This window comes from Benincasa hispida, chromosome 11 (genome assembly GCF_027475165.1).
Source record: "Benincasa hispida cultivar pf3 chromosome 11, pf3_genome.v1.1, whole genome shotgun sequence".
Taxonomy (NCBI): domain Eukaryota; kingdom Viridiplantae; phylum Streptophyta; class Magnoliopsida; order Cucurbitales; family Cucurbitaceae; genus Benincasa; species Benincasa hispida.
In genome coordinates, this window is record NC_143488.1 from 13,504,619 (window position 1) to 13,576,707 (window position 72,089).

Consider the following 72,089-nt stretch of genomic DNA (forward strand, 5'->3'; position numbering starts at 1 on the left):
TCTCAAATATAGGGTAAGAATTCCCTCTTAATAAAATCAAGTCATAATTTCAACATTAAATCACAACATTATTTAAAAATTTTAAAATAATTCATAAACTCAAAAGACAGTAGATGCATGACCTTGGTTTCTTTTCAGATCTTGACTACAACGTACACAACATTCTAATAAGTGCTTCCAAAACAAAGAACCCAACAATTGACTTTCTAATCACCCCTTCATTTAGAATCACAAATACATTGAATATAATGAAAGAGATAGCATAACTTAATCCAATACACTTTGAAGGAACTCAATAACCAGAGCCAAGAAAGCCTTGAAAACAAGCAATAGAGAGTTTTCCTATGCTCCTCGATCAGGCTATCTATTCATACAGACAACTCAAATTTGGACACCAAAATGCCATCACTATCAGCATACAGCCACTCTCCTTCATGAATCAAAGTGCCACCAATTTCAAGAACCACATGCTTTTCTCCCATCCCTTTCTTGTTTGACTTCAATGGATTGGTCCCTAATGCTCTCACACCAATATCACAATTATTGATCTCATCGACATCTCTTATACAACCATTTACGACAATCCCAGCCCACCCATTGTTATGAGATAACTGCCCAAGATTACCTCCCAACAATGCACATCTCCTACTTCCATTCCCATCTATCACAAGAACCCTCCCCTCACCTTTGGTTTCAAGAAGCTGTCTTACCAAAACATTGTCTTCAAATACCTTGACTGTCACTATCTGTCCCGAAAATGCTCGCCGTTGCCCGTAAATATCAAATTTCGGTTGCAGTACTCGGAGATCGCCATTTGTGACATGTGCTGCATTTGCATCACAAACATCTGCTGTTGCTGGAGCTGCCATGCCTTCCACTGCTGGCAAGGATATGTCAACAGGTAAGATATAGTTTTGAAGTAACTTTTACAGAAATATCAGAAAAGTGTAAATATTACATTTCCTTCTTTCAAGGAGAGATGAAAGTTTTAGAAGCAAAGCAAGAGAAGATTGGGGATGAAAATAATCATTATTGTTGTTAAAAGAATGAATTTCCAAATGTTTTAATAGAGTTTATTATACTAAATGTAATTACTTAGTTAGTTAGTTAGTCTTTTACATTGTTACTTCCCCTGTATTTGGATGTACTATTTAACAACTTGCTTCCACTTTAATGAGATTATGCAAGTTCTATTTACTTTCTCAAGTTATGTTAAAATCCTAATAGTCTTAAATCTAATTTGGTTTTGGACATTCAAATATGCTGTTTTATTTTTATCTTCTACGGTTAATATTAAAAAAAAAATAGTTAATAGAAACTTATTGGAAGCACATTATCAATTGATGTTCATAAAGGCAAATGTTTGAAGCTACATATATTCGGTTAGATGTTTGCTGTTCAGGTTCCAAATAAATATGAGTTTTGATAAGTAATTAATAGAAATTTAATGATATGGACTAAAATAGTTTCCAATGCATAGTTTAGAGACTACAACAAAGCAATTGAAAGTTGAGGGACTAAGATATATGATATCTGAAAATTCATTGGCCAACACAAAATAACTGTGGAAGTTTATGACTCAAACTAGGATTTAATCTATCTAATAAACTGAAGTTAGTCTTGTTTAATAGTGCTGTGATATGGTACCAAAACAAAAAGATAAATGGAATTCAGTTTGTTCCATAAATCATATCTAAAGTCCATACAGTTTATTAAAGTTAGGTGTGATTGAACACTTGATTGACAGACAAGAAAAAGCTTCAGCATCAATGTATATGGATGGTACAAGTGAAACCATGGGTTAAACTAAAATTTTCAAAGCCCAATCAGGGTCATCTTCCCTATGTTCACAGTGGCAAAATTTTCTCAAATTCGATGGAAGATGGTTTAAATACTCCTCCCATGAAAAACAACTTTGCATAAAGGCATAAAAAAACAGCATCCAACAGCCAATTGAGGAAGAAATAAGACCCCATTTTCAAACACTCACACAGCTAAATTCTCACTGTACAAATGAAACAAAATTCCAAGGATGATTTTCCAGAGGAAGACAAACTAAACTGGATTTTCAAGTCCTCAACACATCTTAGAACTATTTGAAACTCATGTAAACAGTATTAGAAGAAAGAAGTGAAGACAAAATGATGGAGAAAACTCACCCAATTGAAAGCTGAAGCCCTCGTCTTCTGTGGAAAGCTCTAAGGCCCGAAACCATCCAATTGAACAATCAAACAGGCGGCTGAGTCAATTTAAGCCACCCCCATGGCGTAGAATTTTCAGAAATGGCGAAAAGCTTATCAAGATGATGAAATAGACCAGGGCGTTTTTGGTTGTTGTGCCCCGACAGCGATGATCATCGCTGGTGCCTTTGGGCTTCAAAAACCAATGGATTTGTGAGCTTCAATGCTGGGTCTATGGTTTGAGATTTCAAAGATTAAACAGCCCATTGGCAAGGGCCGGATTTAGTATCAGCTCTGACAATGAAAGGGATAATAAATAAATACTTACAAAATTCTCTCTACACGTCCTAAAAATTTGAATTATTTTAATGAGAAATTTTTGGCTTTCTTATTCTTATCAGTCTATTTTTGTCTTTTTAAAATGACATTTATTAAATTCAATTTCTATTGATTAATGAAAGATTTGTCACAATATCATTCCCTTAGTTTTATGAATTTTTTTTATGAAGGATATTTTTCCTTGAATTGCAAATTTTCCTTTTTATAGATTCCGTATTTTGACTTAAAATTCAAAATCTTCGATAAATCAATCCGTTCATGGACGTCTGTTCGTGGAGCTCTGCAACTTCATACCCCACATTAAATAGTTCTGATTCACAAGCCTCGCATTGTTTCATCTTAGATCCGACATCTGAAATGTGTTCACCACCCACATATGTTCACCCAGATCCGCACTACTAGATCTGGCAAAGGTCAGGGGTTGACAAGAAAATTATTTGAGGAAGCCATGAATGAAGGAAGATGAATATGAGAGTGAGAGGAAGAAAGAATTGGTGGAGGCCGTGTTAGTGGCATATGGAGAATACCTTTGTAGGGTTAACTAATAGTTAGTTAGTTAAATAATTAGTTGTTGAATCGTTTGTTATTTTTTGATTTGTTAGCATTCTTTAACAAACTTATACTTAAATTTCTCCTATAAATAAAGGTCATTTTCCCTCATTTAGAGGTAAAGGTTCGTTTGATTCATTTCTAAAAATTGGTATCAAAGCTACAAGTTTCATTGGACCGATGGCCGACCAAGAGGTGGAAGAAACCCCTACCCTCTCTCCAACATTATCAACGGTATGTTTATTGTCTGTTGAAAATTCTTTGGGAGATCTTCATAATAAGATGAATATGATGCAAGAAGCTACGAAAACCCTCACAAGAAGGATTGAAAATATGACAGTGCCTTCTCAAAATTTGCAAACATTCTCGTTTTGTTCAATAATGGGGAAAGAGAGGAAATAGCGGCATGGCGCAGCCAAAATATGCTTGAAATCATCAAGAACCTATGCAAGAAAGAGGACAAAGGCAAACATTTTCATCGAAGACAACTCCAAGAACACCAAGAACCTTGACTCAATTTCCAAGAACGATGGTAATATTTCCAAGAATGGGATTCTTCAAGTGTGGAAGACCAAGAAAATGACTTTGTTGACTATAGAATGAGACGAGACAATCGATATGGAGTAAGAGGAGATCCACATGACTATAACATGAAGAATAGATATATTGGAAGATGTCCTTTTGAAGTAGTGTACATTGCTAATCTACCTTCCTTTGTGGATGTTGAAAATATGGCTGAAAGAATTAAAGAGCTTCATCGAGAAGTCCTTGATCATCTGAAGAAGACTACTTTGTCTGGTAAAGAAGCTAAAGACAAGTCTCGCTGGTCAGTGGATTTTGAAGAAGGAGATCTAATTATGATTCATCTGTGAAAAGCTAGATTCCCTGTGGCTACTTAGATGTTGGAAAAGTATAGTTTCAATAACGTATTGAATTACCAATATGGTATTCAACTTTGCTGACTTAAAGTCTTATTTTGCCCCTAACAATTTCCATTTGGCTTCATGATTTCCTCGATGACGGATCATGGTGAACCAAGAAGGCAACATTTGTAAGGTTAATTAATAGTTAGTTAATTATGAATTAGTAGTCAAATAGTTTGTTTGTTATCTTTTGATTTGTTAGCTTTCTTTAGCAAACTTGTACTCACATTTCTCCTATAAATAAAGGTAATTTTTTCATATTTGGAAAGAGATTCATTTGATTCATTTCTAGAAATTGGTAGCCAATTATAGATTAGGACGAAGATGATTTTTTTTTTTTTGTAAGGTGCTCTTAAAAAGCTAACAGAGTTGTGAATTACATTTATTAGAAGATGATTAGACGCCACATGGACATTTTAAATTTGAGATAAATTAGGTCGGACTGGATAGGCTAGGTCGAGTCGAGTCTAATTAGATCTCAATGTTCCCTAGTTTGAAAAACAACTAATTAAAGAAAGTAAGATTTATTGAACAAATTCAAGAGTTGAGAGATTACAAAGATAAGTCCTCACCACACTCTTTAATTTCTTGTAAATTTCTAACTCTCAACATATATCAACTAAGCTATTTATAACAATTTTGTAGTTGAGAGTAATGTTAACTTCAACTATTAATGGTAAGTGACTTTTACGTTCTCCACCTTTGAATTTTTTTAAGGGATTTTTTTAGCAGAGATGTCTATCCTTTACATTTAATAACAATATTTCATATGATATTTGGGGTCCATTTAAGCTGCCTACGTAGGCTAGATATAGATTTTTTTCCCCTTAACCTTGGTTGATAAGTTCATGGTTCACTTGTGCTTATCTCATGCAAGATAAATTAGATGCACTTTTCATTATTTCTTAATTTTTTTAGTTGCGATTTTCCAAGATTACTAAAGTATTTAGATCAAATAATGCTCATGAGCTTAGATTTTCTTTTCTTTTTTTTTTTTTTTGGCTAAAAAGGAAGAAGCATTGACACCTTCTTAATGTTGCTAGAGCCATGTCTTTTTAAATAACGAGTTTCTTTACAATTGGGGTGATTGTATTCTTACTACCACTTTTCTTATTAATCGGACTCCTATGAAGTTGCTTCCTAATCGAGCTCTCTTTTCTGTATTGTGAAGTGAATTATGGTTCTCTCCGTATTTTTGGTTGTTTATGCTATGCATCTACTCTTTCTACAAACAGATCTAACTTTGATCCTCGAGCATTGTCATGTATTTTCCTTGATATCCTCATAGAGTTGAAGGATAGCTTTTATGACATTACCAATAGAAAGAATGTGGTTTTAGGGGATGTAGATTTTTATGAATAATGTTTTCCATCTCACTTATGTGATTCTAATAATGGTCTTACTCTAGATGATATTTTTGCAGAATTTGTGTTGCCCTGTTGTTTGCCAGATATTTCTACTACAGATGCTTCAAGTTTGCTTTCTTGCTCACAACTTGGTAATACTCTAGTGACATTTTTATAAGCTTCTTCGATTGAGTTGCTTCCTCAATCATCATAATATACTCGATTCATCGGTTGATATTTCTGATCATGTGCTACCTATAGATCAACCCATTCAATATTCTACTTGGTCATGTAATCCTTTAGGATTTCTGCAAGATAATCATTGTACTTTGTTGCTCAATTATCCACAAGATCTATCCATGGTTGTCAAAGATACCAATGTTCCTTATTTTATTGAGAATTATTTATCTTATAACAAGTTTGTTGGTTCTCATGAAAAGTTCATTTTGAATGTCACTACTATTGGGGTTGATGTCCTAAAACCCGTGGTCTTGTAGTTTGTAATTGTATTTATACAAACTTATTATTCATTTAATAAAATAATTTATATTTTATTTGATATTTAGTTGCATTAACCCGAAACCAATAAACTAAGATTCAAGGTTATCTAATGTAACTTAAACGTGTATGTGGAGACATATAGGTGAATTATATTTAAGTGATAACCTAAATGGTCTGTAGTAGATGGATAAGGCTGGGTACCTTTGTTGGGGTTGATGCCCTAAATCTTGTAGGGTTCTGTAGTTTGTAAACATCTGTATGAACAAACACTTGTGATGTAATAATATGAGATATTTTCTTTACTGTTGTTTATGAAATATGAGATATTTTAATTGCATTAACCACAAACCAATAAACTAAGATCCCTGGTTATCATTGTAACTTAAGCATGTATGTAGAGACACACAAGTGGATCATGCCTTAAGTAATAACCTAAATGGTCTGTAGTATATGGATAAGGTTTCACCCGCTTTGTAGATGTTACAAGTGTTGTAAAGTGCTATAGATGGTCTGATCCTGATCATGCATGTGGAGACATGCGAGTGGGGGTATCCTATACAAAGGGGTTTGTATAAGACTAGACCACGAAATGTTTAATCTCGTTATATAACACCGTTCATGACAGAGACTTTCATTTCACTAGGATGACCATAGGTAACATGACCTAAATCCTGAGTGAGTTGGGAGCTCCTGCTTATGAGGGCGGTCCTTTGATTTGTATGGGTGTGAGTGGCCAAATTGCTGACTCAAACCTACCACTTTGGGGATTCATTTGATTGGGAGATGGGAACTCAGCTACACGAGATGGAATTCACTCCTTTCTCGAAGCAGGGGTAAATAGATAGATTGCTCCCTTAAGGATTGATTCCGGAGCTTGAACGATGTGACACCACACACTTTCTCATGGCCCGAGAGGTGTTACTCATAGTAGGACTATGATGTATAGTTCATTAGAGGAATCAGTGGTACTTAAGGATTTAGATGTAACTACAGGGGCAAAACGGTAAATTGGTCCAGCTATACTTCCGAGTGATCTGTGAAGAATTATCGTACTGTTGATAGGTTATATCCAATGGACACAGAAATATATCTATAGTAAGAAGAGTGCAGCTGTCGGTCTTTAGTGGGTGTCCGACAGTTAACGGATGGTGGATTTCATGATTAAAGATTTAGTCAGTTATTCACGTACTATTGAAGCTTCAAGCTACAGGTTCGTAAGGTCCCCTTGGTAGCTCAATGGATTCAAGTTGAGAATAAGTTTTTGGATTAGTTTGAATTGTTCAAATTAACAAAAGGGAATTTGATTATATATGATATAATTAAATTGGTTCAATTATATGTGATATAATTAGTTTGATGTATTAGATACATTGATTGGAGGAACTAATATAAATATGATTTATATTAAATAAAGGAGAAAATAACTATGGTTTAAATATTACATATGATATGATATTAATACTATAGGTTATAAATATAATATGATAAGTTAGATATTATATTTATTTATAATAAAAACAATTATGAGATAATTGTTTGTTGGTTATTATTTTCTCCATTAACCATACAAGTGGGAGGTTAATTTCAGTTTTTTTAATAACTGAAGGTTAAAATGAAAATATTTTTCATTTTATTGAACGATTGCTTCATTATTGAATTACTAATCGATCGCTCATGATAGAGACTATATTATAGCCCTCACGAGAGACTAAACGATCGAGCGAGATACTAAACGATCGAGCGAGAGATTACTAGACGATTGCTCACGAAAGCGAGAGATTACTAGACGATCTACTAGATGATTGACTAGACGATTGCTCACGAGAGCGAGAGATTTCTAAACGATTGCTCATGAGAGCGAGATATACTAAACGATCAAGTACCCGCTGTCTATACGATAGATAAAACCTTTCTCCCACTTACTTGATCGTGTAGTTCGATCGTATACTTCCTTCTTCCCTTTACCAAATTCACATAGAGCCCACACCTCCTGGATTCTCACTCAGAGAATACCAAGGTTGCCAAGTGGTAGTATCATGGGTTACTATTCGAGGATCAGATTGTTCTATTTTTTTACGACATCAAGAGATTGCTAGACGATTTCTCACGAGAGTGAGATATTACTAGACGATTGCTCACGAGAGAGAGAGATTTCTAGAATAAGAGTTCTTCAAAGGTATGTCTCTCAATTCTTTTCTTTTTTTAGTAAGAAAGCATGTTGTAATTTTCTCTATAATGCATAACTATTCTTGTATATTTGTGAATGAATTTATTCTTTCACAATGGGCTTGGAAAGATCTTGCTTTTACTCACTGGTTCTCTTGAATATGAGATCCTTCAATTGGTTTCAGAGCTAGGTTGTTCTGATATTCCAAATCTATTGCTGTATTGAATTGCATTTACATTCTTCGTACGTTTTAAGCTTGTCTACATTATGTTTAAGTATTAAATGTATTTGTGGATGTGGATTAATGGAGTTTCTGGGATGATTGCCTCTGGTTATTGCTTTCTTTTACATTTCAAATTTAATTATAAGGGACCCTGTATTTTGGGGCATATTAACTTGTTATCAAATCTGTAATTCAAAGAGTTTGATTCTGTTCGAGTCACTCGTGATGAAGCTTCAAGGCATGGAGATGCAAATTACTTTGAGAACGAAGAACACCAAGAATTGGTCAGATCGTGTAAACGATGGGGTAAACAATCGTTTGAGTATGGGATATTGTTGCATGGTAGGCACACACACTAAACGATCGTGTGGTTAAAGGAGTCTATCCATCGCATATAAGCTTTAAGGACATCGTGGCATAACCGTCGAGGTATTTGACTCGGAAACCGCTAGTCAACTCTTAAGCATAGCCAAGGGAGTCTCTTGGAGGCCAGCATGCTTCATGGCATAGTCACTGGCGACACGATCACTCGGTAAATATTACACGGCGTTTGCTCCTCGATCGTCTAGATGATCATGCTTCATCGCATAGTAGTCGTCTACATGATCATTTAGGCTTGCATTTAAACTTAGTGCGTTGCACGATCGAGTGGCCTTCATGCTTCTTCGCATAGTTAAAGGTACTCGATTGTTGCTACACTATTGTGGTTACTCGACCAACTTTACTAGACGATCAGGAAGCGATGCTTCGACCGGGTGGTTTAAGACCTGATTTGCCTGTTAGAACTGGTTTACTCGATGGTTCCTGTTAGACTGGTTTACTCAATGGTTTATGTAATAGATAGTTTTTATTTCCTATTTTTTAGGCTAATCATCTCGGTCCATTAATTTTGGTGAATGTACATGAGATGTATGTTTAATTATATGTCATATAGTATGTCATATAGTTTTAAATCCCACCATAGGTTATGCATTTGTCATGCATCATCTCTATATTGTAAGAGTTATGATATAGTAGCTTGCATGATTAAATTACTTTAAGAGCATGCTCATGCATCATATAATATAAGAGTTATATTTATGCATACATTAAGCATATTCATGCATCATCTTTATATTATAAATGTTATAGTATAAGGGTGTACGGAAGCATGTATGCTTAGTTCATTACTTTTTATATAAGAGTTATATATAGTAATGAATGGACATTGCATGAAGCATGACACATAGGTTAAATTTATAAGAGTTATAAATACCCAGTCTAGCTTAGCAATGTGGATGATTTTGGTTGTTTCCTTTTATAAGTGTTATAATAAAAATTAGAATTAAAATCAATAAGGAAGACATGCATGCAAACTTAGATTATGTTTTAAAAGAGTTTTAAAATTTGATGGAGATAGACCTAAGATCACGTTTCTAATGAGATTAGAAACCTAAGTTAATCTTTTAATCAATTTAATAGGATTAAATTGACTAATAAAAGATTAAATATGTACTAAATTTATCTATAAGGGACCTTTTATCTAAGGCGGGTTCTGTCTAGACTGGGGTACTTAAGTTGACGGAAACAGAACACCCCTACCTAGGAACCTACCTGGAAAGGTGAATTAGATAGATTTGTTGCATGCATACAAATTTGATGATAGTCCGTTAAAGTGTTTAATGGGACTTGATTCAAACTTGTTTAATTATCAAAGGAAAGAGTTATTTTTTAGAAAATTAAACTTACACTTAGATAAACTCAGTAGACAGATTGTCTAAGTTAATGAATCCTTAGGTAAAACATTTAGTGGGAGGTACTTGGGGTATATGATACTTTACTTAAACCTCTTCACGTTTCTCCCTAATGTTCATACTGTGAGATCTATCCTTGGCCTCGAGGCACCTTGGGAGTGTCCCCCTAAAGCATGGTGTTTGGGTAGGTCAATACCAAGGTGAATGGAGAGAATGTTCATAGTAAGTTGGAGCAGAACGTGTGATAACATATCTCACGGTCTCTCTCATTAGGTTGGATAACGTTTTGTGCATTGCCTCGAGGCACTCTGGGAGTGTCCCTCTAAAGGATGGCAATTTTGCACGACTCTTTATCTGATCTCTTGTATAGGATAAAGTCGCTTTAGTATCTTGTCCTAATATGCTTTTTTCCTATGGTGGGTACATTAAGGCGGGACTTTAGGGCCTAAAATGAGGGGTTACACTTACGAAAAATTGTTAAAGGTTAACAATTTTGGACCGAAAAATGGTGACTATTAGAGTCAGTTACAAGAGTTGTTTCTGTCTAATGGTTGAGAATGTCTCATTCCAGTGAAGGGACACTTGATCACCCCACCAGTGACTTTTGTCTTGCTTCGTTGGGGCATCATTGCAAAATAGATGTCATTTCATTTAGGGTACATTAGAACTATTTTGCTAAAACTAAAATTGGTGTTAAAAGTGATAATGCATAGACTTATTAAGTTTGTTCATGTTTTTCAGCAACTTTAAAATGGCAACAGCCACATTAGCTCTATTAAGTGCCGATAAATTGACTGGCGAAAACTATACTAGTTGGAAAAGCATGATTAATACTATTCTAATCATTGATGACCTGAGGTTCGTCCTTACGGAGGAGTGTCCTCCTATTCCAACTCAGATTACCGCTCAAAATGTTCAGGAGGCTTATGAGAAATGGACATGGGCAAACGAGAAGGCCCAAACATATATCTTGGCCAGTCTGAACGACGTATTTTCCAAGAAGCATGAGCCTATAGTCTCTGCACGTGAGATCATGGAGTCCCTACGGGGAATGTTCAGACAACCATTTGGACAGCTCAAGCTTGAAGCTCTGAAATGCATATTCAACTCGAAATGGAGGAGGGTACATCTGTTCGAGAACACGTTCTGAACATGATGGTCCACTTCAATGTGACAGAGATGAATGGGATCTGCATCAATGAGGGCAGCCAGGTTAGCATAATTTTGCATACGTTGCCAGAAATCTTCCTGCACTTTGTCAGCAATGTTGTGCTGTACTTTGTCAGCAATTCTTCCATTCATCTCTTTATTTTATTTCTCATGTTTGTATTTCTATTTCCACATATCCTTTTCTTTATATTACAACGAACTCCTTTTATTTATTTATTTATTTTTATATACATCATGATTTCCATGATTTCATCTTTTCCTTCTTCTATTTTTTAAAATCTATTTCTCCATGATTAACTAAATCATTAGTGAATTGGGATGAGTTACTTCTCACTTCGGCGAGCATCATGATAAGTGAATGTTCATTTGGTTTAGTGTTTGCTTAAATTCGACTATTGGTTCCATTTAGCTAATCGAATCAAGTGGTGATAATTAACTACTTGAGAGAGCAAGTGATTGTGGATCTCACTAAACCAAGTAAGAGGCGCGTTTAGAGATAAACACTACCTTACGTTTCAAGTAACCTAAACATGCATCATAGAAATATGATTTATGTGGCTAACTCACCAAGAGGTGGAATCCTTAAAGATTATGGACATTAACAGAAGTTTATCATTGAAGTTCAAAGGATTAAGGATTGCTTATCTCAACTCCATCTTATCATCTGTTTTCTTCATACCTCCCTATTGTGCCATGCGTTTACCATATACTATCACCATCGAATCCATAATACTTCTATTAATTGCTTTTTAGTTTATGTTTTACACAACAATCATTATATTTTCTTGATGACCATCTACAAGTTTTAATTAAAGAACTATTTTCAAAGTTTTATTTTATTTGATCAGATCCCCATGTTCGACCTCGATCCCCGTCGAGACTACTTCTCATTAGGTAGCTTGTTTTGAGTTCCATAACTCAATCTGAGGCTCCAAGAGAATAGTAGGGAAGACTTTGTGGTGGTTCACAACCAAAGAAAAATAAGATTGCAGCTGGAGATCAAGATTCAAGAGGTTTTTCAAAAGTTAGTATGAAACCCTCTTATTAGTTCATGAACATGTTGAATTTAAAGCCAAAATTAATGAATTAGAATGTTTATGATCCTATTTTTCTTTCATTGCATGCTTTTTAAACCTAACAATTGGTATCAGTGCATCATTTAAGTATTCAATTCGGTTTAATTTTGGCTTGGTGGGTGTTTTTTCATAAGTTGTATAAAAATGGTGAACTGATATGGTTTTTCTGAGTTTTAGCATTAAATTCTCTTAATTGTGTTGTAATTCTTGCAATTGGCTCTTGATTGATGAGCCTTAATGTGTGATTAAGTGTCTGAAATTTGATTGGAGTCATTAGAGTTGAAATTAGGTTGTAATCGAAGAAAGAAGCGATGAAGGTCGAGCTGCAGAAACCTGGAGTTGAGCTACTACCTAGCAGCATTGCAACACTGTTCATCAAGCGTTGCAACACTATTTTTCAGTGTAGCCCAGAATCGAGGAGATACCCTGCAGTGTCGCAACACTAGGGTGAGAGCATTGCAACACTGCTTACCCCAGCCAAGCATGCATGTGTTAGCCCAAACTGGTGGTCCAATTGAACTAGTCCATTCGGTTCGAGTCTATAAGGTCCGGTTTAACCACTTTTGAAGCTTTTGAGGTCAGATTCGAGCGATTCGGGTCTGGTTCGGGATGATTCGAGCGATCCAGAAGTATTTTGGAGCCGGTGTTTGCTGAATTTTGTAATAATAGGCCTTTGTTTGCTTGAAAATGTCAAAACTAAAACCATATCTTTATATGTTTAATTATTTATGCATGTGATGTATGTTATAATTAAATAAATTTTGTATGTGCATAAAGTATGCCATATATATTTAAAATCCCACCATAGGAAGCATGTTACATGCATTGAAAGTATGTTATAAAGTGCTATAATATATAGTATGCATGTTTAGGGTTTCAAATGTTTTAATATAAGTATTATATTAAATGTTGAATGCCTTTGATGTATGTTATGGATGTCAAGCATGTCTAAGGTTTTATAAGTTGTTATAAAATTGGGTTAGACATTTAAAATTCATAACAAAGATAAGTTGCATGCTCACGTAGGTTAACCACTTATTTTAATTGTTAAAATAGGTTGTTATCTTGTAAAACTAGGATTACAAACTCAACCGGTATATAATCCTATCTAAGGCTGGGGGTACTTAAGTTGACAGTTTACGTAACATCTTCTACCTGGGGATTATGGTTGAATAATTTAGCGTTGTTAACTGGTTTTATGAGTAATACGTGAGCAGTGTGAGGTTATAAAACTGGTTTGTCACCTAGATATCGTAGGTTAAATCCAAATATAATTGTTATACTTGGATAAACACCTAGACTTAGGTTGTTTAATTAGCCGGAACAAGCCTGAGTAAAAGAATACCCAAATAATCGTTAGAACACTTCATTGGGAGTTTAAGAGCATATATGATATGTTATTAGAACACTTTAGTGGAAATTTAATAACGTATATGATATGTTAGAACGCTTCAATGAGAGATTAATAACATATACGGTATGTTCTTTTTAGCTCTCGTGTCCCTAAGAGTTCACAATCGAGATTCATGTTTCACTTCGTTTCACCTTGAGATTGACCTTCATTCGGAAAGTGTTTACATGAATTGAGATCATGGTGAATAGGGGAAGTTATTCACAGTAAAATCAAAAGTGATGTTTTGATTTTCATTCTCACGTCCTAAGAGGTTCACACCATAAGGTTCATGCGACACATCGTGTCACCATGGGAGTGACCTCCATCCGCAAAGTGTTTGCGTGAATTAATATCAAGGTGAATGATAGGAAGTTGTTCAATGTAAATTCAAGTATACAATATATTGATTTCAACTCTCACGTCCCTGGAAAGTTCACACCGTGAGATTCATATGATGCTTTGTGTCACCCTGGGAGTGACCTCCATTCAGAAAGTGTTTGTCTAGGTCAAGATTAAGGTGAATGGGGGAAGTCGTTCATAGTAAATGGGTAAAGGATATGTGTCAACGTGTCCTATGGTCTCCTCCGTTGGTTTAGACCATGAGATTCCTATGGTGCGTCTGCTGGTTAGCTTTATGCAGCCCTTGCTAGTAGTTTAACGATAGCTATCCCCTGAGAAGGTTGTAACATGGGATTCAGAACAACTCATTTTCTAGAAATGAATAGGATTTCTTAGGTCATTTTCCAACTTAACTTTCTAATTCGGTTGTATCGCTGAGGCCAACCTTTGAGGTCTGAAAATGGAGGGTTACACTTATGGAATTACTAAATTGTTAGTAAGTTTTGACCAAAAACGGTAGCTAAATGACTATAGAAATAAGAGTTATTATGGAGATAGTATTTAGTCGAGAATGTCTTGCTTTAGTGAAGGAGTATTTGGCTGCCCCTTGGTAGCATTTATTCTGACTCACTATAGTATCGTTGCAAAAATAATGAATTTTGGGTACATTATTACTTTGCTAAAACATATTTGGGTTTAAAAGCAATTCACTAATAAAGATATTTGTTTATATTTTCAGAATGACGAGTTCATTAGTTCAACTTTTGGCTTCTGATAAATTAACTAGGGATAATTATGCTACTTGGAAATCAAACTTGAATAAAATATTAGTGATAGATGATCTGAGGTTCGTTTTGATAGAGGAGTGTCCTCCCATTCCTAACTCAAATGCAAACCGAACTGTTCGGGATGTATAATACAGATGGACAAAGGAAAATGAGAAAGCTCGTGCCTATATTCTTGCCAACATATTTGATGTCTTGGCTAAGAAACATGAAATCATGAATACTGCCAAGGAGATTATGGAATCTTTGCATGGGATGTTTGGACAACCGTCTTTCTCCCTAAGGCATGATGCTATCAAATACGTTTATAACTGCTGTATGAAAGCAGTGACTATTAGAGAACACGTCCTGGACATGATGGTATATTTCAACGTGGGGCAAAGGTAAATGGAGCTATTGTGGATGAGAAAAGCCAAGTCGTTTTATTCTTGAGTCTCTTCCGAAGAGTTTCTTGCAGTTTTGTATGAATGCATTAATGAACAAGATAGAATATAACCTGACCACACTTCTGAATGAGCTACAAGCTTATCAGTCCATGATGAAAGCTAAAGGACTAGAACCAGAGGTAAAGGTTACTACCGTAGAGAAAAGAGGATCGTCCTCTAAAAAGCCTGATATTGCTTCTTCTTCAAAGAATAAGAGTATTCTGGTGAAGAAAAACAAGGGGAAAGGGAAAAAGAAACCTACTAGCTACAAAGGCAAGACAAAAGCTGCAGATAAAGGAAAGTGTTTCCACTGTAGTGAAGAAGGGTACTAGAAAAGGAATTGGCTACAATATCTTGTGGAGAAAAGAGCGGAGAAAGGAAAATAAGGAAACTAGTTCCTGAAGGTTGCTTGCAATGAGATAGTACTCCAGATTATGAATATGGGAAAATATCTCAAAATGACCAGCGGGAGATATTAGAGTTGTTGACAGAAGATGAACCTTTTACTTTTGCTATTGTAATAAAAGTCTTTTTTATCTTTTTTAAAGAACATATTGTATAAATTTTTTGTTATGAAAGAAATGTTCATTAGCAAAAGTTATATTTGTTCTACTGTAAAGCAACTTCTGTTAAAACCAACCAAGTTAAAGGTCATTTTCAAATATTTAGATATTTAAAACAACTAGAAATCAATAAAGAAAATAGTTATGTTTACCTAAGAGATAAGTTTAGAACACTTAAAAGGTTCAAGGTGTATAAAACTTGTTAGGTAAAATATCGAAAACACTTCGGTTAGATTGAGGTACAAAGTATAGAGGACTTGAGATTTCTAGGGCTATAATGATAAAATATGTACACTTAGTTACCTTAATTTTTTTTAACATCATTCCAATTTTAAGGTGTTTCTGAAAGCTCCAAATGAGATGTGGAGAACTCATAAAAGCTCTTTATGATGTTTACATAATTTTGAAATCTGGAAAAGATCGGCACATATGTTAGTGTCGAACCCTTAAATATTAGAATATTGTTCGAAAGGTATGCCTATTTGTAGGCAACCCAAAAGTAGTATATTTTTCAAGTAAAAGAGAATCATGTGTTCGTTAGAAAATGTTGAAATTTTTAGAAAAAATAGACAAGATCACCATGTGTTATTCAATTTCCATCAAAAGCAATGTGAATATCAATAAGAGTTATTGATTTAAAGCTGACACTGTTATAAAAGTTGTTTAGACAGGTCAGATGCATCTTACTCAAGGAGTTGAGGGTACCTCGATGTAGTGGTAGAAATGTATGACAGCCTAGCCATAGTTTGGGTTTAGTGGAAACTTAATCATCAAGTCTTGATGACGGCGTCGAGAAACAAAGAATCGTGCTAATAAGATGCATTCTCTATGTTTTGAATAGAAGGCCATTGTGTACTAATGTGTTTACAGCGATCCCCTCGGCTAAAGTGTTTGGAGATCACCTAGTGAGATTAGGATTATGAGTTATATAACCTAGGGCAAGTAGGAGAAAAACGCATGAGTATGTGATACCTAAAGGTAAACCATGGCTACGTGATGCTCTAGTTTATTGTATTTCTCTGTAAAACTAAAAAACTTAACATTATATATTCATGTATATGTTACCACTGGAGTTTTAGTCCAAGTGGGAGTTTGTTGGATTTTATGTCCTAAAACTCGTGGTTTGTAAACAATAAACTTATTATAATAAATTCAATAAAATTGTTATTGAAGTTTGATTCAATAAAGTTGTATTGAATATATGAATTGCTTATTTCGTTTTAGAAATAAATCCAATAAACTAAAAGATCCATGACTATTACATGAGTACTTGAACTTTATGTGGAGACATAATAATGGATAAGGTTTGAGTAAATAGTCTAAATGATCTATAGTATATGAATAAGGTTGGGTGTCTTATTTTGGTAACACTATCGGATGTGGCCCACTCTGTAGTTGTTACAAGGAATTGTAAATTGTTATAGACGAAGTGATCCTGATTTGTACCTGTAGTGACATGAGGAGTAGGGGTGTCCTGTGTAATGAGTTTCCGCAAGATCAAACCAATTTTATAGCATGATTAATTAGGTCTCCCTACTAGTAATTTATAACATGGGCTTCAACGATCCAATGGACCTACTAGTAGGGGGACCTAATGGACCTACAGATCATGGACTCCAACGATCCAAGATTAATTGGTTAAACTCTTTACACTGAATTAACCCTAATTCGATAACTATCGGGTCACTCCACTAAAGCCCAGAGTTGCACTCCTCTCACTGTAGATATATTGTGTCCACTCAATATAACTATGATTAGTAAGTTAACCCTTCACATGTTGTTCGTAATAACGGCTGGGTCAAATGGCTATTTTACCCCCAAGATTACCTCTTGTTCCTTAAGTCTCATTGATCCTCTAATGAACAATTGGTTTGTGATCTGATCATCAAACCGATTCCCTTTCGGGCCAATGAGCTTAATAATTGGATAAATGTTACCGACCTCATTGAGCTTAATAATTTCCTTGAGAACAACGTCTTTCATCGTGGGGTTAAGCCTCCTGAGGGGTTGAACTGTGGGTTTGGCTCCTTCCTCAAGATTTATTCTATGCATGCAAAGAGAAGGACTCACTCCCTTGAGATCATCAAGAGTCCACCCAATGGCCATCTTATAGGTTCTCAGAGTCTCAACTAAGGATTCCTCTTGGGTAGGTGTCAACTCCCTGGAGATTATAATTGGAAGGGTTTCGCTAAAGTACACATATTTCAAATGACTAGGGAGGGCCTTTAGCTCAATCCCTTATAGCTACAAATCAATAGTATCAAAATCAGAAGAAGGTTCCTCGAAGTTGTTAACATTAACAACATAGAGAGATACATCATGCAAGTCATGTAAATCCAAATCAATATAAGGAGTAATCAATTTGTCAGAGTCATCATCACATAAATTATGTGCCTCAATCATACACAGGGACAAATATTCCTTGAAAACTTTTTTGGCATTATATATAATAAATGCAACTACCTTTCCATCAAATCTATAGAAATACAACCCTTATCAACATCGATTTTTGTCGTTGCAGTTTTCATAAAGGGCCTTCCTAACAGAACTGTAGAAGAGGAGGGAGAAGTGACTTCATCCATTTTCAAAATGTAGAAATCAACTGATAAAATCAAATCTTTAACTTGTAATAACACATCCTCAACTATCCCTAAAGGTTGGATGTAAGATCTATCAGCTAATTGGATGCACACAAAAGTTTTTAGCAAATCATTCAAATTGAGATCTTTATACACATGATAAGGCATGACATTGATGGATGCTCCTAGATCAAGGATGGCATGCCGAATGACACTATTACCAATAATACAGGGTAAAGTAAACATACTTGGGTTTCAACATTTTTCAGGCATATTATGTTTAAGCAGAGCTAATACATTCTTACTTACCACAACCCTTCTTTATCCTTACCTATCCTCTTCTTAGTGCAAAGTTCCTTGAGGAACTTAGCATACCTTGGAATTTGCTGGATCGCGTTTAAGAGAGGAATGTTTATCTGAACCTTTTTAAACATTTCGATTAACTCTTCATCCCTATGTTCCTATTTTGGTCTTGCCAATCTACTGGGAAAAAGGGCTTTAGGGATACAAGGTTCAACAGAAGGTGGGGAAGAAGTACTTATCTTAAACGGGCATCCTTGGATTAAGTCTCATTTTTCTCATATTCTCATTGGACTTACCAGGTAGAGGTGAGGTGTTTGAAGAGATCGCAAGCACTCACATTGGAATGGTCTGGCTGGGCAGGTAGCTTCCCTAGACCCCTGCTCTCTATCTGAATTACCACAATAGCTAATTGTATGACTTGAGTGCCCAAATTTTCCATACTTATCTTGGTTTCTTGTGATAATTGGAGAGAGTCCTTTTGCAGTTGCTGGATTTCCTATTGAAATTTTACGGAGTTTTCAACCAAAGATTTGACGATATCCTCTAAAGACATACTTGAGGAAGACGATGATGGCTGATTGGAATGATTGAAACTGTCATGTCTGTAAGATTGTATCAACAACAGTAGAAGCACAAGAATCATCTAAGCATTCAAATTCACTAATTTTGGCAAAATATAAAGCATGCTTTTGTAGAAAAATATGAGTTTCAAAACATACCTCTTGTAGAACTTCTTCAAAGCTCCTTCACCAGATGCTATCTTCTCTAAATCTTGTTGTAGACCACCTCAAGATTTTTCCCACTATTCTCTTGGTGCTCTAGATTGAGTTGTGGGACTCAAAACAAACTTGAATCAAGGGTAGAAGGAGAAATGCTTACTACAGCAACCATGTTGAAGAACCTTTCTTCAAACCAAATTTTCTCTAAAATTCTCTATGGATTGCATGCCCGATTTTCACTCCAATCTCTTCATTATATTGTAGATCAAAATGCAAAGAGAATAGTTGCATGAGTTGCAGCTCATGCTTGGAGAAGACAAGGCCAAGATATTGCTTCATGTGTGAGCTACTTAGGTGATGGATAATGGAAAAACTCTTTTTTCCATTTTGTGTGTTTTTGGTTTTCCAATTTTCCAATTTTATCTAAAAATCAAAATTTGATTTTATAAAATCTATTTTGATTTTAAAAAATGAAAATTTAATTAATTTCACAAATTAATCATTAAATAAAACTTAATTAATTTAATATCAAATATTAAATTAATTTTAACACATATCTATCTATATATATTTAAATCATATTTAAATATATAAATTCTCCTAATCCGTTTAATTCAAAAATTAAACATATAATTATATCTCTTATAATTACTAAATCTCTTAATTCTAATTTGAACGTTTCAAATTAACTTATCACGCTATTCTAGAGCTAGTCCGTTACGAGCTAGTAGGGGGGCCTCGCAGACCTACATATCATGGGCTCCAACGATCCGAGATTAATTGGCTAAACTCATTAGACCAAATTAATCTCCATTCGTTAACTAATGCGTCACTCACTAAAGCCCATAGATGCACTCCCCTCACTGTAGATATATTATGTCCACATGATTTAACCATAACCAGCAAGTCGACCCTTCACAAGTTGTTCATAATAATGGATAGGTCAAATATCTGTTTTTACCCCCGAGATTACATCTTATTCCTCAAGTCCCTACTGATCCTCTAATGAACAACTGATTTGTGATCCAATCACTAAACCAAACTCTTTCAGCCTAGTGAGAGGATGGGGCCCCCTGTTCATGACCTGGATTCAGTACTTGAGAGAACAATCTTTCCCCTATCCATAAAGCATGTAGGCGTGAACTCCATCTTGCAAGGCTAGGTCCCCATCTATTCATCTAGTCTTATCCCCAAAATGGTAAGTTTATTGAGCAGTGCTATTGGACTACTCTCACCGTTTGCAAATCAAAGGATAATCCCAAACAAACAGGAGTTCATAGCTAGCTCAGGATTAAGATTGAGTTAACATAGGTCATCTAGGTGAAATAGTCAGTCTTAAACAGTAAACAGCGTTATAAAATAAGAGTGACTTATTTCTTGGTTCTGCTCTTATGCAAACTCATTGCATAGGACATCCACACTCCTCATGCCATAACATATATGAATTAGGATCACAACGTGTATAGCACTTGACAACTCTTTGTAACAACATCAGATTCAAAAGCCCTGGTTCCAAAATTTTGGTTATTTTTAACAATGCATTAAATTAATTCCTGGGCCTCCCTGAGCATTTTATCAGCAAGAGCGCCTTCACAATCCAGTCAATGGAGCTTTTGTCACTGGCAAGCAAACCACTATAGAAATATTGAATCAATAATGGGCCAGAAATATGGCGGCGGGGAAAACTAGTACATAAACGTTTGTATCGTTCCCAATATTCAGATAAGGATTCACCAACGAATTCTTTAATTCCATAAATATCTTCTCTTATTGAATGGGCTTTAGAAGCCAGAATTTCTTTTTTCAAGAAATTTCTTTTTAAGTTCATTCCAAGTAGTTATCGACCCTAGAGCCAAGTAGTACAACCAATCCTTAGTGTCATCCTATAATGAAAACGGAAAAGCACAAAGGTTTAATTGTTCTTTTGTAACTTCATGAGGTCGCATACTTACACAGATTATATGGAAATCCTTGATGTGTTTATAGGGGTTATCCCCTGCATTTCCTCTGAAGGTAAGCAATAGATTGATCAACCTTGGCTTGAGTTCGAACTGTATGATGGTAGGTGGAAAGATGATGCATAGGGGCTGCTGGTTCATGTCTGGCTCTGCCAATTCCCTCAAAGTGCTTATTCTCCCATTACTCTTATCGTATCGTCAGCAAATTTTTAGTTTCCTTCTTCTGGTATCTATCCTCTGCGCCTCCTTTGGATTCTCCTCTCCTCTTGATCATTATCTGTAACAAAAAAAAAAATCTGCAATTCTAGAGGAGCGGATCATAAACCAAAGGCAAGCAGTAACTCACACTTTTTTTTTTAATTGTATTGGAATCCAAAAATTTTCCTAGGCTAATTGCCAAGTCTCCCCAACAACAACACTAATTTTTTTTTAGACATGGGAAGGCGTCATCGCGCATGCTCGTCAGCCTGAACAAGAAAAATAGAGAGAAAATCATCGATCCAAGTCTTAGACACATGTGGGGGTAAGCCAAAACGAAGAGCGTAACCAGGGTCAACGCCGTATTCGAATAAGTAAATGCATAATCTTGAATTGTTTTAAACGAACGCATTCTCATGAGCTGAACGAAAAGTTACGAAGAATGAATAAAAGGTTTTTGAGCAAGGGCTTGCCAAATTTCAACTTAGAAAAGATCTCTTTGAAGAAGCAACTAAAGTAGAGGAGAGCATTGCAGCCATGGTTAGAGGTACGAGTTAATTATATTCTGAAAAGCTGGTCATCACAAAGGAACGCCGAAAGGTGAGTTAAGAATTTCTTGAGTGTAACGCATGCTTGAGGACAAGTATGATTCTAAGTTTGGGAGGGTGATAATTGGTAGAAATGCCAGTTATTATAAGCCTTTTATTTAGAATTATGAGGGCTAACAGGTAGAAAACGTAGTGATAATACTTAGAATTTGTGAAAAATTGAGTTTTGTGTCGATAAGCACCTAAAACCTCACTGACCCAATATTATGCGTTATTTCGTACCAAAGTGTCTATTGTTGTAGCTATCACAGGAATCAAACACATGTGTTTGTAATAAGTAGTCACAAACAAACGCATGCGCTGAAGCCAGGCGACCGCAAAAGAAGCACGCAGACAGCAACCTCATACGTCCAACGCACGAAAGTTGCAGTAATCGCATGCGTCCAACGCATGGAGAATGTGGTGAACAAATAGAGATTGCGGCCACAGATTGATAGCCATAATAGAAGCTCGCAAGATGGGTAGAACGCGTTGATAATTTCAGCCAGCTCAAATGCATACCTTGGGAGTATTAACAAGATAAGGCGATGTGACAACGCCCATACCGCGACAAAAGCAGCAGTGAGCCATACCTTCATCATTATAGCTGTCGGCGTCCAAATTCTATAAATAGCCCTTGAGACCTTCATTTTAAGACATTCGAGCTTCTGCCTCAAGGCAGAAGTTTGTTAACACAGATGAGAGCTTGAAAGAGATTTCCAATGAGAATTCTTCATCTCCACAACCCAGACCGAGTGACGATCGGAGCATTCTCCGGAGATAGAGCTCGAGAGAGACATCTCCACCATTCAACCATGGCACCACTGGTAGTCTTGATGCAGAGTCCTTCATCTCCCTTCTAATCTCTGTATTGTATTACATTTTAGCTTGAGATATTAAGATATTTTGTGATCAATGCAAATCTTAATTCCTTCATTACCGTCTTCTTCATCATTTTCATCTCTATCATAGTTTTTCTTCAGCATTTATTTATCAAAGTCAATCGCATGCTTAATCGTGTAGCCTAGAGATAGGACGCATGTAGCAACCCACCGAGAGGTGTGCATTGTGCAAGTATAAGTGAGTTAATCCTCTTTGCTTGGTGAAAGGTTGTGGCAACGTCTATCTATGGGATGTTGCATTATTTGTCTATAAGTTAAATAGCCGCATCTAACTGCCTGAGAAGGTAAGGGATGGAATGCACTAAGCAAAGTTCTTATTGTTCCTAGAGATAGGCACAATCTTATGCTCGACGCAACCATGCACTATAGAGATATAGTCATGCGGCTGACCACCTAGAGGTGTGATGTGTTAGTGCAACGAGGTGGGATTACTAGGGCGATTTAAGATAGTAAACATTACTATGCGTTACTAGTTGTTGTGTCTCTAATTATTCTCATTGCAAGTTTTCTATTGCTCAATCTGTTTAGTTAGGAGTAGGAGTAGTGTGTAAAACATTTAAACCTTCTTCGCTTTATTTTTATTCTTATTCATCGCCTTAAATGCATCACCTCACAAATATTATTGAGTGACAAGTCCCCGTGTTCGACCTTGGATTACCCTAGAAACTTGCATTTGTGTTATATTTGGCGCAAGCGTAAGAAAACTTGTGATAGGAACGCATGATCATTGCATGCTAAGATTAACGCATCACCATTCCAACGCATGACCTTAGACGCATGGGAGCAAATGCATCAATTATGTCTTCCGCATGATTTCATGTTTAAACTTATCCGTCCTTAAATGATAAAAACAAAACAAAACAAAACACGTCCATAAATTATCCCAACATCTGCCTTACTCACCATGCCACATACAGAGGCCGACACTTCTGGGATTGTTATGACCACAGAAGAAGTTCCACTAGTGAGTAATTTATTGATCAGTAATCTTTGTTTATATTTTCATATTTATTGATGAGTAATATTTTGTTATCTGTTTATGTAGGAATCTCAAAGAATTAGTCGTAAGAGAAAACCTGTTGATAAATATACACCCCGAACCCAAGTAAAGAAGAAAAGTGTGGTTAAGCATCCTCTCTCAGGTGTAGCTACATCACTATCTAGAGCGATCGTCACATATAACGTAGCACACGATGTTCCACACAATATCCTTACAGAAATGATGGACTGGATCTCGGACGACAACACAAACAACGTGGTTCGAGAGAACTCCTCTAAACCACTTGCCAAGCAATTCTTCAAGTTGATTACCCTGAATTCGTTGGTCGTGCGATGTAAGTTTCCTAGTCTTTACTTCTTTACATGTTGGTTATCTTATACTTTTACTGACATATTAATTTTTTTGTGCAGACCATAAATACTTTATTTTATTTTATGAAAAATAAATTTTATACCCGGTCCGACATGTGCATGTGCAAGTTCACCATCTTGCCAATTGGTGTATTTCGTTTCTTAACTTCTCATTATACTTTGTTAAGTTTCCTAGTCTTTACTTCTTTACTTAACTTCTCATTTTATTTGATAGAGTCACCTTAATGCTTGTGGCGGGGTATTTAAATGAATAAAGAATAAGTCACTTCTGAAGGCTGCCCTAGCATGGGAAGATGAAGACACGTATAAAGACTACGTCACCGGTAAATTCGATGTCAAATGGGCAGATATGGATTTTGTTTATACAGTGATGAATATCAGTGACCACTGGATGGTCCTCGCAATGGACATTAACAGAGGCCACATATTCGTGTTTGATTCACTTCCGTCATACACACCAATGACAAAGTTGGTGAATTGGCTAGAGCCATTGACGGTCACAGTACCATTCTATTTCACTACTGTGATGTGGATCGTTCAAAGCCGGACCTATCCACAGCCCGTTGGAAAATCTCGCGACCTATGAACGTCGACATACAACATGGGTCGCTTGATTGTGGCATCTTCGCAATCAAATTATTAGAACACCTGGTGACTGGTGTTGATCCATCCATAATCACTCAGGAGAAGATGAATGAATATAGGATGTAGTTAGCATGTCAACTATGGGCAAACACTTCATATTTTTGAAATGTATACATGTATTTTTTTATGTATGTACAAACATTTATTTTTTTTATGAATAATGGAGCTACTACTCTTTTTATTGTATAATTGAACATATATTTTTTTTATGTAAGTTCAAAGTTTAATAAAAGAATTTTATCAGAACATGCATTTTTTTTTTATGTATAATGGAGCTATTGCTCTTTTCATTGTATAATTGAACATGTATTTTTTATGTAAGTTCAAAGTTCAATATCAGAATTTTATCAGAACATGCATAATTGAGCTACTGCTCTTTTCATTGTATCAATGGTATGTAGAATATCATATGGTTTAAGGTTCAAAGTTCAAAGATTGAGAGAGTGAGACGTTGAGAGAGAGCGAGATTATGAGAGAGAGCGAGACTGTGAGAGAGAGCAAGATTGTGAGAGCGAGATTTTGAGAGAGAGGGAGATTGAGAGAGCGAGATGTTGAGAGAGAGAGAGAGATTGAGAGAGCAAGATGTTGAGAGAGAGCGAGATTTAGAGAGTGAAATATTGAGAGAGAGCGAGATTGAGAGAGAGCGAGATTGAGAGAGTATGAAGTTATTGTTTTTTGTTACAAGTATGAAGATTGAGAGAGTATGAAGTTATCCATTTTTGTTACAAGTATGAAGATTGGGAGAGTATGAAGTTATTGTTTTTTGTTACAAGTATGAAGATTGAGAGAGTATGAAGTTATTGCTTTTTGTAACAAGTATGAAGACTGAGAGAGTATGAAGATGGAGAGAGTATGAAGATTAGGAGAGTATGAAGATTGAGAGAGTATGAAGATTGCTATTATATAAATACTCCAGCTTGTTATTGTTTTTTGTTTACAAAATAAAAGTATGAAGTATAAAGTGTTACAAGTATGAAGTATGAAAAAGTATGAAGTATGTTACAAGTATGACGTATGAAAAAAATGATCAATGATATTTATAACAAATGATAATGAAATGTTACAAGTTAGTTACAAACTAAATTGGATGAGGGGTGTTTGTGTCTCGGTCTCTAGCATTTTCAGCAAGTCGCATGGTTGTATGTGGTTTAGTACAATTTTGGCGGTTATGCCCATAATTCTCACACCGACCACATTTCACTTGTCTACGAAATTCTCCTCTGGATGGTATTCTTTTCACTTTCCGTCGCCCAGTTTGTGACACAAACTTCGGAGGAAGGATAATCTTTTCTCCGTATCCAGAAGGTCTTTTCCATTCAGATACACAGTCATTAGAGAGTCCACTGTATAAAATCAATTGTAAAGACTGTGGATGGGTATATTTCTTTCCTTGGCAACAACAATTGCATGTGAACACGGGATACCAAGTGAGTCGAATTCCTTACACGTGTAGTCCTTCGTGTGAAGATTGACAATACTGTCCAATCGATTATCTCGCACGTGTACCCGATAACAATCAATAGGCTCCATTTTGAATTTAGAAGAATATGGACCAAATATTCTTTCTGACTGTCTACTTTCATCTAGTATTTTTTATCCTGCTGATTTTTGTAATTAGTGGATGAGTTCCTCGTTCTCACTTGACAAGACACCTCAAAACTGAAGAATGGAAAAAGTGTTATGGTTGAACCAAACTGAACTAGTTTGTTTCATTCCATTCAACGGATTCAGTTTGGTCTCAGAATTTAAGGGCACAAGAAACTAAACTGAATCAAGTTGGGTTCAATTAAGTTAGTTAATCCCATTGTATGGTTCTAATCGAATTGAATTGATCAATGGTTGTTTAGTTAGTGGTTCAAAATAAGTTATATTGACCAAAGAAAAACTAAACCAAACAATTTATAATATAATTAATATAAATTATAAGTTAAATTCCAAGTCATGTCCTTCAACTTTCTCGTTTGTGTTATGTTGTCCATAAACTTTAGAAAGTGTCTAATAGGTTCTAAAATTGAAAATTCAAAGACCTATTAGACACTTTTTAAAGTTTAGGCCAAATGTATATAAAAATTAAAAGTTTAGGGATAAACATGTAATTTAACTTAAATTATATAAATATATAAAGATTTTTTTCTTTTTTGAAAGGTAAAATTCTTCCCAAATCACTCTTAAGTCTCAATTGCATATTTGGAAATATTAAAAAATAAAAATAAAAAATCTCTATCTTAACCTTTTATGAATGAAAAGAATCCCAAGAACCCTGATGTTTTCTTTTCTCACCCTCTCGGCCACTTCTAATGACAAACCCTCCTTGCCCTAATCTTCTTTGAAAGGTATTTTGAATTAGGTCTTCCGCCGGCTCTCCTTCGCCTCTCTCCCTCGCCAGTAGCCTCTCGTCTGGTCTGAGTGAGTCTCCGTCTCCGTCTCTCTCCGCCGGCTCTCCCTCGCCTCAGTCACTCGACTCGCCCACCGATCTGCTCAGTCGACACTCCACCGCCGGCTCAGTCACTCCCTCACAGTCTCTCGTCTGAGTCGACTACTCTCTCCGCCACCGACACCCCACTGCTGACTCTCCCTCAAGGTATGTCCGAGACTCCGAAATCTGAATATTCTGATTTGTTAGAAGATAAAATGAGTTATAGTAATTTTATTTGTTTGATTTTTGGTATTTCTGAATGGTTATAAATCTGAATTTATATATGATTTTGGTATGTTTGATTTGGTATTTTTGAATGGTTAGAAATCTGATCTGTTAGAAATTCAAATTTGATTTTTTTGTATGTCTGAAATTTTGGTATGTTTGATCTTTGAATGTTGGTATGTTTGATCTTTGAATGTTACTATTTGACTATTTGTAGGTGAAATTTGAATATGACTCTATCGAATAATAATGAGTTAAAACAAGGTGGTTCAAACTCCAACATCTATGAACATGAGCGAATCAACCCCAATAAACAATGTTTCTAGTGGTAATGATCAATCTACGCATATTACATTAGATACCAATGATAATGAGGATATACTAAAAAGTAGTATGGAATCATTATAAAAGACAAAAAATTAAAGACACCATGAAAGCAATATGTAATTATTGTGGAAAAAAAGTTAGGAGGAGAATCTAAAAACGGGACAAAGCATTTACATGACCATTTTAAAATTTGTCCCTTACGGAGACAAAGAAACATTAGACAATCATGTTTGAGACCCACTAAAACCATTGAAGGAAAAGTAGTCCTAAATCCAATCATTTTTTATTATGAAGCTTCTAGAAGAGATCTTGCTTGTGCTATGATTTTACATGAATATCCAAAAAAAAAATTGATAGATCATTGATTAATTAGTTTCAATCTGGTTTAGGCAGAATCATGGTTCTTATATGGACATATTTAATGGAGCTTGTCCGCTATAGAATGTGGGTTTAGGAGGCTTGTTGTCCTATGAGATTGGTCGGTGTCTAATACAAAGAGCTAAAAGCCATAAGGAGAGCGTTGTTTCTACAGTGTCTAATAATCAATAAACTGCTAGGTTACGAGGGGGCAAGGAGTCCTAATTCCTTGGATGGGCTACTCTTTTAGGTGTGGGAGAAGGGATTTAAGGGTCTGCAGTCCTAATCCCTTGGAGGGATTTTCGTGCAAGTCTTTTTTTTGTTATTTGTTTGCTCTATCTCCCCTTAGTAAGTCGGTCTTTTTGGTGCCTTGGAGGATTAAGATTTCAAGGAAAGTGAGGTTCCTATGGAAATCCGAAAGCCCCAAAAGAATCAACATTTTGGTATGGATTATGATTTCTGGCTCTCCGAATTGCTCGGTGACTCTCCAACATAAGTTTCAAAGTCATTTTTTATCTCCATTCATTTGCCCCTTTGTTTAGCTTATGGAGAAGATTTACGACACCTATTTTTTGTATGCCCTTTCTTAAGTAAATGTTGGTGGAAGCTATTCTCATATTTTAACTCATCTTGGGTTTTTGGGCATTCTTTCTAGGAGAATGTTTACCTAGTGTTGTGCAGCCCTCCTTTATCACCTAAATCCCAAGTCTTATGGTTGAATGCCGTTAAAGCCATTCTTTCAAAAATATGGTTTGAGAGGAATCAGAGAGGTTTCCACGACAAACCTATGGATTGGTCAGATCGATTTGCTTCATCTCGGCTTCTTGACTCGTCATGGAGTTCGCTTTCCAGGTTCTTTCCGGATTATTCCATCCATGACATAAGTCTGAATTGGAAAGCTTTTATTTCTTCAGTTTGAGTTTAGCATTTTTGCTTGTATGTCTTAAGTCCATGTGCTGTTTTTTGTTATGAACTATAAGTTCCAACTTTAGGCTCCATTTTGTAATGGGATATGATGGGGATGCTAAGGTTGTGTCAACCTAGTTGAGATGGCCCGGTGCATCTACTGACCCATAGCTTTGTTTGAAGTTGTAATCTCTTTCTGTTTCATTATATTCAGAGCACTAGTCTCTTTTCATTATATCAATAAAAAGATTGTTTCCGTTCCATTAAAAAAAAAAGGAAAGTGAGGTTCTTTCCTTGGCAAGTTTTACATGGTCATGCTAACACAATGGATTGTCTTACGAGGAAGTTGCTCTAGCTTGTTGGTCTGCTTCATTATATTCTTTATTGAAAAGTGGAGGAAGACTTGGATCATTCTTTGATGTTGTGAGTTTGTGAGAGTTGTGTGGGTTTTTTCTTTCTAACCTTTGGGGTTTTGCATGCTCGTCATATACTAGTGATATGATTGTGGAATTCCTCCCACCTTTTCGGGAGAAGGGGCACTTTTTATGGATGGTTGGGGTGTGTGCTGTTCTGTGGGTCTTGTGGGGGGAACAAAATAACCGGATGTTTCAGGGGTTAGAGAGACTCTTTTGATGTTTGGTCCCTTGTTTGATATCATGTTTCTCTTTGGACCTTGTTTTCATATATCTTTTATAACTATTCTATAAGTTCTATTTTGTATAGTTGAAGTCGCTCTTTAGGGGGATTTCTCTCTCCTTTGTGGGCTTGGTTTTTTTGTAGGCCCTTGTATTCTTTCGGTTTTATTTCAATGATAAGTTGTTGTTTCTATAAAAGAAAATACTTGTCAAAGCCACCCTATAAGATTTCTAACTTCCTAGGTGGCTTTTGGAAAGAATTCCTGTTTTGAATAAGCATCCTGAACATCTTCCATCTTGACTTCAACAATTTCTGGTTTCCAATTTGTTAGGTATCCAAATCTTCAAACAGTAAAATACCCATCAAGACAATTCCCAAGAAATAGAGCAAGGCTCTAGAACGATTTATTTATATATTTCTAGGGAAAATTGCAATGGAAAATTAACAATAACATAAGAAAGATAGCCAATAGAACAGTGACAAACCAGCACTTACAAGAGGGCTGGAAATCCTCTTCCAAATTCCCAAACTAGGGAATCCCACTAAATTCTTCCCACCTTTCTCCAACCCTTCTCCCTCTATTTATAGTAAAAAAATCCAACCAACTTACTGATGATTTAATATTATGCCCTAACTAATGACCATCCTAATATTCTACTAATTATCCCAACAAATTCCATTATCCCAATAAATTCCTAACTAGGGGTCTTACATTGTCTGCTTTGTATTCTTATTGACCTTTCCCATATAGCTGCCCCCCCTCACCCTGTCATTATAGAACTTCCTCAAATGTTCAACGCATAGGGTTCAGATAAACACCTTTCTTTAATTCTTATTTTCACATCCATAATTACATAACACGCAGTCTTTTAGGCTGCAACATTTTAACTAGGAAATTTGATATATTCTCATTTTATTGGTGCTTTCATCTCAAAAATTCTTGTTTGCAGTGGCAGGTTATCATCCACCCTCGTAGATGGAGATGCTTACTACAAGTTCTGGTGCCATGCTACCTCTTCTACTCCCTGGTACAAGCAACTAATTTCCATATTGTTTTATTGATTTGATGTAAGCGTAAATGAATGGGTTTAATTTTTTTTTTTTTAAAAAATGATGAGGGCACGAAAGGAAAGCAGGAAAATGCAGTTTCCCTACCCAGAAAGGAACATGTAAGAAGCAACCCATATCTAATTTGATTGGAGAAGTAAGTTAATGTCAGAATTCCTACTGTCATTGGACTCATTCCAGCATGAGGTGCTGTACTGTATACAATCCAAGAGTCAAAAGTTTTAAAGATATCATGCAGGATTATTAACTGTTCTTTTTCATCTAAAATTAGCAATAAAATAGCTTTGGAAGGAATTCCATGTAGATCTCTACCTTTCTTTTCAGCCATCAACCTACAAGAACTTCTGAAAATCAGGGATCTCACAACATTCAGGAAGCTCTAAGAATCCCAAATTTGACATGATAAAAATTCCAGCTTTTAGTGGCAACTCAGTAGAGGAATAGATGGCCTTTCTGGGGAAAGGTTGACTTTGGGTGGAGGACCCCTTTCTAATTAGGTTAGGTATGTTGGTAACTGAGCTTGGGGTTTTTGTTTAGTTAGGTAGACTAGAGCAGGCTTGCAAGAATAAGCCCCCAAATTATCAAAATTCTTCAAAAGAGACATATGCTCTCCTATAAATAATATCTGTAATGGTTTATTAAGTTTGGGAACTAACAATTTAGTTGGTATCTCATCTCCCCCTCTCTTGTATCTTCCTTTTGATGATGAAAGTTGTTTTTTATGTTAAAAAAACTTGGTATAGATCCACCCAAGCAATCTGATTATGGAGATAACATTTCTGTGCACTGTGCTCAGCGTGTCTCTATGAAAGAAAGATACTTATATGTGTGTGTGAATAAATAAATTATATTGACAGTAATAGATAACTGTTCTAGAAATAATTGTTTCTGGTGCTTGATGGCTCTTGGTCTCACATGGATACATGTCTGTGGTACAGCCAACTTAGCTAAGTCACAGTTTTTCATGGTTTTGAGATTCCAATATTTAGTCAGCTGATGCAAGTTGGAATATATATTTATTTACACTCGGTTGATTGGAGCAGTCCATTTCCACTAATGGTTGCTAATTGTGATAAATTAAGATTTGTTAGATGCATCAATCTTCGTAACATAATAAATGCACTTTTCATGTTGCACTATGTTGTCCTCCGTGCTTTGAGGTTCAATATATTTCTGCGCAGACTAAAAAATGGAATTAATTAGCTTATGTTATCTTTTAAATGTGAAGATCATTTTTGTTTCATTGGTTTCTCATTCAGTTAAAAATTTTTGGTTTTTTTTCTTTAAAAAAAAACAATCTTCTATTACCATAAATTCGAGAAATTTTTTGATCTTTAGCTGTAATATTGTCTTTGTAAAATAGTGGGTCAGCATCGGGGTAGAATGAAGGCCAAAGACTTCTCTCTTAGACGGTATAGTTCCCAACTTCAAACTCTTAATGGGAGGAGACAATCAGTGTTTGCTAAAGCAGGACCAGTATTTCTTAAACCAATTCCATCTACTGGGATGAAGGGAGGCGATTTATGTTCTAGTAGAAGGAACAATGCTTTCATGTGTTTTGCTGCTTTGGTAAGTTGGTTCTTATTAATTGGTTTCTCTTCTAGAGCATGCTTATTTTCAGTGAGTTCATCTGTTCTCTTTTTACTTGAAGCCTCTGCTGGTAATAATCAGTAGTGAAGAACTAAATAGGTTTTTCGACATAGTTAAAGACTTAAAAGAGAATATTTGAAAGAGGGACTAAAAAACAAAATTATATCTAATGGCACTGTCTCTCTGCAGAATGCTAGATGTGCAGCGGAGCAGACACAGACTGTTACAAGAGAGGCTCCCACAATCACTGTTCTTCCTGGTAACAATCACTTGCAGATTTTATGAATAATAGTAACATTTAGCATCAACCTTCCTAGCAGTAAGTTACATTTGTACATGTTATCACCATGTAACCAGAACACCATTATCTGTTACTCGCAAATAGCATACCTCGCCACGTTCTTACCTAATTGTCTCTCTCCCTAACACACACGCAGCATTGTCCCAGGCTATCATAATGTTCGCTGTTGCTAAACCTTATTTTAAACCATACATCGTGTTACCTAAAACTAAAATTGCAGGCAAGGAGAAGTCACCGCAACTGGATGATGGTGATTCTGGATTTCCACCTCGCGATGATGGTGATGGTGGTGGGGGAGGTGGCGGCGGCGGAGGCAACTGGTCTGGTGGATTCTTCTTCTTTGGCTTTCTTGCTTTCCTAGGCTTTCTAAAAGATAAAGAAAGTGAAGGGCCATATCAGAATGATCGGAGAAGATAAATATACTTTGATCAAATATATAATGTAGATTCTAGGTTTATACTTCCATACAATCTCAAAATAAACGTTTGTTTCTAGTCATGTTAAATCTCCATTGAATTCCTTTCCAGTTACTTTCCTTTAATTCAATATTCTCTATGGGTTCTCAAAGATCTCATTTGGAATTTCAGTTAATCAAAAGATAGCTGGTGAAGGTAAAAAAGCTCATGAGTTCATCAATAAAAATGGTTGCTGGTTTGAGGGTATTTAGAGTCCTTGGGTGATCATAGAAGGCTTTTTAGGGTTAAACAAATCATTTTTATCCTTATAAGACTAAAATACAAAATGAAGAAATGGTGGTAGACGAAGCTTAGTTGTAACTTTGTAGAGTTCTTTAAGCAGCACTGAGGGGTTCAGTTTAAATTTTAGTTATTTTATTTGGTTTACATTTACTTGTTCTTTTGAGGTAAATTGGGTTTCTATCACTGTCGGTTAATTTTTTGTTTTAACTATTTTAAATATTTTTCAGAAGTCCCTTTTTCATGAGAGTTGTGTTAATCAGTTGAATGATAATAGATTAGGGGTGATCATTTGGTTTGTTTTGGGCTCAACTTTGCAACCACTTGCGTTTCAATCTCTGTCGATTGATTTTGTGGACAGTTTTGTTATTTCGACGGGTTGGACGAGAAAAAAAAAAGAAAAAATTATAAAGGGAGAAGAAAAGAGGAGAAGCAAAAAGAAATTTAGAAAGAAGAAAGAAGAAAAGCAGATGGTGAAATGGGGAGGGAAAATGTGATGGGGATAGTGGTATCAATTAAAACTTTAAGCTAACGTTTATTAGTGACTTTGTAACCATTTTCATTTGATTTTATTTCGAAACCGTTCAAAATTAGCAAAAAATTCGTTTAAGATTTCACCAAAGCAGTAAGAAAAGCTATCATGTAATTCCTTTTGAAAATAAAAGGCACAATCCTTTAGAAAGAGTCGTTGCAACAACATTTACATATTTTTAACTCAATTAGACTCATATTTGGTATCTGTGTGGACCATATGCAGACATAACTTCTCTTTTTCAAGGGTTTAACCCGTATACGATCTAGTTGCGCTTGTGATCTACTCCGATTAATACTTGCCAATATAAATCGAGTTCACCTATTTAGCTCTTTTTGGGATACTTTTAGGAGCACAAACAATTAAACATATATTTCTACGACTAATTTAGACTAAGATAAGTGAGCATACAATTATGAAGGTCCATTTTGTCCTATGTCTAGGGTAAAAAATGAAATATCATGTTTAGACTTTTGTTCTATATTGCTTTTATGGAAGCCATGTATTATCCAACTTTTTTCGACTATTAAGATTCAATATAGTATGTTAATCTAAGTTGTCAATTTAGATTAACAATAAACATTAAATCAATAAAAACAAATGAAACTAAGTTTGAGAAAGTAGCTTGAATGCAAGTGGGACTTTTATTTATTTCATAGGAATCCACATATTTGAATCACAAAGAAAATATTAGCTCATAGTTAGAAAGAAAGAACATGATAAAAATAAACTTGACTCAAAGTAATACAAAAAATGTCCAAAAGAAAGTAAAACTTAAAACCGAACGTAAAGAACATGAAAGGTATAAACTAAGAGAACAAATAATAACAAACTAGGAAACTAAAAGAATGGGACAATACCTCATTGACCAAAAGTACTGTTAAATCCACTTCTCATGTAATCGACTTCAGAATCATTATCACTGACAGGATGAAGCCATGAGAAAGCCTCTTGATTGTTATACTAACAAATCTTATTTACCGTAAAAATGATTAACAATATTCTGATAATAAAAATGAACTTAATCTTTGTTGTTTTAAAATAAATCACAACTGTTGCTAGTTAGTTGTCGTCATTGCTAGTTAGCCATCACTATACTATTGCTCTTAGTCGTCTTCGTCGTACTTGTCGCAGGAGTGGAAGACAAGTACACCAAAATATGAACATTTCATATGCCCAATTGTCCTATTATTTTTTAAATTGAAAATCCATCTCAAATCTCGCTATTTTTGACGATTCCAAATTGTCTAAATCTTGAAATCAATATTAAGCGAGTTGGTTGTTAACTGAGAACCACTCAGTTAAATGTATGATCTATTATCAATTGAAAATTTTGGAAGTGACAAGTATCACATCACATCAATATCACAATTTAATATTGAAATTGAAATGAAAAGAAAAAAAAAATTGATTGCTGATGAAACATCGAATACTTTCCAGAGAAGAGATTAACTTCTTCGTCGTATGTTCTCATAATCCAACCCTTTGCTATATATTTCAACATTCTGATAACATCAACGACCACTTTTCTTTCTCAAGAGATGCTTAATTGATAAACACTTCCATACTAAAGAAAAACTCAGCCAAGAATGCAAACAAAAGCAACCAGAGTTCTGCCTGTCTCGTGCTTAAAATACAATAATTCAGTCACTGAATAAACAAGACCCAAAATGACCCAAAGAACAACCCATGTGGAGTGAAAATTCAATGTTTGCCCCTCTAAGAAGTGGCCTATAACGTTTACAGTAGGGCAAACCATGATCTAAATGCAATTGATATACTTTATCAGCAGATCACGATCACGAACACAATCACAATCACAACTTCAGGTATCGTCAACTTGTGAATGGAAGACAAAGCTTGGGAAAGTTGTGGTGATGTCCCTGCGCAGCAAAGAAACCCCCAGATCATAACAAAACACAACAAGAGCCATGAAAATTTTCAAGGCATTGGACTATGAAAATATTGCTCATAAATCATCATCAGTCATTCGTAATAGTAGACTAAGAACAGCAGACTTGGATGTGATACGTCCAGCTATAGTTCACTTTTCGCGGCTGGCATTTATATCTTTTTACGACGTTACACAAAAACAAACAAGGAACTGACTTCAGGTATATGATTATGATTATCATCATCAGTCATTTGTAATAGTAGACTAAGAACAGCAGACTTGGATATGATAAGTCCAGCTATAGTTCACTTTTCGCGGTTGGCATTTATATCTTTTTACGACGTTACACAAAAACAAACAAGGAACTGACTTGAGGTATATGATTATGATTATCCGATGTTTTGCTTAAACAAAAATGGTGGACTTACTTGAGATATTGAAGGGTCATGTTCTTTAAGAGAGATGGATGTCGCATAACAAGGTTTCTCCACTCTTCTTTGTCGATCTTTCCATCATGTTTTGTATCAGCTTCTTCAAAAGTCTGAAACATACTCCAAAATTTTGAACTATTAATAAAATTTATAACTTCTATGCGTACAATACACAAATTTATAAATAATCTCGAATAAAACCGATATGTAAATTCATCAAACTTTGAAGAAATAAACAGAAATATTAAATAATGATAACAGGTAGAGAAGTACCTTATCAATTATACTCTCAATAACATCATCCGAAAGATTCATACCAGATTCCGCAAGGGTAGCCACTACCATTTGCTTCACCTAAGCATAACAAAGGATCCAGCTTTGTAGTAGGAAAGTTGGGATATAAAACTGGAAACATAACTTCATCACAAGGAGCAAAGTTTTACCTCTTGTCTCTCTATGAAACCTTGCTGCTTAAGATCGTACAATTGGAAAGAAACTGAAAACATGGCATTATAAGGTAAAGGCAAAAGAATGTAGTTAGACACGAGGATTCCAATCATATTATAAACGTCTTAACAACCAGCATAACAACTGCTCCAAATATTTTATCAATTTTTTTCAGTCTCTTTTCCTTTTGTAAGGAATGGACAAAAATCTCTATCAATTTTCCAAACTCTACAAAACGTACATTCTATTTTATCATCAATTGGGGCATTGGGATGAAATACAGATAACGCACGAGCAAACTCTTCAAAGCCTAATATTCCATTGTGTTTTGTATCAAATAAATCAAACACCTGCAATTAAAAATAAAATAAGAATAAGATTTTTATACAAGAGATATTGGGAAGAAAATAAGTTGATAAATGTAGTCCATCCAAGAAACAATAAATTCAATATCCTGCCGATATACAATATCAAATAAAAAAAATACAAATAAAAAATAGTACCCTATCAGCAAATAGGCTTTCTTTTTTATTCGTCTTGAATAATGCCAGTTGAAACTCCTCCTACAGCATAGAAGTACAAGAAACAACTTCAAGAATGAACCAACAAAATCAGCAAGTACAAACTTACAAGGGTTAATATATGATATGAAGGAAAAGATGTCAAGTCCATAATATGGTAAAAGTTTTGCCTAAGGTACAAATCATAATATCCCTGACCTACGGCAGAAAAAGATGCATATACCTTGTTGATCAGGCCATCATCAATGACGGCACTGCTAATCTTCTTGAAGAGCTCATATAGTGCCTCTATTTCACTTACACTGACTGCATGTAGTAGAAAACTAGCATCATTTAAAAAAATTTACCGTTTTTGTTCTGAAAAGATAACAGATGACTAAAGTTGTATCACACTTCGTTTTGGTAGCCCAATTCATTTTGGTCACCAACTTCCAATTTTAGTTTTAGGTTCGCTGGACACCAAGTAGATGCAACAATATGAATTGGGTGCATTTCAGAGGCATACAATCCACAATTAAAGGAATAAAAATTTAAAACATACACACAGTCTCCCTCGCTAGAAGTTCAGGATCGTCAAGACCTCTCGATTGCTTATACAAGTCAAGATCACAACACCTTACTAGGGAAGCAAAAAATCCCCCTACGCACTGCAACATGATATCGCTTGATAATCAAAACACTCCATGCCTGATTAATAGAAGATGTGTATATGAGTTTCTCTTCAGTAATATCAGAAAATGAGTAGAAAAGAATGCATGGAAAGAGAGAATGAACCTTTTAACCATTTCCTGCTTCCAATGGCTCACTCAGATGCCAAAACTTCACATAACAACAAGAAACCTATTCTGGTTGAGAAAATATTTCAAGTACATTAGGAATTAATAACAAACGATAATAATTTAGTACAATAACATTTTCTGGGAAAAAAACTAGATGGCTCAGGTAGCTTTTCAATATTACATAACTGCAAGAACAAATAATAATAAATCAATAACTAATAAAACAAAACTAGCATCACTGGCTACTTGATGACTTCCCCACCCAAACTTTCTCACGGTAAGTTGACTATCCCTGCATTGTCGTCTTCTTCTTCTTCTTTTATTATTTTATTTTATTTTATTTATTTAATTTTTTTTGTTAAGAAACAAATTTCACTGAGATATGAAATTTAGGCTGTGCCAAACCAAACGGAGCCACAAAAGATTCCTCCAATTGGTAAATAGTAAAGATAGATTGTATGATCCATAGAAAAATGTGCATTTGCACCAAGTAATAGCATGATATACAATGATTTAAAAAAACTATCAAAAGATCTTCCCTTGTTGAATATGCGGTTGTTCCTCTCCTTCCATGTAATCTATAAAAAGGCACAAATCAAGTACATCCACATGATTCTTCTCTCTTTAATGAATGAATGGTCATCGAGAGCATATGAGAGGAGACTCATGATGTCATTGGGGGAGAGCGGTCCACATGATTCTTTTCTATTTATTTTAATGAATTGCAATAATTTGATTATCGTATGGGTTTACTCCCTTTTGTATCATTTTATTTAATCAATGAAATTGTTTCATATAAGAAAAATCCTTGCATTCAAAAAGGCGGTTTTGAAATGGGTGTGTCAAGTCTCAAGCTGGTGCTTTTCAGGGTGGTTCTATCAAGTAAGTTGATCATGCACAGGTTTTCATCTCTTTTGGTACAAAAAGTTGATATAGACAATAAATACTCCATTTCCAACAATTTGTATCAAGTATTTGCTCGTTTCAGAGAAGCATAGGCATGGCATCAGACACAAAAAAGACACAGTGCATACACAATCACATGTCATTGTCTAATTAACTAGGATATGGAAACAGCACTGACACATTTACTACAACATAGATTTTAAAATATATTTGGTTATTTTAATATTTTTTAACGATTTCATGTTGCAATTTGCTTCAATAATGCTCATGCACTTATATGCTTCAAAAATAAGTTTCATGTTTTACTTCTACTGTCAAAAACTACAATTTTTCTCTTATATTTCTCTTTTGTCCCGTAATTTTAATTATAAGTTTCTAAATTAACACTTCAGGTCAAGTTTTCATAAATTATTTGACATTCATTGTCAAGTGTCTAACATGTTCAACAATTATCTAAGACATCTCCAAAATATTCAAGAAGTATTAGATAAGTGTCTATCGTGCTTAAAATATAGTTACCAATATGTCCAGTACATATCAAACAAGGATATGGTAACAAACTAATGTATACATGCTCCATACAGCTACAGCTTGTAATGTAGCTAAGCAAATAAGCTAATCAACCAGTTAAAATAGGCACAACAAGTAAGGTTTAAGAACTAAACAAAACACAGTTGATAGTAAGCGAGATACCTGTAAGCAATCAATAAAATAAATTTAAAAAAGAAAGCTAATTGGAGAAATAAAGGGATATCGTAATTTCATATTTCCAAAAGGCGATGACCCTTTCCCTTGGTTGATAAAATAATCTGCAAGAGTCTCATTTTTTTTTTTTTTTAAAAAAAAAAACCAACAACAACAACGAACAAACATACATACAAACAAACAAACTGCAAGCAAGGATTTGGAGAGAAAAGGGAGAAACAAAAGGAAGAATTAATATATCATGTGCAAACTTCGAAGGGGTTTAGCTACATAAGAGTTCTGTATACAACAATTTTTAATAAGGGAAACAAGCTGAATATTGCAAAAAGAGCTTCTATGCATTCAACTGTCAAAGAAAACATTTACAACGTGCACTGATTGAATACATGTACAAATTTATAATATACATGACTCATGAAGGTCCCTGTCCTAAAATCCCAAAATGGAGATCCTTGAGGCTTTATTTGATAAGAAAAAGGGGCATCCTTAATGGATTAGGTAAACTAATGAGAAACCAATTCATAGTCTTCAATGAAACGTGAAAATTATGGAGTACCATAGTTAAAGTGTTAAACTGCCTCTAATCTCCTGAACTAATCCATTATAAGCCAAAAATCCATTTGCTGCATCTAGAACAGAACTAGATTATAGTCATTAGGCTATGATGATGGGGTCCTTGCATAATCTTTCTACCACATAATCATAATATATATATATATATATATATATATATATATATAACGTTGTTCCCAGATCAGAAAAATCTCTGGACCAACTCTAATTCCACATATCCAGGTCTACGAAAATGCAAAGAACCTTCCACAAGCACTGCCATGAGCAAAAAGAGAGATGAATTTGAATACAACAAAAGGAAAATGGCAGCCGGAATTTCCACCAACAAAAAATTACCTCAACAACTACCTAAAGAAAAAGCGTCATAATAGCCCTCACAAAGTGAAAACACACCACAAAATCCCTCCCAACCTTGGATCTCTAAATCCAAAACAGATCCGATCGCGTAATTCCTCATTCTAGGCCCCACCAAACAATAGATTTCACATTCCAAAACTCCAATTAAACAAACAGTAATTCGGAAACGATCTACTGAAGATAAAACGCAATTCAATTGAAGTTGAAGAAACTTCCAACAGCAACAAAATCCAGCAATCATAGTCTGTTTATTGGGGAGAAATTACTGTATATAAACATAGAAATGAAAATCAAAAGGTTTACCAAATGAGGCAAGGTGGCGACGGTGGAAATGAGGAGCCGTTCCGGTGAGGTGGTGCGGCGGTCGTCGAAGAAGAAATACGAAGGTGACGATTCCGGGGAGGGAGGGAGAGAGAGAGAGAGAAAAGAGCAAAGGGATTGCGAACCGTTCTTATAGCCAAAAGGTATGAACGGAAAACCAAACCAAAAACAATAATTTGGTTTTATTTTATTATTATTTTTTTTCTCGAAGGAATAAAAAAACATAAAATTTGATGTTTTGTAGTGTAACGATGAGATGGATGGGGCAAGTCCATACTCTTGGTTGGGATGATAAGACGCAAATAAAACGACTTCGTTTTGATGGGCTTCTACACCCTTTTTTTTTTTTTTTTCTTCTTCTTCTTCTTCTTCTTCTTCCATTCATTTATGAGTGTCCGAGCCGACTTACATGCACAGAAACAATCCATCTGATCCTACAATATTTAAATATCAATAAAATTATAAGAAATTAATTCTAAAGAGATAATCACCATAGATTGAACCCTTGCACTCTAAGCCAATCATTAAAACTATGTCTTTCTTTTTATTACTAGATCACACCCATGATGGTATAACTCTTCTACCTTCTATATAACTCTTCTCGTCTGTCTGGATGGTAGGTATTATTTTAGAACAAATTGTAAAAAAATATTTCTAAAATATAGTAGTAGTTGTAATTATACTCGTAAATTTGCAATATTAAAAACATAGTTTTTAAATTTATACAAGTGTTAAAATAAGACTATCGAACTTACAAAATTACAAAAATTAAAAAACTGTATATATTTGGGGTTCAATTTTTATCACTTTGGGGTCCAATTTCTACAACTATTGTAAATTTGAGGATCTAATTTTAAAACTTTTATAAGTTTGAAGGCTCTATTTTTATAATTGAAAGTTTGATGGTGTAATTGCAACTAACGCACCATATTAGGGGTGCTTTTTGTAATTTGTCCATTATTTTATTTGCATGAATGTTAAAGATAATATTTCTATTGGAATATTAATAGGTTAAAAACCACTTTTGATCCATGACCATTTATGAAAGTAATAATTTAGTTCATGAACTTTAGTTTGTAATGATTTAGTCTATATATTTCAAATTTATAACAATTTAGCCTTTGCACTTTTAAAATTGTGATAGTTTAGTCCTTGAACTTTAATAAGTATAAGTTTAGTTTTGTAATTTAGAACTTGTAACGGTTTAGCCCATATTGTAAAAATTATTATTAAAATTTAATGAAATTTCTTGTACAAGTAAATTAATAAACTAATAAAAGGTCAAATTTGTTTATAAATTATAAAGACTAAGAGATTATATAATCAAAATTGACAATTAAGTTTGATGTGATTTTTCATGATAAGGACTAGATTATTACAAAATAAGAAGTGTAGGTATTAAATTGTTTAAAAGTTGAAAGTAGAGGGCCTAAATTGTTACATGCTAAAGATCAAGAATGAAATTATTACAAAATTGAAATTACAATGACTCAATCATTACAAACTAAAGTTCAAGGACTAAATCATTAGTTTTGTGAAGGTTCACATGATTTTTAATCTAATTAATATTTGAGAGTTAAATGTATGTGTTTATTTTGTAAGTTTTGTTCTTGTGACTTAAATTTGTTGATGCCAAAATTCAAGCATGAGAAAATGCACTTGACCTTTACATAACAATAACAAAAGTGAACTTATTTGAAGGTAAGAGTGTGACTACAAAACAAGGAAAACCTACATATTAGTGTGTTATTTGCCACATATACTCTGATATTTAAGTAAAAAAGAAACAAAAAGTGTAACAAATAGGTTCTTTGAGTGAGAGATTGAATTTCAAGTTACATATGAGAGTTAGAATAGTAGGGTTTGAGACCTACATCTCTTCCTATTTTCTTTATGGATCTAATTAAGTAGTGAATCAAACTAGACTTATCATGGACATTTGGGAGTAGGGGCATGGAAGGCACATCCTATTAAACAAATTGTACCTTGACCTTAGCATAAGTTGAGGGCGAGGTGAGGGGTCGGCCCAAGAATAATTTCCTTCTTCTCATGACTAATCGTCTCTAATCTTCTAGATGTTGGGGAAAATGGTATATATAGAATTGAATACACTAGCAAACTAATTAGTAATTAATTTTTAGAGACTCAAAACGTAATTGAGGCACGCTTCTGGTAAGCGTTGTCTTAAAGACAATTATTGGCCTTGCATAAGCTGCAAGTAGACTACAACAACCGTCTCATTAGGATACAAAGACTAACTCTGATAGAACTACAATCTTGAACTACTCGAATCTGACAGAACTTTTGGATATTTGCTCTCAACTCAAGAACAAAAGAAAGAAAGGAGAGAACTCTTCAATTTGGAATGGTATGTTACAAATGAAATAAAATCAAATAAATACAAAATTTGAAACACCTATCAAATTTAACTCAATTGAGTTGTTACTTAACAAAAATCAAACATAACTCATTCAAATTGAAAAAAGCTACAAATAAAATTTTCATACATATTAAATTTGCACATGAAGCATCATTTTAATTTGAAGTTTCAATTCAATTTGAAAGTTTCTAAACAATGAATTTAATTTACTCAATTAAATTCATTTTATGTTTCAAATATTCACAAGATTTTCACTTTCTTTTACTATATATATGTTGGGTTTTATGACCTAAAACTCATAGATAGTAAGTGTTATTAATTGATCGTCATCAATAATGAGTTATAAATGTTGATTAATGTTATTGTTTATGTTGTATTTTATTTTGTCTTAATAACTCTAAATCCAATAAACTAACATTCAAGGCTGTTTTATGAGTCTTGAACTGTATGTGGAGACATACAGAGATCAATGTTCAAGATACAGCTTAAAGGGTCTATAGTATAGGGATAAGGTTGGATCCTGATAACACTATGGATAAAACTCACTTTGTATTAGATACAACACACAATGATCCAATACATTCGTGTAGGTGACATGCGAGTGAGGATATCCTATGTAATGAGTTTGCATAAGACCGAACCGCGAAATAGTAACCACTAGATGTAACACCATTAACTAATTTGGTTTCTATTTCAATTAGATGACTTAGGAAACTTAGTTTAAATCTTGAGTATATTATGAACTCCTGTTCACAAGGGATTGTTCTTTGATTTGTATGGGTGAAAGTGATCAGATCGTCAACTCAACATACCTACCATTTCGGGAACAAAATCGAGTAGGGAGCTGAGAACATAATAATACAAGATAGAATTCTCTCCTCCCGCCTTCAAGGTAAGTAAATGAGTATTTCTTTAAGTGATGTCTCTGGGACTTAAACAAAGAGCCCTACCCTCTCATTGGCCCAAGAGGGGTTTCTATTTATTGGTTGGACCATAAATAAGTTGTTCATTAGAGAAGCACTGATATTAAGGAGTCAGAGGTAACCCAATGGTAAAACAGTAATTTGATCTAGTTGGAGTTACGAACACTCGTGAAGGACTAACTTGCTATTATTGGTCTATATTTGTGGACACAAAAATATATCTATAGTGAGAAGAGTGTAGTTTATGGGTCTTTAGTGGAGTGTATCTACAGTTAACGAATATTGATTAACTTGGTTAATTGGTTTAGCAAATTAATCTCATATCGTTGGAACTTCTGATCTACAAGTCCACTAGGTTCCCTTGTTAGCTTACTAGAGGATATTTAAGAGAGATGACTTGAATTGTTCAAATTAATTTGAGGAAATTATATATTAATGTGATTAATATGTAATTGATTATGGATATGATCTATAAATTTGTTCATATATTAAAAGCCTATGAAACAAGTCTTTTAGATTAAGTCTTACCTTTTCTTTTCTTAATCCTTACACTTAAGGAAAAAAAAAGTCTTACCTTTTTTACAAAGAGTTATATAAAATAAAACAGGTGTAACAGTTCATAAATTTAGATATAGTTAAAAAATGAATTTACATTCTAACATAAATGCTAGGTTGTATGGTAAGCGAAGTTCAAAATATCGATCCTGATGAAAATATAGATAAAACGTCACTGAATATTTATGAAAAAAATTTAAAAACAAAAATTTAAAATAAGTTTAACTAAATTGATAAACATTTTACTCTTAGTCAAAATGTTTATTATTTATCTTTTATTTATATGAAAAAGTCAAAATGTTTATTATTGTGCGTTTTGCATATAATATTATCATAATCAATATTGGAGTTCAACTCTCTGTGGGGCGAAGGCCAACTTGATTATTACGACGATTTATCAACTTATAAGTGAGTTTAAATTAAAGTGTTTTGCTTGACTCAATAATTAAATAAAATTATAATAAAAAATAAGATAAGTGTTTTGAACCGATAAAAATTATTATTTACAATACGTAGGATGAGAGAATAAATAGTGACTATAGCTTGAATTATGCTCATTTTAGCCAATGAAAAATACTTTTTTCAACAAAAAGTAATATAAAAGCATAATCTCAAAGTCTAAAATGGTTTTTCTACTTCTTTTTAACTTAAGAATTTTGCGTATATCATCATCAACCAAAATATTCTCCCTTTTCATCTTCGCATCTCCTCCATTTCCAACTCCGATTTTCTTTTTTTCCTTCTTTCGTTTCCCTTGTCTCCCCTGTTTCCACTTTTGATTTTCCTTTTTCCCCTTCCTTCCTCTCCCTCGTCTACTCCATGAGGTTTTTCCTTTTGTTTTCTTCGTGGTTTTCTTCTTCATGTTCTTCGTGGGCTTTTCAATTATTTTAATTTTTCATTCTTCACGGTTTGTGTTGGTGGCGAGCGAGAGAGCATGAGAGCAAGCAAAACCTTTCCACGTGAGATAGTGGGAGTGACAAGGAGGGAGAGGAGATCGAGTGAGAACGAGAAGCCCAATCTACGTATGCGGGGTTATGTAGTAATTTCATCTAAATATGAGGTAAATAAAAGGTAAAAAAAACTTCAATTTAAAAAAGTAGGACATATTTCGTTTTTCCTCAAATTCTGGGTCATCCATCCAGCGAACCCAATAAAAGTATCCTTTCAAGTCAAATGAGCATAGCTGATGAACATACATAAAACTTGTATTATCGATATCGAAGTTAAAAGTTTGATTCCCATACCCCACCAATTGAAAAAGAAAAACACTTTCATAATTTGAATCATATTTAGTTACTTCCTAAATATCTTGACTAACTAAAAGTATCAATAGAAAAGGTGGTCAACAATTTTTGTGTGAGATACATATGTAAAAGAAAAACAAAATAATACTTTGTGTTTAGCTAATTCGTGTGATTCAAATTTAGAGAAAGTACACAAAGAAAAATAGAGGATTTAGTTCAACAAAAGTGGTTATACAGTAAAAAAAAATGTAACATTTATGTATGTGACCAGTGGCGGAGTTAGGAATTTTGTATAGGGGCATTATGTAATTAAAAAACTGTAAAAAAATGTTTTAAAAAATATTCATATCTCTATATATTAATTAATTTAATACATTACAACTGTTCTCTATGAATTTTTATGTTTCGAAATCGATTCAAATTTCTTGAATGAAAAAAATATGATTCTGAGGCTAACAAAAACCTTATTGTATGTATATCTACGAACTTGATCTTAAATAATCATCATATTTAGAAATTTTAGTTCTTAAACCATGATTTATATGTAGTTCTCTTGAATTAAGTTCTATATAAGATATATTAGAATCAGAGATATGTTTTCTTTTTTAAGATGATGACTTTATGATCTCTATTGTTATTTTTCTTTTAAAATATTTTTCCATGTTGATATAGAGTTAACCCTACAAAGTATTATCAATAAAAGTACTATGATTTATTATAGACTTAAAAGTATGAAAATTTAAAAATTTGAGAAAAAATTGAAAGTTACTTGTGATTGATATGATACGTATATATCTTGACCAGAAACGAGAAAATTATCTTGTAGTTTTAATTTTGAAATTAATTAAAATAAATATATACTAAATAATAAAAAGTCTGAAAATTAGGTAAAGAAAAGTTGATGATAACCATCCTACCAGGATTTAACCTTAAAACAAATTACATTAAAAAAATTTACATAAAATTTTTTTGAATCCACAACCTTAAACAACTACATGTACACTAATTACCATTACACCAACTTTTGATTGCAAGTAGAATGTTGATTTTTTTATATATATATATCATTAAATATTACTTAAATTTTATATTAAAAATCCAATCCTAGAACTTGAACATTTTTCCCAATTACCACTACACTAGTTCCTAGTTTCAAGAAATATTTTGACGTTTTTTATATCTATTGTAAAGTATTACTTAAATTTTATATAAAAAATGCAAAATATGAAAAATTGAAAACAATCCTAAGATTTGAACCCACAATCCCGAGAATCAACGTGAATCCTAATTATCCTAGATTTAAAAAAAATGTGACTATATATATATATATTGTCAAATATTACTAAAATTTTATATTGAAAATGTAAAATACGGTAATTTAGGGGCATGTACCCCGACTCTACGTGACTCTGCTAGTGTATGTGACCATGTGAGTGACTTTATGGTAGATATGTGAAACATTAAAACAAAAATTACTACATTATCAATATTATAATATAAAATATAAAATATTTATTTAACAATTTAATTACTAGCACAAAAGTTCTCTCTTTACAAAGATTTTTTTTTTTTCGATAAAGATGATAATATGAAAACATTAAAATAAAAATTATTATATTATTTAATTTTTAAAAGATGATCATGACCATTAAAACAAAATTTTATAATATTTATTTATTACATGTTTAAAAAATCACTATTAAAAAAATAATTAAAACTATAAGATTTTACATGCATTATGTGATTTATTACACATGCTATGCTATATAATTGTTATAGGGCAATAACTACTTCGCTAGTTTGATTTTCAACCACCATATATGTAACTTTAAATAATGGGGAGACAGTTCTTAGATCATTTCAAAATTCACCAACTCCTCAAACAAATTTGGATGGAAAAAAAAAATAATAAGACTTCGTTAAAATTAGGCAAATTTATTTCCTATAGTTTGGAGAACGTTATATAATTTATATGGTTTGATAAAATGCTCCTGACTAGTCTCTATGATAGGTTTTGCGAAACTACATGAACTAAAGTAACTTTCTCTAAATTATTGTGATCGAATTTGCAATTTAATAATAAGTTTCAATACTTTTTTAATCTCTATACTTTCAATTTTAATTTATTTTAGCTCTTATACTTTCATTTTTAGTTTATTTTTGTCCTAGTAATTTTAAAATGTTCATTTTGGTCCTTGAAATAGGATGTTTGTGGATTGAATTAGAATCAAATTCTAGACCCAACCCAATTATCTGGGTTGTAAATATCTTCAATCCAAACAACCCCAATCAAATCATGAAATATTTGAGTTAGGTTGGTTTGAGTTATTTATGTCATTTATTAAAATTTTTGTTATATAAATAACTAAAAATTAATATGTGTATATATATATTATAAATATTAAATGAAGATTAATAATTCAATTTTAATTTATGTTATAAACTTTTTCTTTTTATAGTGAAAAAAGTTATTTTTTTTGGAGCTGAAGAATAAATAACCGAAAAAAAATCATGAAATAAAATAAAAATAAAAATATGTAAAAATAACTGTATCATAAGTAAAAACATGTTTTTTTAAAACAATAATAAATTCAAATTAGTTGAAGTTATTAAACAATAATAACTGTATCACCCAATGAAAGAGAGACAAAAAGAAACCAAAGAAGTTTGTGAGTTTGAAATGAAACTAAACCCCAAACCATTAACAACCTCTCCCTTTCACAAAAGTATTTATTAACTAATGGCCATAAATTGTAGATTAAAAATAGAAATATTTGTTTGAAACCCCTTGAGAATCCCTAAAATTAACTAACCTTCCCAAATTTCTCCCTTAAAAATGCCTTCCAAATCCCTAATCCAAACTCTTCTGTTCCAATTCCCAAAAGGAACCAGAACAGAGCAGAACAGAACAACCACCAGAGAAATCCACCATTGAAGCTTCTCCACCGCCGCCCCCCGTTCTCCTCCGGCTGACGCAAATCCAGACAACACTTTCCGGCCACCGATCACCGATGTGATCGTCTCACCGGCTTCTAACCCAAAAAGAAAAAGAAAAAAAAAAAGACCTAAATTATCCTCCTCCTGATTTTCCACCGGATAAAAGAAAAATGGATCCAATCAGAACAGAGTCGAAACAGACGAAGACAAATTGCAAGACACCGACCTCGAAATCCGCGGTGACGGAGACTGAATTCGATCTGAAGAAGAATGCGCAGCTGCTAATGTCTCCGACGGCGTTGTCGAGGATGACAAAGTCGCCGAGCGTTAAATCGAACTGCCTCTGTTCTCCAACCACTCACATTGGATCTTTCCGGTGCCGACGCCACCGTAGCACCGCCATCTCCCGCGGCGGGTCCGTCGGCTCCAATCTCTCCGATCTGGCTCAGAAATCAGGGGCGATGGAGGATTAATTGGAATGTCAGTAGAGATTTAATACAATTTCGAGTGGTGTTGAGGTTTGTGGAGAAGCTTCAATTGGTTTGTGGTATAAGCCAATTTTTTAATATTATAATAAGTTCGTTTGATTTTAAAAGAGTTTAATCAAACTCTTTTTGGCTTATTTTCTTTTTACGGATTTCTCTGTATATTGTATCTATTGTGTGTTTCTATATGCAAAATTCCTTTTTATTTAAAGAATAAAACCATATTTGAATTTCATATTCTTTTTTTTTTTTTTTTTATATATTTTATATTTTTTTTAGTTCGACCAAAATGAGTTAGAAAGGAATTTAATCTCGAATCTATCTTAAATAATTTGGATATATAGTCCTTGAATTTGCTTTGTATCTATTTAGTTAATTTGTAAAACATGTTCAAGTAGGTTTGGTTTATAACTTTAATTTTGTATCCAATATTTGTAGATTTTTTTTTTTAAATTTCAATTGTGTGTTCAATTAAGTTGTTGAATTTTTAATTTTGTCTTTTATATAATAGCATGCAATAATTTATACAAGAGAAATTTGGAAAAACATTTAAGTGGTTACATGCTTAAGGAAGTAAAATAAAATCAATAAAATTGAAGTATGGGATGGAAGAGAAGTTACAAAAATGGTAATGGAGAAAATGACAAAAAAGAAAAAGAGATGAGAGTAGAAGGCAAAAAGATGATTAAGTGTATAGACCTTGATCTATGATTCTATTCTATATATAAATACACGAATCTACTAAACATAGAATTGGAAGTTAAAGTTTCATACATTAGGCGACATGAAATTCAAATTTATATTCAATAGATAAGTTAGTTTTTAAAGATGTTAAGTATGTTAAAAATTTGTTAGATACAAAATTAAAAGTTTAGAGGCTTGTTAGGCATTTTCAAAGTTTAAGGACCTAATAGATACAAAATTGAAAATTTAGGAACATATTAGACACTTTTGGAAGAGGGACCAAATTGTTACAAACTTCAAAGTTTTAGGGATTAAATTAGCAATTCAACCAAGGTCATTAAATTGAACATAATATAAATAAGGTAAAAATATCATTTTGGTACTTGTACTTTCAACAAATTTTAAATTTAGTCAATTCTATTAGTTTATTATTTTTCTTTTTAAAGAGATAGTCTATATCAACATTACTTTTATAAATTTTGAAAATATATTTACAAAGTGTCTTTCCTAAAATGAAAATTATTGTTATTATTTAATCTATTTTGATAAAAATTAAGCTAGATGGGCTAAATTTAAATTATTGTTTTTATTGGGAAAAACCTCCCACTACTACCATGAGAATAAATAGAAAAATAACAGAGAACAATAAAACTATGAAACATAAGAACTTTTACGTGCAAAATTACTTGAAGAAAAACCACGACCCACTAGAAAGGAATCAACTATGTGAAAAATTATTACGATAACACGAAATAATTCTCTCTCGATCCCAATTACAAAAGCACTCTATCAGCTTTTATATTACTCACACCCTTTAATCTCACTTTCAAACTTTTCAAACTAGTGAATACAAAAAGTATCTGAACTAGAATTAGCACACCCAAGCTTAAAGTATTTCTAATTAAGACAATTTGAAACCATAGACATAGACTCCTTTGCTTGGAGCCCATGACTTTTTGAACTTTTTTGATGTGGGACAACCACACTTATAATATTTTGCCAAAAATCCAATAGATTCCACCTTGACAAGATATTTAAAAAGTCCATAACTTCTGTTACATCTATTCTCTTCGCCGACAAACATAATTCTTAATTTAGAGAACTATAACTTACTCCACCATATAGAGTAGACCACTTGGAATACCACCTTCCAAAAATTTCTATTTTCATCATCTGTCGAGAAACCTTGCTGAAATTTATGGTGCAACTTCTACCTACTTGGCTTACCTAGAAGTTCTTTAACCATTGACATAACTTCCACCACATACCTTGCATAATCGCCAAGTCAATTCCTGTGTTCAAACTTGTGGAATCGTCAACATCACATACCATAAGGATGAATTCCGTTTCTTCAAAGGAAGTCATTGCCTCCCTTGACAAGAAAGACAACGTCAATATCCGATTTAGAGTCCTTTGCTAAACTTACTCTGTTTTTCATGTGCTTAGATTGTCCACGTTTCCAACAACTTATCTTATGCTCGAAGGTTCTCTTCTTTGAACCTCTGCTGGAATCACCCGAAACTACATTAGAACACCATCATCACTTAACTTGTACTTATGTAACCCATATTGTACTAACAAATCCCTGACTTGCACTTGCCACAAGTTGAAGTGCATCCTTCCATCAATTTCTCCACATCAAACTTTATTTGACTCATAAATCTTGACATATGTCTGCTTCATTCCTAACAAATAAGCAAATAGTGAACAACCCACACTATTTACAATATCACAACCCATTTCAAGAATTCTTTTTGAAGGAATTGAATTCCTTAGTGGAAGCGTGCAAACGTAATGCTAGTGTTAATCAATTTTGAAAACTAAAAAAAAGAAAAGAAAAACAAACGGGGACATGAAAATAATTTAATTATACAACATGCCTTTTGAGGAGAAAAAAGGATGAGAAGAACTAACCCTTGAAAATCGTCTTCAATTAATTCTTCTGTGCAAATCACAAACAGTCTTGAACTTCTCTACATGAACTTCTCCTTCAAACTCAACGTACAACATGATCATGTTGGGTGAAAATTTAACTTTCAAAACAAGGAGGGAACCAACTTTTTTTGTTGGAGAATCCCACATTGAAAAATTTGGTGTAGGAAGTCTCCTTTATGTACTCCAACCTTGTGTTTTGGGTTTGGGCCCCAAGGGGTACCCATGTTTTGGAGGGAGTGAGGAGATAGACCAATGTGGGTTTGGTGGACATCCCACATGCGCGCCACCGTCTGGTCGGGCGAGGGGAGCAAGCATGTGTGTGATGATTTTTTTTAATAAAAAATATTATTTTATTTTTCTTCTTCTTTTTTTTATTATTATTATTTTAATCGAAAAAAGGGGGAAACGGTCCGTTCATTCGCGCGTTTCGTCCGCGCACGTTTTGTTCCCTACCATTGCCCATCCGTAACATCTGCGCATATTTCGTTTCCTACCGTTCGACGCTGAAGGCCTATAAAAGGCGAGGCCTTCAATAATTCGAAAAAAAAAGAATTCATTTTCATAATTCCCCAATTTATTTTTATCTCCTCCTCCATATTAGCTTTCCGAGCAGTGAGTTTAGAAAGGTGTACGCTCCGATCGGTAATGGTGCATTTCCGATCGGTTTTCATTTGGCTGTTTTATCCTGGGGACGATGTGGCAATTTTCAGACCTGCTTGCACACTTGGGCAGAGCTGCGAAACGTCTTAAAGAGAGCGAGCTCCGCGACTCAGCCTATAACGAGTTTCTGTTTTGCAGGTTTTACTCTTTGCTTGACTGCTGTGCCTTGACGGTTTACTGTTCGTTGTTCTGAGGGTCCTGCCGTTTTCAACAGATCACAAACAAGACAATCCTCTAGACACCACCATTTGGTTTCTCTTCTATTCTCCAAACAAAGAATCAAGGACATGTGGGCTCCTTAGTTTTGGAAGGGGAAGTAAACTTGTGAGAGAGGTTCTTAAGAGAAATTTTACAGAGATTTTTTTTTTTTTTTTTTTTTTTTTTTTTTTTTTTTTTTATTAATCACCAATGTACTCATTTACTCCTCTGCAAACTTCCTGTAATTCTCACCCCTAAGAAGAATACAGAAGGCTCATTTTGTGGTGGTGTCCTCATTGGAGTTTGGTTCTCTGTTCACGAGATCGTTTTTGTTCGTGACCATTTGGAGAGGAAATACGTAAAGGTTTTGGTTCTTCAAGGGTTAGTACATCTTAACCTTATTTGTTCTCTAATCTTTTAAAGCATGCTATAAAATTCCTCATGTTATGCATAATGTGAGTTTTGTATTTTAATTATTGTGAAATTTGAAAATTAGGAACGATCCCCATTTTTGCATTGGACCTCACAATCCTTCAAAGAGAGCAATTCACCTATGGCCATCCTATAAAATGTTAATCTCTTCAAGTAATGGCGTTATAAAGAGAGACTAATCATTTAGTGTCCAGTCTTATACAAACTCTTTGTATAGGATACTTACTCATATGTCTCCATATGGACGATTAGTATCACATTATTTGTAACAATTTATAACTATTATAACAATTACAAAGTGAGTCATATCCGTAATGTCACTAGGATAAGGCATCCAACCTTATCCATATACTAAAGACCATTTAGGTTATTACTTAAATATGATTCACCTATATGTCAACCACATATATGTTTAAGATACATAAAATAACATCGGATCGTAGTTTATAAATTAGGTTAACACAAACTAAATATCGAATAAAATAACTTATTTTTTTATTAAACAAATAATTCGTATACAAATTTACAAACTATAAGAACCACGAGATTTAGGGTACCAACCCAACACTTTTTTTATGTGGAAGCTTAAACAATGCTACAATTGAAGGAACTCGTTTTTATAGAGAACCTATGAGCGGAAGCGGATTGTCCAAATCCCATTTCGATTGAAAACAAACGTTTATAGTAAACAATATAGATTATGCATCATAACATAACTTACAACATGCTTTTGAATAAGAAATAGAGTTCAAGTGATTTTACATTTGAAGAACTCTCCTTCACGAAAATCCCTCGAACTAACTCGAACTCCTCAAATAGCAACGAACTCTCTTTAAACAAATAGCAACTAGAATACTCGAACCAAAAGTGAATGACACTACCACTTGGTGACCTTGGTATTCTCGTGCGAGAACTCAGGAGTGGTGGACTTTGGCTATTTTGGTTAAGAGGGAGTTTAGAAGTTTAGAGGAGGAAGACGATTGAGGAAGAAACTCTCTATGACATAGGAAAATCTCTCAATCATTTAGAGTAAAGAGTATATCATATATGCTCTGTAAAATCATGTAGCTTAGATTGTGTCGCGTTAAAGGAAAAAATAGAAATAACTTCTTTTATTCCTTTTTCCATAAAAAACCACTTAACTTTCCACTAAGGTGGTTAGAGAGAAAAGGGATTAATTATTAAATAATTAATAATATAAATAAATATGATAACAAACTTATCATATTATATTTATAATCTATAGTTTTAATATTGCATCATATACAATATAAACTATAGTTCTTTTTCTCCATTTTATGACATTTAATATAAAACATATTTGTATTAAATTTAACAACCATTTGAATATCATTCAAATAATTATTCTTCCAATTAAACAATAATATATCAAATACATTATGTCAATTATATCTATATAGTTGATCAATTTAATTATATCATATATAATTAAATTCTCTCTTATTAATTTGGACATTTGAAATTAATCCAAAAACTGATTCTCAACTAAATTCTTTTGAGCTACCAAGGGGACTTTATGGACTTGTAGCTTGAAGCTCCAACCGTATGTGAATAATTAATTAAACTCTCTAATTACCTTATCCACCATCCGTTAACTATCGGGCACTCCATTGAAGACCGACAACTACACTCCTCGCACTACAGATATATTTCTGTGTTTATTTGATATAACTAATCAACACTACGATGACTCTTCACAAATTGCTCGTAAGTATAGTTGGGCCAAATTACCGTTTTGTCTCTGTAGTTACATCTAACTCCTTAAGTACCACTGATCCCTCTAATGAACAATAGACCATAGTCCTACTATGACTAAACCCCTCTCTGGCCAAGAGAAGATGTGGCACCACATTGTTCAAGACCCGGAATCAGCGCTTAAAGGAGCAATTTATCTACTTACCTCTGCTTCAGGGAAGGAGTGAATTCCATCTTATGTAGCTGAATTTCCAGCTCCTCAATTAGACAAATCCTCAATCTGGTAGGCTTGTTGAGTCGGCGATCTTGCCACTCTCACCCATACAAATCAAAGGACCGCCCTCATAGGCAGGAGTTTACAACTCACTTAGGATTAAGGTCATGTTACTAATGGCCATCCTAGTGAAATGAAAGTCTTTATTATGAACGACGTTATATAATGAGACTAAGCATTTTGTGGTATGGTCTTATACAAACTCCTTTGTATACAATATCCCTGCTCGTATGTCTAATACATGAATGATCAGGATCAGATCATTTGTAGCACTTTACAACAGTTGTAACACCTACAAAGCGGGCCATACTCGTAGTGTCACCAAATTAAGGTATCTAGCATTATCCATATACTACAGACCATTTAGGTTATAACTTAAACATGATCCACCTGTATGTCTTCACATACATGTTTAAGTTACAACGATAACCTTGGATGTTAGTTTATTAATTTGTGGTTAATGCAACTAAAATATCATATATTTCATAGACATAGTGAATAAAATATCATTTATTATAAATCACAGATATGTTTGTTCATACAAGGTTTACAAACTATAGAACCCTAGGAGATTTAGAACATCAATCCCAACAATCTCCCACTTGTCCTAAAGCTAGTGGGGTGTACAAGATAATCAAATTACAAGTACACAAAACAATAAACTAGGGCATAACACGCCCAATACAAAATCTTCCACTTGCCCTAGTCTAGCCGTGGTCAGTCCCATAGACCCATACTCTACAAGAGACCCTTAAACACTATAGCGTGAGCCCTTCATAAACGTATTAACAACATTGTGCTCTGAAGGTATCTTCATGATAATCACATCCCCTCGATGCACTATCTCTCGGATGAGATGATACTTTCGTTCTATGTGCTTTCCGCGCTTATGACTCCTAGGCTCAGGGAATTAGCCACAATACCACTATTATCACAATAAAGTATGATGGGCTTTGACATGTATGGAACAACTTCCAGATAAGCCAGGAATTTCCTGAGCCAAATTACTTTCTTAGCAGCTTCACAAGCCGCTACATATTCTGCTTCCATGGTGGAGTCTGCGATGCGTCCCTGCTTGATTCTTCGCCATACTATAACCCTTCCGTTAAGAATGAACACTGATCCTTATGTGAATTTTTGAGAATCCCTAACAGTCTGAAAATTAGAGTCCGTGTAACCTGTAAGGATCAAATCCTTAGAACCATACACAAGCATGTAGTCCCTCGCTCTCCATAGATACTTGAGTATGTTCTTAACGGTTGTTCAATGATCATATCTTGGATTAGATTGATATCTATTGACTATTCCTATTACATAGCAGATGTCAGGTTTAGTACATAACATTGCATACATCAAAATGCCCACGATAGATGCATAAGGGACCCATCTCATTTCCTCAACCTCTTGAGGTGTCTTAGGACACTGTTTCTTAAACAATGTAACTTTGTGCTAGAAAGGCAATAGACCCCTCTTAAAGTTCTACATCGAATACTTGAGCAACATCTTGTCAATATACGATGCCTGAGACAGTACTAGCATTTTGTTCTTCTAATCCCGAAAGATCTGAATACCAAGAATAGACTGAGCATCTCCCAAATCTTTCATTTGAAATTGGGTCGCTAGCTAGTTCTTAACTGTAGTCAGCAAGCCTACATCATTCCCAATGAGTAGGATATCATCTACATATAACACTAAGAAAACTATTGAACTGTTGATGATCTTCTTGTATACACAAGGCTCATCGACGTTCTGATCAAAGCTATAAGATTTAATCACAATATCAAACCTTATATTCCAAGATCGAGATTCCTGTTTCAGTCCATAAATGGACCAATTCAGCTTACAAACCTTCTGCTCTTGATCTTGGACTATGAAACCCTCGGGTTGCACCATATAAATGGTCTCCTCAAGATTGCCATTCATAAAAGCACTCTCGACATCAATTTTTCATATCACATAGTCATAATATAAGTCAATAGAAAGGAGGATCCGAATAGACATCAGTATGGCAACAGGCGAGAAAGTCTTCTCATAGTTGACTCCTTCTATCTGGGTATAACTCTTTGCCACCAGTCTAGCCTTGAAGGTTTGCACCTTCCCATCAATACCCCGTTTCCTCTTGTAGATCAATTTGCTACTTATAGGTTTAACCCCATTAGGTTGATCTACAACATCCCAAATTAAATTGAAGTACATAGACTCCATTTCGAGATCCATGGCTTTGATCCATTCATCTATGTCAACATTCTTCATTGCCTTCTTGTAAGACAATGGATCCTCAACCTCACCATCAACTTCTATAGCTAGGATTTCAGTTGAACCTATATAGCGAATAGATGGGTTCACAACCTTCCCACTACGTCGAGGTTCACTTAACACTTGAGGTGGGTTTGACCTACTAGATGAACCTACTTCAACAACTCTTGTTGAGGTAATAGTCTATTTAACAACTCTTGTTGAAGTTTCAGTAATTTCTTTGGAAAGCTCATTCAACACGATTTTGCTTCTAGGTTTGTGCTCCCTTATATGATCCTCCTAAAAAAAAGTAGCATTTATCGATACAAACACTTTGTTTTCTTTAGGATCATAAATAACCTTCTCTCATTCCCTTGGGGTAGCCTACAAATAGGCATAACATTGAACATGGTTTCAGCTTCTTAGGATTAGCCTCAAGCACATGTGCTGGGCAACCCCAGATTCTGAAATGACGTAAACTAGCTTTACGACCATTCCATAACTTCAAAGATGTTCTGGCAACACTCTTGGAGGGAACACACTCCAGGATATAAACTGCAGTCTTTACTCCATAACCCCAAAATGAGTTAGGTAAGAAAGCGTAACTCATCATGGACCAAACCATGTCTAATAGGGTTCAATTTCTTCTATCCGATACACCATTTTGCTGAGGTGTACCAGGTGTTAAGAGTTGGGAAATTATTCCATGTTCATGAAGGAACACTTATTCAAAAGTACCTACGAGCGGAAGCGGATCTTTCCAATTTATTGTGACAGAATTTCCGCATATACATTCAAATATATTAATATGCATTCATAATGCTAAATTATTGACATGCTCAAAGGAACAATAAATAAGAGATCGAGAGATCATACCAGTTGAAGGCTTATTCTTCACAACAAATCTCGCTTTCGATGAAATGGTAAGCAATTGCTCAGCAAATCCCAATCATCGACCTCGAACAGTCTCCACATGAACAGAAGGAAACAGGAACGATACCACCACTCAAAGCCCTCAGTATTCTTAGAGTGAGAATCCAAAGGGTGGGCTTTGTTCGGATTTGGTAGAGGGAAGGAGGAAGGAAGATCGTATACAACAATCAAGTAAATGGGAGATAGGCTCATCTATTGTATACACAAAATGCTTGATTGTTTAGGTAAAGTATACGATCGTGTAGGAAAAGGTAAGCGATCATCTAAACAATCATGTAGAAAAAGCTAAGAGATCATTTATACGATTGTTTAGTAAATATCGGGCGTTAAACGATCGCTTAAAAAAAGGTAAAAGATCGTTTATTAAATAGCGCGCGTGGGTGTAAGCGTTAAGCGATCACTCAGCACTATCGATCATTCAAGCACTATCGTATAGGCACAGGTTTTGCTAAGCGATGACACTCTTCAACACAATGTCTGCGCATCCAATGCTTAACATACAGAGAGCTATTTAAGCATCTCAAAGATATTCTTTAACTTACTCATCCGTTATAAAAACAGGAAGAGTTGCCGACCTATTATCCCTTTAACCGTCCAATTAATAGACAATGAATATAATCACATCATATTCATAATCTATGGATTAATATCATATATTAATCATAGTATTTTTCCTCCACTAGATATAAATCATATTTATCTCCAATTTCCTTCAAAGTAATTTATCTCATACATAAAGTTAATTATATCATATTAACTAGTTCAATTATATCATATATAATCGAACTCCCTCTTGTCAATTTGAACATTTCAAACTGACCCAAAAACTGATTCTCAACTTGTACCCAAGCTACAAAGGGGATCTTATGGACTTGTAGCTCGAATCTCTAATGGTACGTGAATAACTGACTAAACTCTTTAGCCACGGTACCCACCATCCGTTAACTACCAGGCATCTAAAGACCAACAATTGAACTCTTCTTACCATAGATATATTTCTATGTCCATTGGATATAACCAATCATCAGTACGATGACCCTTCACTGATGCTCGTAAGTACAGCTGGCCAATTTATCGTTTTGTCCCTATAGTTACATCTTACTTCTTAAGTACCACAGATCCTTCTAATGAACAATACAACATAGTCCTACTATGTGCGAACACCTCTCGGGCCATGAGAAAGTGTGTGATGCCACATCGTTCAAGCTTCGGGATCAGCCTTTAAGAGAGCAATCTATCTACTTATCCCTGCTTCAGGGAAGGAGTGAACTCCATCTTGTGAAGCCGAGTTCTCAGCTCCCAAATCAGACGAATCCCCAAAGTGGTAGGTTTGAATCGATGCTCTGGTCACTCGCACCCATGCAAATCAACAGACGACCTTCAATGGCAGGAGTTCCCAACTCACTCAGGATTGAGGTCATGTTACCTATGGTCATCCTAGTGAAGTGAAGTCTCTATCACGAACGGAGTTATATGATGAAACGTTAACACTTCGAGGTCAGGTTTTATGTAAACTCTTTGTATAGGACACCTCTGCTCGCATGTCCCCTACATGAATGATTAGGATCAGACCATCTGTGACAAGTCACAACACTTGTAACTATTCCACAAAGCGGGCTGCGTCCATAGTGTTACCAGGATAAGGTTTCCCTCCTATATCTATATACTACAGACCATTTTGGTTGTCACTTAAGACATAGTCCACTTGTATGTCACTACATACATTTTTAAGTTACATAAAGACAACCAGGGATATTTAGTTTATTGGTTTGTGATAAAATAAAAAACATGTAAATGTGCAAAGTCAAGAAGTGAAGTAAATATCATTACATTATACATCATAAGCGTTCGTACAAAATTGTTTACAAACTACATAACACGAGACTTTAGGGCATAAACCCCAATAATCTCCCACTTGTCCTAAAGCGAAGTGAGGAGTACAAAAATATGTACAAAACAATAAACTAGGGCATAAAAACCCAGTGCAATAAAATCTCCCACTTGCCCTAGTCCAGTCGTGGGCGGTCCCGTAAACCCATGCTTTGAAGATGACCCTCAAACACTGTAGCCATGAGAGCCTTTGTAAACGGACAACCAACATTTTGTTCGAGGTAATCTTCATGACGATCACGTTTCCTTGATGCACTATCTCGCGGATTAGATAATACTTATGCTCTATGTGTTTGTCGCGCCTTTGACTCCGAGGCTCCTTGGAGTCCACCACAGCACCACTATTGTCATAATAGAGGGTGATGAGCCTAGACATATCTGGAACAACTTCCAACTCTGTCAAGAACTTTCTGAGCTAGACGATGTCCTTAGCAGCTTCACAAGCCGCTACGTACTCGGCCTCCATCGTGGAGTTGGCGATGCACTCTTGCTTAGTACACCGCCACACTACAGCTCCTTCGTTAAGAGTAAAAACTGACCCTGAAGTGGACTTTCGAGAGTCCTTATCAGTCTAAAAGTCAGAATCCGTATATCCAATTAGGATCAAATCCCTAGACCCATACACGAGCATGTAGTCCCTCGCTCTCTAAAGATACTTAAGGATGTTCTTAACTGAGATCCAATGATCCTAGCCTAGGTTAGACTGATACCTACTAAAAACGCATGAGACAGCGCTAGCACTTTGTTCTTACGATCCCAAAAGATATGTATACTGAGAACAAACTAAGCCTTTCCCAAATCTTTCATTTGGAATTGGGTCGCTAGTCAGTTCTTAACTGCAGTCAGTAGACCTACATCATTCCCAATGAGTAGTATATCGTCTACATACAAAACTAAGAAAACTACTGAATTGTTGACGATTTTGTAGACACAAGGTTCATCCTGGTCAACATCCTCCATTGCCTTTTGATAAGACAACGAATCCTCAACGTCGCCATCTACCACCATAGCTAGGATTTCCATGAAAATCCAGATAGCGATCAGGCAGGTTCGTAACCCTCCCACTACGTCAAGGTTTCCTCAACTCTTGAGGTGAAACCGACCTACCAGATGAACTATCATCAACACCTGGCTAAAGAAATAGGTCCTTCAACAACTTTTGTTGAAGTTTCAGTAATTTCGTTGGAAAACTCACATAACACGACTGAACTATGCTCCCTGATATGATCCTTCTCTAGGAAAATAGCGTTCGTGGAAACAAACACCTTGTTTTCGGACGGATCATAAAAGTAACCTCCTTGTGTACCTTTGAGGTAGCCTACAAAGAGGCACAACCTCGACCGTGATTCCAAATTCTTGGGATTTACCTCAAGCACATGTGCTAGGCATCCCCATATGCGGAAGTGACGTAAACTAGCTTTACGCCCGTTCCACAACTATAGAGGTATTCTCGCAACACACTTAGAAGGAATACAGTAGAGAATATATATCGCAGTTTCCACTACGAAACCCCAAAACGAGTTCAGTAAGGAAGCGTAACTCATCATCGAATGAACCATGTCGAACAAAGTTCGTTTCTTCTCTCCGCTACACCATTCTGCGGAGGTGTACCCGGTGCTGAGAGTTGGGAAACGATTCCATGACCTAATAAATAGTCCTAGAACCCAGGAACCAAAAACTTTCCACCTCGATCTGATCGAAGTATTTTAATTCGTCTATCCAAAGCATTCACAACTTAGCCTTAAATAATTTGAACTTTTCAAAAGATTTAGACTTTCGTTGCATCAGATAAACATACCCATATCTCGAGTAATCATCAGTAAAATTGATAAAGAACTCATAGCCTTCTTGAGCTTACACATTCATAAAACTGCAAAGGTCAGAATGTACTAATTCTAGAGCTTCTTTGGCTCGATAACCTTTTCTTGTAAAAGGTTTTTTAGTCATCTTATCCTCAAAGGCAAGATTTGCACACTGGTAAAGAATTTTCTTCTAACTCGCTTAGAAGACCATTCTTCACTAATCTCTCAATTCTATTGAGATTGATGTGCCTTAATCGAAGGTTCCAAAGTTGGGTATTTTCTTTTGGAGAAACTTGTTGGTGTTTAGATTGAGTTATGACAGATTTAAATATCTCTATGTTATGGAGGGAACTTAAGGCTAACGGTCTTAGCACATACAAGTTATTTTCCAGTTTAGCTACACAAATTTCAACACCATCCTTATGAATAAACACTTTATTCAATTTAAAAGCAAGAGTGTAATTGCATTGTAACAAACACTTTACATAAATAAGGTTCCTTTTTAGTTCAGGAACTACAAAGACATCTTTTAATACAAGAAACCTATTATGTAAAGTTAACTGGATGCCTCCCACTGCCACAGTTGAGACGACGTGCCCGGTGCCTACTTGCAACGTCATCTTACCAGCCTCCAGCTGTCACCAAGATCTAATCCCCTGAAAAGAAGAATAAACATGAGTAGTGGCGCCCGAATCAATTATTCAAGCAGAATCATCATTCTCCACTAAACAAGTTTCTAATATAAGTAAATTAGATTTACCTTTGTCTGCCTTCTTTTCCTTCAGATAATGAGGACAATTCCTCTTCGAGTGTTCGTCCTGGTTACAGTGGAAACATGTTCTTTTTCAACCAGTGGTGGACTCTTCTTCTGGGTGACAGGTGGCGAGTTAGCAGGTGCATTCCCTTTCCCTTTACCACCCTTCTTCTTCTTCCCCTTTCTAGAGTTAGAAGTTCAAGGTGCAGACTTTGTTCCTGAGGTCAAACCTCGAAGGAACCTTCTAGAAGACGAGACAACATTTGCCTCACCTCCCTTTTTCTCCTTACTTTTCTGCAAGGTTTGGTAAATCTGCAACTCGTTGCGGAGAGTAGTAAGGGTATAGTCCACTTTGTTGAAAATCGTATTGCTAACAAAGTGGGGGAAGATTTCCGGCAATGAATTCAAGATAATACTAACCTAACTGCCCTCATCGATTTTAGACCCATTCATCTCCGCCACATTAAAGTGGACCATCATTTCAGCACGTGTTCACGAACAGAGGTGCCTTCCTCCATTTTGGAGCTGAAGATATGTTTCAAAGCCTCATGCTTGAGTTATCTAGACGGCTATCCGAACATTCCCTACAAGGACTCCATGATCTCACATGCTGAGACCATGGGCTCATGATTCTTGGCCAACATGTCACTAAAACTAGCCAAGATATAGGCTCGAGCCTTCTCGTTTGCCCGAGTCCAACGCTCGTATGCCGCCTGAACATTTCGAGTAACATCCTGAGGTGGAATAGAAGGACAGTCCTCCGTAAGGATAAACTTCAGATCCTCGATGATGAGTATCGTTGTGAGTATATGTTTCCAACTCGAATAGTTTTGGCCATTCAATTTTTCGACGCTAAGTAAACTGATAATGGTTGTAGCCATTTAAAATCGTTGCTGAAAAAACGAATAAACTTTTATAAGACTTTGAAAAAACTACATTTTTAACCAATTAGTTTTAGCAAAATAGATTCCAAGTACTCTAAGTGATAAGACTTCTATTTTGCAATGATGCCCAAGTGAGGCAGGACAAACGTCACCGGTGGGGTGATCAGATGTTCCTTCATTGAGATGAGACATTCTCAACTATTAGGCAGAACCAACTCTTGGAACTGAACCTAATAACCACCATTTGTTCGGTCAAGAACTGTTAACCCTTAACAATTCTGCGTAAGTGTAACCCTTCATTTTTGGCTCCAGAGTCCCGCCCTAATGCGTTCACAGTAGGGAAAAAGCATATTAGGATAAGAGACTAAGTAACCTTATCCTCTTATAGGAGATGAAATAAAGAAACACGCAAAACAACAATCCTATAGGGGGACACTCCCAGGGTGCCTTGAGGCGATGTGCAGAAACTTTATTTAATCCAACGAGAGAGACCGTGGGATATGTTGTCGCACTTCCCGCTCCCACTTACTATGGACATTCTCTCCATCCACCTTAATATTGACCTATCCAAACACCATCCTTTAAGGGGACACTCCCAGAGTGTCATGAGGCCGAGGATAGATCTCACGGTGTGAACTATGAGGGAGAAACGCGAAAGGTATAAATGAAGCATCAAATGCCCTAAGTATCTCCCACTGAATGTTCTACCTAGGGGTTTATTAACCTAGAAAATTCGGCTACTGATATAATCTAAGTTATTTATTAAGATTGCACAAAAACAACTTTTGTCTTTGAAATAAAAACAAGTTCAAGTAGTCACATTAAACTCTTTAATGGGCTGCCCTTAACTTGCATGCATGCATCAAATCTATCTAATTCACCTTTCCAGGTAGGTTCCCAAGTAGGGGTGTTCCGTTGCCGTCACCATAAATACTCCAGCCTAGACAGAACCCGCCTTAGACAAAAGGTCCCTTATAGATAGATTTGCTACACTTTAACCTTTTACTAATTATTTTAGTTTTAATTTCATTTTATAACCTTTATAAAATAAACAGCTAAAAGACACATACCACATAACGAAGTATTTATAACGCTTATAAATATTATGTTAAAAATGCATACATTAATATAACCCTTATATTATATGATGCATGAGCATGCACTTACGTAATTTAAATCATGCTTCACTAAATCATAGTACTTATAATAAAGAGAATGTGCATGACCAATGCATAACCTAAGGTGGGATTTAGCTATATGTGCATACCATATGACATAAAAAAAAACATACATCGTATGTATAAAACCATGATTAATGGACCGGGATGAACCAACACAAAACCGAAATGAAAAACTATCTATTACATTATTCCACCAAGCAAACCAGTTCACAAACGAACCGGTCCTTGAACCGCTGGGCGAAGCTCCCATCGTTCAGTAAACACCTCCAGGTAAACGATCGTGTAGCGCACACTAAACGATAGCGCAAAAGCTAAACGATCGCATAGACAACAATGAGGCCGTGAAGCCTGACCTTATAGACGATTGTTTAGTACGCGAAAGGTAAACGATTTACCACGCATTTACTTCGTGATCGTATAGTTAGAAACTAAGCGATGAGGCTTGCTAAGCTATACAATTGTGTAGTGAGCGCGCGTGTTAAATGACAGTCGAGCATCCGATATTCAGCGATCATCTACCTCATTGTCTACCCGACACGACCAACGCATGACCATCTTCTTCCTCGGAGAACAGCAACCCTTGCTTCGAACTTCATCTCGAATGACTCAAGACTCAAACTAACTTTAAAATTACAGACTCGATAGCAATTAATTGTGCCCAAAAATGTAGAGGCCTATACAATTAACTGGAGAATTCAACAAATCGAGGTAACATCCAAGAAAACTTCATTAATCCACACAACCACAAACATATTAACAATTAAAACAGAGAGTAGACATGTTGCACCCACCGAGAATGTAAATGCAATTCTTTTGCAGCAATGAATTGGAATATTAGAAACCTGGCTCTAATACCAATTGAAGGAACTTTTATTTAAGAGTACCTATGAGTGGAAGTGGATCTTTCCAATTCATTATGACATAATTTCCACATATACATTCAAACATACTAATATGCATTCATAATGCTAAATTATTAACATGCTCAAAGGAACAATAAATAAGAGATCGAGAGATCAAACAGTTGAAGACTTATTCTTCACAACAAATCTCGCTTTCGATGAAATGGTAAGCAATCGCGTAGCAAACCCTAATCATCTACCTTGAACAGTCTCCACACCAACAGAAGGAAACGGGGATGACACCACTACTCAATGCCCTCAGTATTCTTGGAGTGAGAATCCAAAGGGTGGGCTTTGTTCGGATTTGGTAGAGGGAAGGAAAAAGGAAGATCGTATACAACAATCAAGCAAGTGGGAGATAGGCTCGTCTATCGTATAGACAAAATGCTCGATCGTTTAGGTGAAGTATACGATCGGGTAGGAAAAGATAAGCGATCGTTTAAACGATTGTGTAGGAAAAGCTAAGCAATCGTCTATATGATCATTTAGTAAATATCGGACGCTAAACGATCACTTAAGAAAAGGTAAATGATCATTTAGTAAATAGCACGTGCAGGTGTAAGTGATCGCTTAGCACTATCATATAGGTAAGTGATCGTTTAAGCACTATTGTATAGGCACAGGTTTTGTTAAGCGATGACACTCTTCAACACAATGTCCATGCATCCAATGCTTAACACACTGAGAGCTATTTAAGCGTCTCAAAAAGATTCTTCAACTTACTCATCCGTTATGAAATCAGAAGAGAGGCTGACTTATTATCCCTTTAACCGTCTAAATAATAAACAATGAATATAATCACATTATATTCATAGCTTATGGATTAATATCATATATTAATCATAGTATTTTTCCTCCATTAGATATAAATCACATTTATATCTCATTTCCTCCAAATTAATGTATCTTATATATAAAGTTAATTATATCATATTAACTAGTTCAATTATATCATATATAATCGAACTCCCTCTTGTCAATTTGAATATTTCGAATTGACCGAAAAACTGATTCTTAACTTGTACCCAAGCTATCAAGGGACCTTATGGACCTATGGCTCGAAGCTTCAACTGTACATGAATAACTGACTAAACTCTTTAGCCACGATACCCACCACCCGTTAACTGCCAGACATTCCACTAAAGACCAACAGTTGAACTTTTCTTACCATAGATATATTTCTATGTCCATTGGATATAACCAATCATCAGTACGATGACCCTTCACAGATGCTCGTAAGTACAGTTGACCAATTTATCGTTTTGCCCCTGTAATTACATCTTACTCCTTAAGTACCACATATCCTTCTAATGAACAATACAACATAGTCTTACTATGTGTGAACACCTCTCGGGCCATGAGAAGGTGTGTGGCGCCACATTGTTCAAGCCCCAGGGTCATCCCTTAAGAGAGTAATCTATCTACTTATCCCTGCTTCAGGGAAGGAGTGAACTTCATTTTGTGAAGCTGAGTTCCCAAGCTTCCAAATCAGATGAATCCTCAAAGTGGTAGGTTTGAGTTGACGCTCTGTCTACTTGCACCTATGTAAATCAAAGGACCACCCTCAATGGCAGGAGTTCCCAACTCACTCAGGATTGAGATCATGTTACCTATGGTCATCCTAGTGAAGTGAAATCTCTGTCATGAACGGAGTTATATGACGAGACGTTAACGCTTCGAGGTCAGTTCTTATACAAACTTTTTGTATAGGACGCCCCCGCTCGCATGTCCCCTACATGAATGATCAGGATCAAACCATCTGTGACAAGTCACAACACTTATAACTATTCCTGAAAACGGGCTACATCCGTAGTGTTACCAGGATAAGGTTTCTCTTCTATATCTATATACTACAGACCATTTTGGTTGTCACTTAAGACATAGTCCACTTGTATGTCACTACATACATGCTTAAGTTACATAAAGACAACTAGGGATATTTAGTTTATTGGTTTGTGGTAAAATAAAAAACATCTAAATGTGGAAAGTTAAGAAGTGAAGTAAATATCATATGTATTATACGTCACAAGCATTCGTACAAAATTGTTTACAAACTATAGGACACGAGACTTTAAAGCATAAACCTCAACAGTTCTATCATATAGTTCTGTAATGATGAATTTAAAAACTCTCCACCTCGATCATATCGAAGTGTTTTAATCGTTCTATTTAATGCGTTTTCAACATCGACCTTGAATTCTTTGAAATTTTCAAAAGACTCAGACTTCTGTTGCATTAAATAAATGTACCTGTACCTTGAATAATCATCAATGAAAGTGATGAAATATTCATAACCTCCTCTAGCTCTTACATTCATCGGACCACAAAGGTTTGAATGCACTAGCTCTAAAGGCCTTTTAGTCATTTGACCTTTAGGGCATGACTCACACATAGGTAAAGAATTTTCTTCTAATCTCAATCTTATTGAGATTAATATACCCTAATCTTAGATGCCAAAATTGGACATTTTCTTTAGGAGAAATTTTAAGTCGCTTATTTTGAGTTATGACAGTTTTAAACATCTCTATGTTATGGAGGGCGTTTGTTGCTAACGACCTTAGGACATACAAATTACTTTCCAATTGTGCAGAACTAATATCAACACCATTCTTTGTAATAAACATTTTATTAAAAGAGAAAAAGTTGATATTTACATTTAAGCAAACACTTTATAGAAACTAAGTTCATCTTTAAATTGGGAACTACATATACATCATTCAGAATGAGAAATTTGTTCTGTAAAGTCAATTAAGACCTCCCACTACCACAGCTGAGACAATGTGTCCGGTTCCAACTCCATCCTCATCTCACAGAATAAGCTGTCGCTAGGAACTAATTCCTGAAATGAAGAACAAACATGGTTATTGGCCCCAGAGTCAATAATCTAGGCAGAATCATCATTCTCCACTAAACAAGTTTTCAAGACTAGTAAATTACATTTATCTTGTTTGGCCTTCTTCTTCTCTACCAAATACCTGGGGCAGTTCCTCTTCCAGTGCACATCCTTAACACATAGCCCAAAACCTATATGTGTGCTAAAGTGGGTTCCAAAGATCGTCATGTATATATAAATAATGAATTCCACCCTAGATACCTTCATCTTCTTGAGTATCAGAGTCCCAGATACCTTCAACTCCTTGAGTATCGGGAATTAGGGTACATGAAATGTTCCTTTGCAAATCATATTTTGAAAATAAATTCATTGGGCATTCCTTAAACAACTTTGCGTTGAAATGGATAAACATAAACATGATACTTTAAATAACACATTAAGAATGCCTATTGAAATCATGCTTGAAACATGTCATTTAAAAGATAGCACATTAAGTTCTTTAAGAGAAATCCATACTTTAACATAGCTCGAAAACCTTGAGGCATAAAGCTCATATAGAAGAAATTCATGATCAAACATTCTTTAAAAAACATTGACACATATAGCTTATAAGAGAGAAACTTATGCTTTTAGCATACTTAGGAAACATGGAAGCATATAGCTCACAAATCTTTTTTGTAAAAGAGTTAACTTATTTCAAATAAAAATATTAAATGAAAGCATTTAGGTAAAACATATTAAATCATTTGTCACTCACTGTTACTAGTTAGTTCCCAAAGGAATTATAGGCTCTTCCAACCTCTATTTGGCTTGTAAAGTAAATTAATAACCCTTGGTTAATACTTTAGTTCACGTTTGAGCTGCATAACTTCAACTAAAACATTCTTGAACCCTATTTAAATCCAAATTTTCTTTAGCTTAGGGTTTTAACTTCTTTAACCCTAAGTTAAAATATCCTAAAATTAGCTTAAGACACAAATTTATGCAATTTAAGGCCAAAATATTCCAAAAACATCCAAATGGCCCTAGGAATTGTTACAAACTCCAAATAACTCAAATTAAGTCCAATGAACTTCAAAGATAGTGGTTGGAGCATGACTGAGAGTGGGATGGGCAGCAAACCATGTAAACCTTTCTACTATCACCTATATGCCATCAAATCCACTAGAAGTCTTGGGTAGTCCAAACAAAAAATCCATCATCACGTATTCCCATTTTCACTAAAGCACCAGAAGTGGATTTAGGAGTCCTGCTGGTCTTTTCCGCTTTGACTTAACATGTTGATAAATCAAACATTTATCTACAAACTCCGTTATATCATGCTTCATTCCTGGCTACCAATAAAAATTCTTCAAAGTCCTATACATCTTAGTGCCTCCTGGATGCAAAGCATAAGTTGAACTATGGGCCTTTTCCAGGATAGCATTCTTCAGAGCTATGTTATTTGAAACATATAACCCGTTTTCCTTTATTAGTGCTCGTCATGTCTCAACACATAGTTTGCTCTTTTCTTCAAACTTACTTCTTTAGCTAGCTTCCTAAGAGTTAGGTCCCCTGGTTGTTCTTTGATAATATCATCTACTAAGGTAGGCCTCACCTGAAAATGAGCAAGTAAACCTCCTAAGTTCCCTACCGTCAAAACAACATTAGAATTCTCTAGTTCTTTTAGTAGTAACCCTTTCATGGTACTAAGGGAAACTTTAAGATGTCTTGACTTCTTGCTTAGTGCATCTATTACTACATTGGCTTTCCCAGGATGATATTCTTATTGGGTTTGATGCCCTAAATCTCATGGGTCCTATAGTTTGTAATTATAATGTACAACCGATTTATTTATTTAATAAAATATGAGATATTTTATTCGACATTTAGTAGCATTAACCCATAAACCAATAAACTAACACCCAAGGTTATCTTTTGTAGCTTAAACATGTATGTAGAGACATACAGGTGGATCATATTTAAGTGATAACCTAAATTGTCTGTAGTAGATGGATAAGGCTGGATATCTTATTTTGGTGACACTACGAATACGACCTGCTTTTTAGATGTTACAATTGTTGTAAAGTTCTACAAATGATATGATCCTGATTATTCATGTAGAGACATGTGAGCGAAGGTGTTCTATACAAAAGGGTTTATATAAAACTGGACCACAAATTGAATAGTCTCATTATATAACGCCATTAATAGTAGAGACTTACATTTCACTAGGATGACCCTAGGTGACATGACCTGAATCCTGAGTGAGTTGTGAACTTCTGCTCATGAAGGCGATCTTTTGATTTGTATGGATGAGAGTGGCCAGATCGCTGACTCAATAAGCCTACTATTTTGGGGATTCATCTGATTGGGGAGCTGGGAAGATAGCTACACAAGAGAGAATTCACTCATTCCCTAATGTTATAGATAAGTAGCTAATTTCGGGGCTTGAAGAATATGGCGCCACATTCTCTCTTAGCCTGAGAGGGGTTTTGTCATAGTTGGACTATGAATTATTGTTCATTAGAGGGATCAATGGTACTTAAGAAGATAGATGTAACTACAAGAGCAAAATGATAATTTTGGCCCAGTTGTACTTACGAGCAATTTGTGAAGGGTCATCGCACTATTGATTGGTTATATCCATTGAACACAGAAATATATCTGTAGTACGAAGAGTGCAACTGTCGGTCTTTAGTGGAGTGATCGACAATTAATGAATGTTGGATAATTTAATTAAAGAAATTTAATTAATTATCAGAGTACCACCAGAGCTTCAATCTACAGGTCCATAAGGTCCCCTCTGTAGTTAAACAAAGACTATTGAGAATTTAATTTAATTTTGGATTAATTTGAATTGTTCAAATTAATTGAGAGAATTAATTATATATGATATAATTAATTTAAATTAACTATATGTGATATAATTAATATAATATATTGAATACATTATAATATAAAGCTTATTTGAGAAAAAAATATATTTGAGTATGATTTAAATATTAATTATGTGAATTGGATTCATAAAATTAAATTTAATGTAGATTTGATTTATATTAAATACCATGATTGATTGAGAGAATTAAAACTATAAATTATATTATATTTGATATAGTATAAACTATAGGTTATGTGCTATATTAACATATGGTTTTATATATATAATAAGTTAGTTATTATATATATGTTTTATTTATTAAATTAAATTTATTTAAAATTTAATTTTAATTTTAAGGAGGGAGTTGTAACCCACTCCTCCTTAATTCTCTTTTCAATCGTTCGTGGAAAGGGGAGATGGGGGTTTTGATG

The 72,089-nt window shown here is 34.8% G+C and overlaps 3 protein-coding genes across 6 annotated transcripts; 1 reads left to right on the forward strand and 2 right to left on the reverse strand.

The window, feature by feature from the left end:
- Positions 1 to 198: 198 nt before the first annotated feature.
- Positions 199 to 2,547, reverse strand: LOC150032412 (putative 4-hydroxy-4-methyl-2-oxoglutarate aldolase 3). 2 transcript variants are annotated; one of them, XM_090306848.1, is made up of 2 exons: positions 2,160 to 2,547; positions 199 to 880 (listed from the first exon to the last, which is right to left on the reverse strand). In XM_090306848.1, the coding sequence occupies exon 2, from the start codon at positions 867 to 869 to the stop codon at positions 369 to 371; it is 501 nt and encodes a 166-aa protein (XP_090162974.1). In that variant the 5' UTR covers positions 870 to 880; positions 2,160 to 2,547; the 3' UTR covers positions 199 to 368. The 2 variants fall into 2 exon arrangements, with proteins under 2 accessions (XP_090162974.1, XP_090162975.1); XM_090306849.1 differs by having other exon boundaries at positions 199 to 877; positions 2,160 to 2,470.
- Positions 2,548 to 27,117: 24,570 nt separating this feature from the next.
- LOC120091196 (uncharacterized) lies at positions 27,118 to 33,367 on the forward strand. Of its 3 annotated transcripts, none has more exons than XM_039049100.2 (6): positions 27,197 to 27,555; positions 30,792 to 30,869; positions 30,960 to 31,010; positions 32,273 to 32,478; positions 32,689 to 32,758; positions 33,021 to 33,367. In XM_039049100.2, exons 2-6 carry the CDS (start codon positions 30,818 to 30,820, stop codon positions 33,215 to 33,217), a joined length of 576 nt encoding a protein of 191 aa, XP_038905028.2. In that variant the 5' UTR covers positions 27,197 to 27,555; positions 30,792 to 30,817; the 3' UTR covers positions 33,218 to 33,367. The 3 variants fall into 3 exon arrangements, with proteins under 3 accessions (XP_038905031.2, XP_038905028.2, XP_090163386.1); XM_090307260.1 differs by having other exon boundaries at positions 27,241 to 27,555; positions 30,960 to 31,045; XM_039049103.2 differs by lacking the exon at positions 30,960 to 31,010 and having other exon boundaries at positions 27,118 to 27,555.
- A 2,125-nt stretch (positions 33,368 to 35,492) lies between these two features.
- Positions 35,493 to 41,201, reverse strand: LOC120092197 (calcineurin B-like protein 3). The gene is made up of 10 exons (XM_039050435.2): positions 40,944 to 41,201; positions 38,095 to 38,165; positions 37,862 to 38,007; positions 37,544 to 37,626; positions 37,303 to 37,362; positions 37,041 to 37,149; positions 36,796 to 36,848; positions 36,626 to 36,706; positions 36,350 to 36,462; positions 35,493 to 35,910 (listed from the first exon to the last, which is right to left on the reverse strand). Exons 3-10 carry the CDS (start codon positions 37,974 to 37,976, stop codon positions 35,853 to 35,855), a joined length of 672 nt encoding a protein of 223 aa, XP_038906363.2. The 5' UTR covers positions 37,977 to 38,007; positions 38,095 to 38,165; positions 40,944 to 41,201; the 3' UTR covers positions 35,493 to 35,852.
- Between the last annotated feature and the right edge of the window lie 30,888 nt (positions 41,202 to 72,089).

Bases quoted from the DNA above. Each gene is read 5' to 3' on its own strand.
- LOC150032412 (XM_090306848.1), bottom strand. From the start codon at position 869: ATGGCAGCTCCAGCAACAGCAGATGTTTGTGATGCAAATGCAGCACAT.
- LOC120091196 (XM_039049100.2), top strand. From the start codon at position 30,818: ATGGAGATGCTTACTACAAGTTCTGGTGCCATGCTACCTCTTCTACTC. The intron at 30,870-30,959 runs GTACAAGCAACT...AAAAATGATGAG, and splicing joins GCTACCTCTTCTACTCCCTG to GGCACGAAAGGAAAGCAGGA. The intron at 32,479-32,688 runs GTAAGTTGGTTC...GTCTCTCTGCAG, and splicing joins TCATGTGTTTTGCTGCTTTG to AATGCTAGATGTGCAGCGGA.
- LOC120092197 (XM_039050435.2), bottom strand. From the start codon at position 37,976: ATGTTGCAGTGCGTAGGGGGATTTTTTGCTTCCCTAGTAAGGTGTTGT. The intron at 37,150-37,302 runs GTACTATTTTTT...TTTTAATTGCAG, and splicing joins AAAGCCTATTTGCTGATAGG to GTGTTTGATTTATTTGATAC. The intron at 35,911-36,349 runs GTAAGTCCACCA...TTTGCTGCGCAG, and splicing joins ATGACCCTTCAATATCTCAA to GGACATCACCACAACTTTCC.